Here is a 72,089-nt window from a genome sequence, read left to right on the forward strand (position 1 = left end):
AGTTGTATGAATAAACTACTCTTGATTTGGACAAGCAAAAAATATTTGATTAGTTTGTACAAGTTAAACACATGTTCAGAAAATGTAACAATCTTAAGTTATGGATAAGTAACTAAGATAATTTTGTTAAACATTACCACTTCACATTAGTTATTTATTATTCAATTGTGTTGCTGCAACAAAAGAATTTGGCATTGACTGAAAACAACCCTTAAATGTTAATAAAAACTAACTGGGTTGTGTGGAACCACTGTCCACAATAAAATTGTGTTCGTTTAAAGTATCATTTTTTTGAGTGTAGTCATGTTGTATGTTATACTGTAAGCATATAAGGTTATATGGATATTCTGTGCATGCAGAAAGATAAATACTGAGTGTATTATATATACACAGTACTGTGCAAAAGTCTTAGGCCACCACTCGTGACTTGTTTTGTTAGAAGTTTTAATATCCATCCATATTTATTTTTCAATCTATTTTATTAAGATACAAACAGAAAATACAGGAATATGTACAAAAAAATAAGAAATTAAATTTTCAGGACTAAATTTCTTCTTTAGGCATCGTCAGGGTTTAGTGTTACCCCTCTTGGCACTAAACACATCTTGAGCGTTTTTTGAGAATGAAGACAAATTTCTTTTATAAATTAGGATTTAATTTTATTTAGGTTTCACCGATCCTAATGACATATGTGGTGGTTTCCCGGAGAGGCCTTATCTTAGGCCCAGACTACAAAGCATGTTTGAGTGCCTTTATTTAAAAACATCTTGTATTGACATATCTAAACATATATCAGTGCCATTGTTTTGTGTCAAGATGCACACATAGTTTTTTGTAAGGCATGTTTGTAAAAAAAAAACCTTAAATGTCCTGATACAACTAAGATCTAGTCCAGGATAGGGCTGGGCAAAAAAAAAGATTTTTTAATTAATCGTTTTTTTATGTGGTCGATTAAAAATGATTCTCGAAGGCCACAAATCGATTAAAAAAAACACAAAGAAATAACCTGATCCTGTTTGATCAAGGAATGCGACTGTTTTGACTTTTTTCAGCATACATTTTCCATCTTGCATCAAAATTGTATTGTATTTAATAGTGATGGACCAATGTATCGGCCGGCGATATTTACCGTCTGATTTTCAATGAATTTGAAACCATCGGAATATCGGCAATAGCACGAGAAAGGCCGATACCGATTGTTTATTAATTAACTGCAAAAAGAAATCCATTATATGTAAAAAACGAGTTAATGTTGTTAATAAAATAAATGCTGAATAGCAAAAACCACCTTTGAAGGTTGTCATGCTGTCTTATTATATTTGTTTTAGCTTAATTTGCGTCTCTCTTATTATGTTGGTAAGTTGAATGTTAATTAGATCCAATCCATGTTCAGTAAAAATAATTTGATGCAGAAATAAACTAGCAAATAGATCAACTGTATACTATTTTATACAAGTGTTTAATATCGGTATCGGCCAGAAGTTGTCTGTTTAAATTGGTATCGGGCCAAAAAAATCCTATCGGTGCATTCCTAGTATTTAACATGCATTTGAAAATTAAAGCAACACTAAAGAGTTTTTGCTCTTTGCTCCCCCTACAGGTTGGAAGTGGAATTGTTCATTACCACTGTCGTAAAAAATTTAGCCTACTGCGGCAAAGCTGGGTCTGATTGGATTGTAGGTCTGCCGTAAAGCAAGTTTTTGTAGTTTTCACTCGAACTACAGGACCGCGACGGTTAGAAACTTCTTTAGTGCGGTTTTGGCCGATAGAGGGCTGCAAAGCGAATGTGAAAGTGCCATTCACCCTGTTTCGAGTGGATGAACGACCAAAACTTTTTTGGAAACGTTATTTTAAGGTAAAAAAAAACCTCTTTGGTGTTGCTTTAAAGATGGGTTCTGTTTTAATGTACTCAAGTGTACCTTAAATAAAAAAAAGTGTAATATACAGGTTGGTGGCTCTTAATTTCTTTTAACTATTTACCCACTTGTAAACTTATGTTCACTGTTTTTTTTTATAAATAAAGTATTTGTATTAAATCTATATTTATAGAGTTGAATCGAGAATAAAAATCAGTCTGAGAATTGAAATCGAATCGATAGCTTATGAATCGAAATCGAATCAATCCGGAACATCTGAATCAATACCCAGCCCGTCCTGGATTAATCTAAACCCTGTCTGGGAAACGACTCCATAAAGTAAAGAAAATTGTGAAAACATAACCTTGATATTTTTAATATTGACTGTATAAAATCATGTTAAAGATTGAAATATAAAATCAATGACTTAAATCCAACTTGGATGCTCTTATCTCATACAGATTATGAGACATTAATCTGTATTTCACGGAGTAACTTTTGTGCTTAAATATCTAACGTGACTGGACTTATCAAATAAAGCTAAACTTAGCAGGAAAAAAGAGATAAATAACATTTAAGACAAAACAATAATGTACTTTTAACAATTAAAACTTTATTGGAATGATACATGTTGCAAAATATTATTCTGTGATTTTTTTTAAACATACTCAATGTGTCCTACGGGTATCCGTCAACTTCTCCAGAAGATAAAATAATTAAGACTGTTAAAGGCAGAGAATATACAGTATTGTTTCCCGAAAAGGTACAATAGACTACACCATCACCATAGCCAAGTCGGGAGGAAAGAGACTCCTGTTATTCAAAATACACTTAGAAAATATGCAAAAGTAAATCAAATGTTTTCTTTGTGATTTCTTTAAAAAGCAAATAGAGAAGTGTAGGAAACTGGATGTGTACAAAGGCAAACTGTATCATGGATTGATGCGCACACACACACAAAAATATGATTGACAATGTACATGAGACAGATGAGTGAGAGACTGGGATGTGCATTTCAAAGAAAGGGGCGGGGCCTAGAGAACCAGGCGGACATGGAGGGGATGACTTGTCTATCCGAATACCATCAAGAATATCACACATTTCCATGCTTTGACAAAAAGGTCATGGATTTAAATGCTGCATACAAGATTCCCCTCAAAAAGTTTCAACATGTACAGAAATGTTTCTTGAACACTGATTGTTTTCTATCACTTTTTCAGCTATTCAAGACCAAAAAGAGGAGCCATTTCTCCCGTTCCTACACTCGTTTTATGACACCTTGTGAAATCAGGTGAGCAAAGGTCCCTGCAATGGCTAAACGGTGCCAGGCGAAAGGGACGAAAAGGGCCGTAAGCTTGTAAGTAACGTACACATCACCCAAATAATCAAAGCTTAATGTAATCTGGGTTGTGTATCTGGCAGGTTTCTTTAAATGAACAGCCGTCCAGTGTCAATAGATACATTGAGCAATAAAAGACAGACAAACATACGTTGAGCTGGCACCAATCTGTCATTTGTGAACGCTCAATAAAATAAACCTACACTAGCGGTACATAACAAAACAAAACAAGGATAGCTTGAGCATATATGCAAATCACAGAATCGCACAATTTAGGAGGAACAACATCTAATAAACAGCAAATGTCTGACAATTAAAGGCAATGCGTGTAATATCTGTGCCACTTGAGGTGCCAGTGCTACCCGACAAAAACTCGAAGCGTTGGTTCAGCCAAACAAGCATGGAAATTACACGCTGTACCTTTAACAACTAACAAATGAAATATGAAGCTTTTCAAGCATAAAGAACTAAAATCGATGCAACTACTGGGAACTTTAAAAAAAACAACAACATTAGGACTTTTGCATTTGGATTGTCTTGCATCCTATGAAGTTAAAGAGCAAGATAGAAATATTTAAGTTGATTTATTCGTTGGAAGATATTAACTAGTTAAATTTGCTGGTCAATATCATTATTAAACACAATCAGGTCTATATTAGGACTGATGAATGAGCTTATTAAAGCATATTGAAAGTACGCCTAATTTTTTGATTCACCTTTAGGTGAGCAGCTCACATTCGCATTATTCTCTGGGTCTGGTCATTGGCACGGTACACGGCCAAAAAACGACCATCCAACGTAGCCACATTCATCCCGCATCAGCTTTTTCCATTTAAAGTGTTTGTTGGAAAAAAATAGCGTGGCTTTTTTTCATCAAGCTGTATTGCAACAAGCCTTTGTGCTTGAACAATTCACTTCATGATTCCTTTAGTTTTCAGTTTCGTGTTTCGATTTATTTCTGTAAAATCCATCTTAGAAAGATAAAATGATGTATTATTTCAAGTATACCTGTACATGCTACGGATTAATAACATGAAGTCGTATTGATGTTGCACTTTCTAACTTTATAACAAGGTGTCTGCAAAAAAAAGATGACGCATATCTACAGGAACGATTTATGGCAAAGACCCGAATAAAAGTACACCAAAACTATTAGGTCCCGCAAACAGTACGACATCTAGAACTATAAATGATCTTTGTACGAAGCAGATGAAATTTTTAATGCCAAATTAATATTTAAACGTATGCTTAAAATTAAAATCGGGAAAAATTTGATAATCAAATCCAGAACTTTTGAACTGAACAGTGCAGGTCGGTTTGACTTGGTAGATGGGTAGATAGATGCACAAGAAGGAAACAAGATGTGACAGAATAGAGAACTACAGAGCAAGGACACCTTTGCTAATAAAAACTGTATTTTTTATCTGGAGAAGCCGAAATTCAGTACCAGAAAGTAACCTCCATATCTCTGAAAAACAAGTCACAAATATATCCCCATGCCAGCCAAGTGATTGAATCTCTGCCCTGGCTACCAAACAAGAGGGAAAAGATGAAAATGGATAAGTAACAAGTGATGAAGGATCTGAAAAGGCAACACTGCTGGCGCTCTGTCAGGACTATCTGTTCTTCTTCTTCCTCCATCGCCGTGCGAGGGCTCTACACTGCTGTTGTTGTTGTTGTCGTCGTCATCGTTGTTACCGGATACAGACTCAGTCCAGTCTCTTATCAGCTCTCCCTGGAAAACATTTTCTTCACTCTTTCTTGGTTGCCCCACATCTAATTCTCTCCATCTCTCTGCTCCTCCACTGCTGCCGCTATTAGAATTCAGCAAACTCCTTTCCACATTTCTCTGTGAAAGAGACCCGGATTTCTTCTTCCTCGTAGTCGTCAAAGTTGCTGGTGTCTCCGGGACCTTTGCACTTGGGGATGAAGGGGGCTTCCACCTGAAACGTATATACAAAATGGCACAGATGAGGGGTGCGTGGGGCAAAAACTAACTCGGGGTTAGTTGTAACACGGACTGTTTACATTGTTGCACAAGGTTGAGCGTTTTGTTTTTCCGGTATTTTTTTCACGCTGCCAAAAGACGATCTCCCGCAAATTATTGGAAATGTATAATGTTGTTCCAGAGAGTTATTGATGAACGAGTGTTTTGGAGGCATGTAAGTAAATGTTTTCATATACGTTTTTTTTTTCCGGTTTCTAAGTTGGGTGTGTAAGATATCAAATCCAATGCCATGTCATATTAATCAGTGTCTTGTTGACTCAAACATAGCATTGTTTTGAAATATGTCTGCAGGTCTTAGGAACTTTTTTGGTGGGCTTGAAAATATTTTGACCCAGCGGGGTTAATTGTAACGCTGTGTTACAACTAACCCCTTAGCAATAACGATATGAAAACCGCTAACGTTAGCGTAATTCTTGCCGTTGTTTTAAATAGGCTACACACGAATGATTGCTGGCTGCCAACAAAATAAAATATATTTTTTATTTTTGTTCATATCTTTAATATTGATTGAATAAGGTCACGTCAAAGATTGAAATCATAATGAAATGAATGGCTAAAATCAGACTTTGATGCTAATTTTCTCAGAATTTGATTTTGAAACTGTAGTATGGTTATTACAGATCGGTTCACATAAATAAAAAAATTGTCTGCTTTTGTGCTGCTTTTTCTTACATATTTAGACATTTGTATCCATTTATAATTGAACTATTGTTAGAAAAGGGCTGGATCAATTTGCAATAGGACATAATCAAGCCCTGCCCTAAATTTTAACTTGTTTAAATGGTGTGCTCATGTCCTCTGGGGTTGTCCGTATTTATGCGCTTGTATGTTGACTTTACGACGCCAGGTGTGTTTGAGTCACAATCGTCGTCAAATTCACTAATAATTGCGTAACTTTTTCGTATTTATACGCACACTTGAACTTCTCACGAAAACGTTCCGCCTAATTCACAACACATGCCTACGCACATTAATTTGTTCTTATACTTGTTCTTACGTTAGTGATTATGAAGTGTTTCATATGAGCGGCCGCGTTCACGAAGTTGGTATAAAACTTTGCATAAAACACGCCCAAAGCAGCTCCATATAAGGGCATTGTGCAACGCAGGTCAACAGAAACTTTTAGCGCAGTTTGTCATAGAAGCAAAAAAGCTCGAAAAGAAATCCATGATCATATTTATTATCTGTAAAGTTTCGATTTGCTTGCATTTGATTTTTATTCGGGAGGTTTTGCTGTCGCTGGACAAAGCCAGTGGTGTCCACCGATCGGAGTAACATTAAATAAGTATTGGATGCGTTAACAAATATGACATTTAATTAAAGCAACACTATGTAGTTTCCATGTAAAATGACTTACAGCTCCCCCATGTGGTTGAAAAGCGCAACAGTGCCTGGTATCAGACACTCTTCTGCAGGCAGGAGGAGGGGCGGGTCTGTGTTTCCTACCCTCCACCGCCACTTTCAGAGTGTGCTTGTAGCAGCTAGGAGGCTACTTAGGTTGCAACAACAGTACAATTTGTCCAGTTAAAAGTTGTTCTATCACTGAAATAATTTTAGAGACATTATTTAAAGGTAAAAAACTACAGTGTTGCTTTAATATGACAGAGACGCGCATCTGTATCTAAAATAAAACAGACAGGAGATTAAGTAATTGACGTTTAGACTTCTCATTACATTTACATGACGTTAACATTAGAACAACACGCTTTTATATAGAGATTTCAAAAGTGAGAAGGAAAGCGTGAAGATTTGTCATTATGTGCATCTTCCTTATATGTGTAGAAAAAAAGTAGGCTATATTAATGTATAATATAATGAATATAATAATAACATAGATAATTTATAATAATATATAATATAGAAAATATTATAATATCAAATATAATCATGTAAATTTTATATATGAACATTATCATACACATTATAATTATAGCCTAGTATTTGATTATAGCGTACGTGATTATTGCGTACGAGTGGTTTTAGGTTTTCTTGATTTTTTGCGTTCATTTAGAAGAAATTTTGCTACGAAAGTTTTTGTTGAATCACGATTTGTTTGTGAAAACACCCGTACGCACATCTCATGCACAAATTTGTGCATACGCATGCTTAGTGAATGAGAACCAATGTTTGTTAACTCTGTTTACAGAAAATGTAAAACAGAAAATGCGCATCAAGCGTATTTTGGTTTATGTTTTTAAACTTAAATAAAAAAGCCTGACGATCTTCAACAGCATTATTGTTTCCACTTTGTTTCTCCTCGACACGCCCCACTCGTAAACTCTAGGCTTAAAAACTTTGGGTTTACAACGTGGCGGTGTCGTTCCTGCTCGTTCATCTCGTAATTATGATATATCCGACATGACTATAGACTGTTTTATTGGACACGCATGCGGTGACGCGATTAAGCGTCTGAGCGTAACTTTACTTCCGGTCTCTGTTTGTTTAACGGCGCATTCACACGGGGCATAAGCGTTGACGCTTCCCATTCACTTTTAATGGGTGACGTCAAGCGTTGGCGAACTGAATTGTGGATCCGTCGGCGCCGCGTCACTGCCGCTGCTTGCGGCAGAAGTTGAACGTTTCTCAACTTTTCAAGCGGGAACGCAAGCGTCCGCCAATCAGATTGCCTTACGCAAATAACCTAGGCAGAGCCAGCCAATTACGTTTATGGAAGACCGGAGCATGTGTTTCGGCCACTGTGATTGGCTGTTGGCCAAGCTTCAGACAAGCCTTCCATCAAGCATTAACGCTTTCGCCCCGTGTGAATACGCCATAGTGTCTAAACTGAACTCTGGAACAAATACCTTGTCGAAAATAACAAATGTTTTGGTTTCCTAAAGACGAGAGAAGCGGCGATCATGGATTACCGTTATTTGATGGGAGGTTTGACAGCCGATCTGTAGTTAAGATTGCATACATTATTTAGTAGACATTTTACACCGTAACGTAAGCTACGTGTAGTTTTTGATACGCTTTAGCTATTATTTGAACTAAGGTAATCTACTTCTTGTTTAATTTGCTTGTTATCAGAATACTCTAAAAGCACTCTGTGGTTATTGATTCTTTGCGTAGTTTACTGGAAGTTACATTTGTACCATGAAAGCTGTTTGTTTATGTTGTTACTGCTGAAACGGTCTAAATTCACATATCTTACGTTACATTCTAAAAGTAAAATGACTTCGAAAACCATTTCACGTTGAAAGATCAAGTGCGTAATTTCGATTTCACCAGCAGCTCGTTCTCTACTGACAGCATTGGTCACGCCCCAAACTCCTGCTCCCATTGGTTGAAAATTAGTTAACCCCTTTATCCCAAAATCATTCAGAGATCCCGGACCCATTTGGGTAGAGTCTTACCTTCTTCTGGTAGATCGCGATCCAATCGGTGGTCGCAAACCATTTGTGGCCCTTGATGTCATTGACGCCGTTCTTCAGGTTACCGAAACGCTTCGTCAGATCTACCTGCAGAAGGTTCCTTAGCAGGTCCTTTAAGTCGGAGCTAAAATGCGAAGGGAAGCGGACCTGGAAGAAAGTCGAGGCGACGTCAGATCGGCAAAGGACACGGTGGAAACAACCACGAGATGATATTCTGTTTCAAAACACTGACCTTCCCAGAGACGATCTTCTCGTAGATCTGGATGGGCTGGTCGGCGAAGAAAGGGGGGTAACCAGCAGCCATCTCATAGATGAGCACTCCCAGAGCCCACCAGTCCACTGCTTTATTATAACCCTGAGAGAGGCAAATTTATACGTTTTCATTCTGATTGGTTAAAACTTTTGAAGATCAATGCGCACATTTTACATGAATGGATTGAGCTTGACAAGCACAAACAACCTATTTATAGTGTAGATAACATGTGCATTTGATATGGAGTTCTAGTTCCTTAAATTAGTGTACATGAATGTGTTAATAACATAATATTAACCCCCTGTGCCAATCGAATCATAAACAAATCATATGTGTCAATTATTCAGCACTGGAACCGCACAAACTACAATCATGAGAAAACCTAAATCTGATTCTCACTTTACTGAGGATGATTTCAGGCGCTAGGTACTCGGGTGTGCCGCACAGTGTCCAGGTCCTGCCCTTTACACGTTTAGCAAATCCAAAATCTGTAACCTGAGAGAAGAGCAATGATAATGAAGATAAAATGTAATCTGAGAGACCAAATGTAATCAGGGAATCATCTTACATAGTTATAAAACAAAGGGCATAGCCACAGCTATTGCGAATAGGCATGTGCCAGGATGAAATATTCACGTCACCAGAATTGCTGTAGTAGATATTGTTGTGCAATACAAACCAGGCTATTAAGTTTTTTTTTAATGACAACTTTTACACATTTTTACCAAATTTTAAATAAAAAGATAGAAGACAGATAAAGTAATACAGGTTTCCCCAAATCTTACCCTAGAGGGGCCGGAGCGCTACAGAGTTTAGGTCCAACCCTAATCAAACTTACCCACCTGTGATTGTCTAGTGATCATGAAGATATACAGGTGTGTTTGATCAGGGTTGGAGCTTAACTATGCAGTGCTCCGGCCCTCCTGGGTAAGATTTGGGGAACCCTGATATAGGGTTTTCAACTTTAAAGAAGACACATATAGTTAAGAAAAAATGATATGTACTTGAGCTGCATCTTTAACCCTATGAATCATACATTTTTATAGAGAGGAAGGTAGTAATGCTGTCACACATGCTATTGATGAGTGTTTACCTGTATGTAGCCCTGCTGGTCTATGAGCAGGTTTTCAGGCTTCAGGTCTCGGTAGATAAGATCAAGCGAGTGAAGGTATTCAAAGGTCAGAACTATCTGGGCGGCGTAGAATCGGGCATGAGGTTCACTGTACCAGAGAGAAGTTAAATATCAGCTCATAACAACTGCAGGAATAAGAACCACCAAGACATAGAAATTGAAAACTTTTTTACAAAAATAAGTATAATATGAGCTATACATGAAACTAGAATTATAGCATATTACTTCACTTTTCACATTTACTGTCAATATGGACCACCCAATGTTACAAGATTTTGTTAACTTATTATAAACTGCCAACATAGACATGAGGGTTGCTTCAGAATAACGTCAAAATATTCTGTAATATGCAATATTAAAACAAACTAAATCAACCAGATCATTGTAAATAGTTAAAGTTGGATCTACTAAAACAAATTACTTCAATTAGTAACACTTAAAAAAATTATGTTCTCTCAACTTGAACTTTTTTTACTCCCTTTCCCCGCCTTTGCCAATTTTTTATGATTTAAAAAAAAAAGTTGAATGCCTTCCAGAAAATGTTCTTGTTTAAATATCTAAACGTACAAATAAATCAAATGAAAGAACAAACACTCTGCTTTCATAAAAAAAATGTCATCCTATCTTACATTTACATTTAGTTATTTAGCAGACGCTTTTATCCAAATTTGTTCTCATTTTATCACCTCTCAAATATGGGTAGGTTTCTTCAAAAATACAAAATTTTGAGCAAAAAGCTGAGAAAATTGCATTTTTGTAAAGGACTTTTAAAAGAGATCAGATTCAGAGCGATGATCAAAACATACACAAGTTTTTTTCAGTTTTTGGATCAGTGGAGGTTGCAGTGTTTTATAAGTTGTGTAAGAGCGCCACCTAGTGGATAATAGTGGAAATACCATATTTTCCAGACTATAAGTTGCTCCGGAGTATAAGAGGCATCAATCAAAAATGCGTCATAAAGACGAAAAAGCTTAAACAAGTCCCAATGGACTACACGTCGCATTTATTTAGAAATTATTTTCCGAACCGAAGAACAGACATTTAATCTTGAAAGGCAAGTTATTAAACTAAACAATAGCACACAGAACAGCAGACTGAATAGATGTCCGTGTGTTAAAGTAATATTATCAGTTATTAACTTGATACACAATAGCATACACAACATACCCGGAAGGCTGAATAGGCTAAATAAACAAAACAAGCCTACGCGCATCAAGTTTGCAGGCTCGTCATTTCACATCACTGAATCCATTGAATTACATAAAGACAGGAGCAGCATATAGCGGACTCTCGCGCCTGTAGACTGTAATGTTGTCTCTTGCCTCATATGTCAAAATTAATTAATACTGACTAACAAGTTGCTTGTAGTCCGGAAAATACGGTATATGGATTGCTGTAAAAACACGCCATTGGCAGGAAAGCCTTTTTACTTAATTGACAAAATAATGCGTCAATTAAACAAAATTTTTTTTGGTGTTACAAATTAAAATATATTTTTAAGTCAATCAAACTTTTACTTTTCATAGTGTTTCACTTTAAACCTTGGTATGCAATTATTTTATAATTTTAACAATGTAAATAAAATTATACCAAACAAATCAATACTGAATAAAGGTGAATCTGAAACACGCTTTAGAAAATAAGACCACCTTGCACTTGGCCACAAACGCTAGCAAAAAAGCAACAAATTGTTGTTGACCTGAGGTTGACGCTATACATTAGCGTCAACCTCAACCTAAAAACTAAAGTAAAACGAACTAAACACTAAATTAAAACAAAACATTTAGTCACTTCACTATGGTGGAAACAAAATTAAAACTACCTTTAGAACTAAAATCCTAAAATAAATAATTTAAAGTAAATAAAAACATAACTACTGAAAGTTTTGAACCTATAATCCTCCACAGAGACTCACCTGAACCGTCCAATTCTACGCAAGTGAGAAAACATCTCACCCCCAGGAACATACTCCATTATCATATAAAGATTAGTATTGTCCTGAAGAGAAAAATGACAAGAGTTAAGTCGTTTCAACTATTACACATCAAAAATTGTCATTATGTTTCAATTCAATTCAAATAATTCCACTGCCATGCAAATCAAGTATAGGGTGGCATATCATTGATTCAATGGTATGGGTGATTATACAATTGCAGATACACCTGGTGCCCACATTTTGGTTCCTTTTTCTTTTTTTAAAAAGGTTTAGTTAATTATTTTATTAATTTGGTACTGTTACAAACTTTGTTACCGATGTAGAGTAAAAATAATGACTTGGTACCTGCAATTATAAAAAAATTCACCCCCATGTACAATTTTAAGTCCATCAGGCTTTCTAAGAGTGTTATTAAACTAGATTAACAATGCTTCCTTGCTCCTATAAGGGTGTTATGACTGAGATGACCAGTACCTTGAACGAGTGCTCCAATCGCACCAGGAACGGAAAACTGACGGCCTGCAGGATGCGTTTCTCATTCAGCGTGTGTTCTATTTGTTTAAGTTTGACCACCTAAAGGACAAAGAAAAGTAAGAAACAACACACACGGCTAAATGTAAACATATGTACATATACATATACATGCATCTTACCTTCTGTTTGTCAAGAATCTTCATAGCAAAATGCTGCCCTGATTCTTTGTGCTTGACTAGCATGACTCTGCCAAATGAGCCTGTGCCCAGGGTCTTCAACCTCTCGAACTGATCCAGAGATGCAGTGTTCTGAAAAGAAAAAGAAATAATGTTTACATTCTGAACAGAAGACAGAAATAAATACAGTTGGGTCACTCAAACATCTAAAACCCCCATGAAAATGTCTTGTGTTTGAAATATTGTTTAACTAAATTACGTTTTCACAAATGCACAACAACTTGAATGATGGGTTGATTACATGAATTTCTGCATACCCAGCACAATTTGATAATGATCCAAATAACAACTTCAAAAGAAAAAGCTCTTTTGCACATAGAGTTTTGAAAGTAGTATGGTGTAAAGCGTGCACATCTACCATGACAATTTCCATGTCCACTGTACATATTACTTAATTGAGACTATTCAATCAGTTCAGCCTGTGTCCAGAAGGGGGCATACATGAACTCAATGACTGTTTGAATGTGCTTATGTAGTGGGGATAAATTGGCTTCACTGACCTGTGCTGGGTTTTCCCATTTCTTTAGGAAATCTTCTTTGGCTTTAGCGAGAAACTCCTTAACTGTAAAAGAAATAAGGGAGGAGACACCATTATGTCCACAAAAATCACATGTATAACATCACACTTGCTAGAATGATCTGAAAAGGGCATGCCTATTGCATCTGCAAAAATGTCAAATAAAGTGCAGCAAAAGGAAAGCTAAAGGTTCGTTTGTGAACCAAAAATGGTTCTTTGCCGTGAAGTAGCACCTTCATTTTTAAGAGCGATGTCTGTGGCAACCTTTTTACAACCTTTAGAACAAAGTAAAGTCCAGAGTTGCTTTATGACAGTACCTTACAGCATTTAATCAGCTGTGCTATGCATAAAAAAGCTGTGTGAGAAAACTAATATTTACGCTTTAAGCTTTTAAATGATTCAGTAGCTGTAAGTGTTTAATTTGATCATTTTTTTGTAGCGTGCAACTCAAAAACAACCCATGAAATACACACTTCTGCTTAACACAGTGTTTTGTACAGATGTCAACTTTAAATTCCAGCTCATTGCTAGGAGAGCCATTAGGAACTGTGAAGTCTGTTCTCTGCTTTATAACCAAATTTAAAACTGCAGGACCCACAGTATCAGCCCACTTCCCTTTTTTTATCAGGTTTGTTGTGTGTTCAGAGCCTGTGGCCTCTGGTTAGGTCCATTCTAATTTCCACTGTTGTTAAAACCACATTGACTTAGCTTGTGTTATGTAATATTTCATGTACCCACCATGACAGAAGAAGAGCTCAGACCCAAATCAATATCTAATGACTCTCTCGGTCACGCTCTTATGTAGGGCTGCATAATGATTAATCGCGAGTAATCGTTTGCAGAATAAAAGTTTTTATTTACATTATATAAATGTGTGTACTGTGTATAATAATTATATAAATATAAATACACATACATTTATGTATAACTTTAAGAAAAATATATATTTATATGTTAGGTATTTATATTTATACATAATATAAATTATATATAAATATAAAAATGTATATACACATGTAAATATTTCTTAAATATATACAAGCATGTGTATGTACTTATATATACATAGTTATTATACACAGTACACGCATTTATATAATGCAAATAAAAACTTTTATTCTGCAAACGATTAGTCGCGATTAATCGTTATGCAGCCCTACTCTTATGGCCCTTGTATGTGAATAATACATTGTTTTAGGGCTGCATAACAACTAATCGCAACTAATTGTTTGCAGAATAAAAGTTTTTGTTTACATCGTGTATGTGTGTGTACTGCATGTATGATTTTAAGAAAAAAAATTATATATTAAGTATTCATATTTATATTTATATATATATATATATATATATATATATATATATATATATATATATAAAATGCATGTACACTAGGGTTGTTGCGGTGACAGAATTTTCCCACCGGTTAATCAGCGCGTGACAAACCCGGTGTTACCGGTTTCACCGGGTGGGAGGGGCTTATAAATGGACAGAAGTGCGCATTTTACTTTCACTTTTGAATTAGATGCAACTGTTGTTTAAATCCAGCGCTTGCGTACGCTGCGTTAAATCGCGTATGAATTTGCGTGTAAATGCGAGTGCAACTGCTGGTTTAAGTGCTTGAGTCAATGTGCGCAGGTACTTCTGACAGAAACCCGCCAGTCCCAAGCAGAGCAACCGGCTATTCCTCCATAAAGCGCTGCTTGAATTATGGGTTTATTATTATTCTTAATGAAAAACACAACAACAAAACGATCTCGCCTACATTAAACATCATATGTATCTTATAACAAAAACGAGTAAGCACGCGTCTTCTGCCATCGTCTGCTTGCCGCAGTCTGAGGAATTAATGAAATCTGACACCCGCAGCCGCTGCCGCTGTGATGACGCGCGTTCAGCTCCGCTAGATTCAGACAGCAGACACATACAGTTGTAAGTGTTTGCTCTCTCTAACGAAACTAAATGATTTAATTACAAGAAAATATCAAAACGACGGTGAAAGACGGTGTCGCGGTGGGCAAGTGATCTAACCGGTGAGAGGCTGAAGCACCAGTAATCACCGTTTCACCGACTATCGCAACAAGCCTAATGTACACACATACATATCTCTTCAATATATAGATGCATGCGTATTTATTATATGATAAAACTTTTATTCTGCAAACAATTAGTTTTGGAAAGACCCAGTCTAAAATCAGGTAGAGCACATCAGTGAATTAAGGCAATATATCGAATATTAGTTATTATCATAAAATTAAATATAAAACTACTGAAAACATTTGCATGTGTTAATCAAGTTTTTTAATTGGCACAAAAAATCAAGATATTATATCAAGCACTGTAAAGATACCAAGAAATCAAATTGAAGGCATATCAGCCAATAATAAATCCCTATTTATGGCAACCCTTGCAACAGAGCACGTTTCCGTCTCTTCGCATTATAGGGCTGTGTGGGAACTTTTAGATTGCAGGCTCTTCCTCATTCCACAACCCCAGCGTTCACTCTTGGGAATCGCACGCTGTTTTAGCTTTTGAGAAGGTCCAACTGTTGCCGTTGCTGCATCAAAAGAAGACATCCACGTAAACTTGAATAACTCGTGTAGAGCACGCTAATCCAAGACACACCCACATAAAGCATTCCTAATGTGGACTGCTTTCAGAAATCAAAGTAGGTGCATTAAACAATCTCACACAGCATGAAGCGAAGTTTGTCAAGCTCAAATCTACGGCCATTATCTCGGATGCACAGAGCCAGAGACAAAGAGCCTCACCCCACAACTTCCCGTCAATTCCCCTGCCATACATCTCTGAGAGAGTTTCATGAGTGCCTCTCTCACAGACACAGCGCTTGCATACGCTCTAGTGTCGGATTACTACTTGGTTATGAAAATCGGTAGAGGAACTGTAGTGGGAGATAGAGGAAAGAGTGGCCAAAGGTTATCTAAACTGGACAATCATTCCACGGTCTATAAATGCCACAACATAAACATCTCCAGGTCTTGACATCTATGGCACTTAAACACCTCGAAAGGAAACTCGTTGTAAAATAGCTGCAATTTCATAGATGGCACAGCATTTGAACAAACCTTGCTGCTGTGCTGGCATTCCTGCCAAATGGGTGCCATGACTACCAGAGGCAAATTACTAATTCCCACACAAAGTCCACCATGACCTTACCATCTACCAAAAGTGTGGGATTGTCCACTCCTCCTCCTCCTCCACAGCCACCCTCCACTGCTCCTCCGGAAAAACGAGACTCCCGCTTTCCAGCATGCCTCTTGGAGCTTTTTCGGTCACACATCGGACTTTCCACCACTTCCTCAAAGCATCGGGTCCATAGCTCTATGCCTCACCCCGAGAGGTCCACGCTCACTGGATCCTTTCATGCACTTTAACCCAAAGCTCCAGGTTTTTGTTCACACTCCTTCCTTCTCTGAATCCAGCTGCTTTGGTCGAGCGAGGTGTGCAAATCTAAAGCCCTCGCTTTGTCGTTCCAGCTCCACTGTGTGGACATCACCCTTGCAAATCAATCAGCCTCATGCGCTGTTTGTATCAATATTTATTCTGTACACAGTGCCATTTCACCCTGAAGTGGAACACACACATGCCTAAACACAAGCACATACACATGCACTCAATTGATCCTGACAAAGGCCTGGTTGATTAAGGGAGGGGCACAGAAGTGTCGCCATTCCATGGGATGCACCGAGAATAAAACAGACAGCATAGAAGTTGCCATTCATTCAAGTCGTAGACTTCAAAGTGAAGATATCCTTGCAGAAGCCAGCATGCAATGGTATGAGTTTGGTCCCTCAAACTCAGTCCTGATACTGTGCTCCTCCGGACAGAGTCCACGATTGATCAGCTGGATCAATCGGCATTGCCCTCGGCCGTTGCTGCCCGCTCTGACGCAAGCCAAAGGGGGGTCGGCCAGGAGCACATTAACTGCGTGATCTCTTAAAACACACACACATATCCAAGAGCAGCACTCATTTGCAGAACATGCACCCTCAGGCTTGGCATTTCAGCCATTTGAACAGCAAAAGTGAGGCAGAGCCACAGGAAGAGTTACAGACGGATTTAAAGACTGAACGAGATACAGCCACCCTCGCCAGGTGGGGACTCAAGGAATGGTGACACCTTTGGTAAGTCTCTCCCTCCTCCCTGACCTCATTTCTCAAGAGTATAGGCCTCGCTCTACTCCTGGCGTAATCTCTTCAGCTCTCGGCCACCTCGGGATGACTTTGTGGACAGGGTTTGTAAGGGTAGGAGCTATTTAAAGTAAACATCCATGAGCCCTGGTGGGATTTTACAAGCTGAGCTTTTAAGAAAATGGGGAAGTGGACTACGTTTATTTACAATTATGCATTTGGCAGACACTTTCATCCAAAGCGACTTACAGTGCATTCAAGCAAAGCACTTTTTATCCGCATGTGTGTTCTTTGGGAATCGAACCCACAACCTTTTGCGCTGCTAATGTAATGCTCTACCAACTGAGCTATAGGAACAAAGGGGAGCGACGGTTGCTGACTGAGTTGCATCTTCAACAGTGGTCACCGAACTTGATAAACCACGTATGAATGAAGTGATAGCATTAACATTGGTCCATAATTCAGACAGGCAGGAACAGCAGGGACAACCGATTGCTAGGACCCCAACAAAGCGGGACACACGGACGGATCTCCCAGGAAACAGACAGTCAGCTTCCCTGGAACTCTTAAATGACGCAGCCAACACCAGGCAACAGCACAAACATTAGGAGATGAATAAAAAGGGCTTTGTACCCTGAATATGCCTGTGTTGGTGGTACCACATCAAGTACAATCTAAGAGGTGCTAATCCAATATTCCTATCACCTATGACACTTTACAACATCCTTCATGTAAGAAATGTATTTATAAATGCAGTTGAAGAACACACATACTTTTTGGTCGATATGGGTTTTTCACAGTGGATATATACAGAATACTGCATGTTTCATTCTCTTTTATCATTATGTATTTTACAAAATATTTACTCAAACATCACAAAGATATTCTATTGATTACAATTAGGGCTGTCAAAATCAAAAGATTAATCTTGATATACCGCATACAAAATTGAAGTTTGTTTTTGCATATATGTGTGTGTGTACTGTGTGTAATTTATTTTGTGTGCACGTGTAATAATTACAAATGTTTCTGACTATTTTATATATATATATATATATATATTAGATACACAATCCAATTTAAAAATAAATAAATTTTACATTATATATAAATTAAAAAAATATGTACATAAATACAAATTTTCTTATTTATACATGTATGTGTGAATTTATATACACATAATTATTACACAACAAATATATTATGCAAACACAACATTTTATTTTGTATGCGATTAATCACGATTAATCTTTTGACAGCCCTAATTACAATTCATTACCATTTAGATTTTAAAGGATTAGTCTATTTTCTAAAAAAAAAATCCAGATCATTTACTGACCACCCTGTCATCCAAAATGTTGATGTCTTTCTTTGTTCAGTCGAGAAGAAATTATGTCTTTTGAGGAAAACATTCCAGGATTTTTCTTATTTTGATGGACTTTAAAGGAACCCAACACATAACACAACACTTAACAGTTTTTTTCAACGCAGTTTCAAAGGACTCTAAATGATCCCAAACGAGGCACAAGGGTCTTATCTAGCGAAATGATTGTCATTTCTGACAATAAAAATAAAAAATATGCACTTTTTAACCACAACTTCTCGTCTTCCTCCAGTCGTGTGATGCGCCAGCGCGACCTCACGCAATATGTCATCATGTCAAGAGGTCACGGAAGATGTATGCGAAACTACGCCCCAGTGTTTACAAGTGTGGAGAAAGAGGACCGTTATGACGTCCTGACGTGCATATTTGGTATGTGGAATGATACTAATTAATGTCTTTGTGTGCATTTCATATATGTAACACGTGACCTTTCTACGTCACTACGCAATTACGTGAGGTCGCGCTGGCACAGCGCAGGACCGGAGATAGACGAGAAGTTGTGGTTTACAAGTGCATATTTTTCCTGTCAAAAATGACAATCGTTTCGCTAGACAAGACGCTTATGCCTCGTTTGGAATCGTTTAGAGTCCTTTAAAACTGCGTTGAAAAAACTGTTACGTGTTGGGGTCCATTAAAGTCCATTAAAATGAGAAAAATCCTGGAATGTTTTCCTCAAAAAACATAATTTCTTCTCGACTGAACAAAGAAAGGCATCAACATTTTGGATGACATGGTGGTGAGTAAATTATCTGGATTTTTTTTAAGAAATTGGACTAATCCTTTAAAATGAACACAAAAGGGTTCAACCATTAAAGGCATAGTTCACCAAAAATGAAACTTCTGTCATTTACTCACCCTTATGTTGTTACAAACCTGTATTTTTTTGTTCTGCTGAACACAAAGGAAGATATTTTAGGCAATGTTACCAACCAACCCGTTTTTAAGCACCATTGACTTCCATATTATTCTTTCCTACTATGGAAGTCAATGGTGCTCTTGTTTTCTGCTTGCTTACAAATATCTTCCTTAGTGTTCAGCAGAAATTTTATACAGGGTTGTAACAACATGAGGGTGAGTAAATGCTGACTGAATTTTCATTTATTGGTGAACAATAAGTTCATTGCGCCAAGCAGACACAACATATGCCGATGATCTTAAAGAAAGCCAAATATCATCAATTAAATAGCCTATCTAATATCTCTCTCCATCCCTATTTATAATCCACAGTGAAAATTCATCAACTTCAAAGCACTGCCAACACTTTGCTATAGATAAAGGGGGAAGTTCGACCTTTAGACTTGCATGTTTCTCTGCTCCTTTCCCAAGCTCCGCCTTCCACCGTTATATCCAAACACTAACAGTGCCAGCAGACAAACCCACATCATGCCTCATGTCAGTCACTCACTCCAGCAAGAGGCCTCGGACTCATCCTGGGACTTGTAGTAGTTGCCCTCCCCATCGCTGGAGTCTCCGAGACAGGGACCAGCCCGCTGAAACAGCCTCTCTGCCAACCTCTGCAGCACTGACATGGTAGTCTACGTAGACGGCCTTGTAAGTGTGGCGCAAAGTCATGCAACTTGCTATGGTTGCATTTAGCGCTTCCTACACAACAGAAGTTAAGGTCACTTCTTAAGCGAGACTCGTCTGTTTTGACCTTTCTCTGGAAATTCGGGATTTAGGGCAGGGCTGGAGCTTCTCTGTTTCCTTGCCTTCCTGAGCTGGGCTCACACACACCCCGTTTCCTCCTGTGGGCTTCCTCGAGCAGTCAGCGATCACCGTTCAAAGGCCACCTTAACTTTAACCCTTACTGTCCTCTCTTGGTCTAAACCACAGCGGCGGCGGCTGCCATGTCGTCCTCTCTCGTCCGGTAAAAAAATGACCCTCCCCAGCCCACGGCCCCGTATGGCATCCTGCACCTGTCTCTGGGGATCAGGGCGGACCACCGACGATGGAGCAGATAGGAAGGTGAAGCATGCCATGAACAAAAGTCCCCCAAAACTCACCAGAGGAGGGAGCAAAGCAAAAAACAGCTCTCCATTTTTGCGACCGAATGTATCAGGCATATTCAAATGACATGCAGTCACATGCAAATAGAAATCCACTCTTCACACATACATTCGAGCAGCAGCATGGCACTGAGATTCATTTCACACATATCCGTTTCACTGACACCAACTACGCTTGACACAGACCAGGCTTGAAAAGAGTTCTTGACTTCGGATGAAGCTCTAAACAAAATGTATGTCTGAGAACCTGTAGATTGGGTAGCTGACAAACAACATGGACTACTATTTTAATCTTACATAGTTATATTACTTAAAATAGTCCTGAAGTATGACAAACATTTTTTAAGTACAAATATTTAATGACCAGGTAATTACAGTGATTTTAAGAGGGTCAAGGCATTTGTACTCTCTTAAAGGAATAGTTCACCGAAAATGAAAAATGGTGTATATTCAGGTTTAAAGACGATTATTGGTTCTTGCATGTCTTGTGCTTATCATCACATCACAATAGTCACAAGAACCAATAATCGTTTTACCGACGTCACGTGGAGCTGGCGTACCAGCTTTTTTTGATCTAGATGCGTTTACATTCAAACACAGTCGATCACTAAATTAAAGCTGGGTCAGAATATTCGATTTATCATGTATTTGTTCGGTGGGTTGACATTTGATTTTCAATTCTGAGATTCAAATATAATCTTTTTTTATAAATGATTAGCGTTAAAGCAGAACACTTTACGCTCCCCTATAGGTGGTGGTGTGGCACTGGAGAAACTGGTTTGTCAACAACAAACACCACAAGAAGGAGATAGCATTCATGTTTGGCCAGAGGTTGTTGGCAGACGCTCTGCATTAATGCTTTTAATGTTGTAAATAATGTTTAATTTCGCACTGAAATTGATCTGATTGATTTTCTTCCAAAAGTCAATCCCCCAGGAGTCGTTAGGGGTGGGAATCGCTTGGACCCTCATGAATCGATTCAGAATTGATTCTTAGGGTCCCGATTTGATTCAGAATTGAATCGTAGCATATTTGTGACGTCTTTATGTCACATTTGCTCTCAAGGCCAGGCTGGTGTTTTCGCTTTTGCTACTAGTCTCTGAACTGTCTGATACCGATACTGTACTTTAATGCAACTAAGTGATCGATAATGTCATTCTTATATACATATATGTTCTGTGTCTGTTGTAAGACATTAAAACCAGTAAAAATTTGTAATTAAATGTGACATGAGTCGTGTGACATGATTACTTCTGTATAGGGTTGCATCGAAATTTCGGTCGGCGAAAATTTCGGCTGAAAATGGCCTTATCGGTTTCGGGCCGAAATAAAAAATCCAGCCGAAAAGGTCAACCGAAAATGAATGTCAACTGCGCCCCTCCCATCTGTGCGCTAGCGCTTGGGTTTTACTCACGGTGATCAGTCGTCACCAAGCGTGCCGCACAAGCCCTGAAAAGTAAAGCCAAAACTTCTCGATTGCCCCCCAGTGACTGGTCCCAGTATAGGTCATAAACCCCGCCTCCCCATGTTATTCAATGGGACTTGAGACCAACTAAAAAAATGAATTACACTTCAATTATCTTTTTTCCGAAGCTGGTTTCTGTCATTTAATGTAGTTTTTATCACGCTGATGTACATTCAAATGTTTTTAAAATAGGTTTGTGTTTAGTTAGTTATTTAATAATATAAAAACTGTGGTGTCACGTCGTGATTGACAGCTGTGATATCGTGTGATATGCGCATTCTACGAGAGCGAGGGCGGGGTTTTGATTTCGCAGCTTCACTTCCTGCTCACTACTGTGCATGACTGGTCCCGAAATCGCTACTGCGCAGACTCAAGACCCAAGATGTCAGCGCCATGTCGGGACACTGGCGGCTTCACTTTTCACTAATGGAAGAGAGCGAACAGGCGTCGTCTATCTTTTTTTTACAGTCTATGGTCGTCACCCACCCCTCTACTCTGGCTCAAGCAGGTTTCACTCACGGTCGAGCTGTTTGCAAAGATGAAGCATGTCTTGATGTGTAAACTTTAGAGAGAGTCGCGCTAATGTGTCTCAAACTGTAATCCATTAACATACATTTGGCGAATAAAGCAACGAAACACAACGTAACGTTTTTATGTGGAGCGACTGTTGCGCTGTTTGGGATTCACTCTTGGTCTCTGTGTGTGCGCGTTTAAGTGCGCTCAATAGTGCACATACGAGAGAGACGAGTTTAAAAAAACAAGCGAAAATAAAATCTCACTGTTATTGACAGGGCACATATAAACAAAATTATCTCCACAGTATTCCTTTTCTAATAAAAACATTTGTTTATGTCTTAAGTGTATGTATAGATTACAGTCAGATTAACCTACTTAAGTCTGTGTCATTAATGTTAATCAAACAACCCATGACAAAGAGACAAATAGCTCTAAAAATAATAATGTATTTAATTTATTGTGTTATGATTCATTTAATTTGATTTCTGTACCTAATGCTAATTTCAGGCCTTATTAATGTACAACTTTGTTCTTTTTTATAATTGTTTGCAATTTCTTTATTGTTTATTAGATTTTTCCCACCTGCTTTTTGCTGATCCACAAAATAATCTGATATGTGCTTCAAAAACTGTAATGTGATCCGAACTGTGAGTTTTGTGATCCGTCACACACCCCTAGTAAAGTTAGTACACAGTGAAAGCCATAAATGCAATTGTACTAATGATTGGCATAATAATTTCTTTCGGTGTTTCGGTTTTTAGGCCTTGGATTCCTTTTTTCGGTTTTCAGTTTCGGCCAAGAATTTTCATTTCGGTGCATCCCTACTTCTGTATTGGATATATTTGCTTTTGAGCTCACAAAAATGGTGCCTCCATTGACTTGCATTATATCAGAGCACTGGGGTTTCTGCAAAATATCTTCTTTATGGTTTTAGTTACAAAAAAAGTCACCACCATATTGGATGGCCTGAGGGTCTGTAAATAAACTTGATATTAAAAGTATGATACCGTGTTCTTTATTTATTACAGTTGGTTGAACTTTTTCGATGTTTCTCTTTTGTTTAAATAACTGTTACTATTTAACGGTATCAGTAATTACTGTGCTGATAATTTCTGATATAGGAGTGATTTGTTTGTTCAAAAAAATGTTAGGCTACCTTATTAAAAGTAATGCTGTTACCAGACCTGTGTTTTGTATCAAGTGCAGTGTTCTCATAGCATGTAAGCTGTAAGGATTTACACAGGTTAACATGTGCTCTTTTATATGCCAATTACATTAATTAGGCATCATTTAAAGGCGGGGTGCACGATTTTTGAGAAACGCTTTGGAAAAGCGAGTCGGGCCGAGTACCAAAACACACTTGTAGCCAATCAGCAGTAAGGGGCGTGTCTACTTACAGACATCGTTGCCTGGGTTACGTATGTGTGGGGCGGGTCTATCAAAAGAAGGTCCAGATTCTATTGGGGTAGGGGCGTGTTTGTTTAGGTGATTTCAAATGTCAACATTGCCTTTCAGAGATCATGCACCCCGCCTTTAAAAGCGCACACTGGAACAGATCATTTGCGATTTACGACGTGCTTTTGAGAAATTTTTAGATCATTTAGGACGCTTTAGATGCAACAATTTATAAATGGGGCCCCTGGGTATTATTTAATATATATCTAAATATGTTTGGCTGAAGAAAGGAAGTCATATACACTTAGGATGGAATTAGGTTGAGTAAATCGTGGGGCAATTTTCCTTTTTCAGTGAACTATTCCTTTAACCATGGTAAAAATGGCTGTAATGCACAACCTAGAGTGTTTCTTTAAAAAGCCGAACATGATACATGAAATGAATTAATGTTTAAGTTGTATTTATTCATTTTAATAATCAGACTGTTGTCTGCTAAGTAACAACTCATAAACCTAACCTGGGCTGTTTATGGTCACCAAGCAACATAGCAACCTGGCAGCAATAAAAAATTCTGCTGTCAAACATGCACATGTATCTGCATTTTACAATTCATCCAATCAGAATTTAGAAAAGGAACTTGTTTTATATAATTGTTTTAGATCATCAGTGCTTGACATGTAATGTCAACTACCCTATTACCGGTTCAACAGGAATCTTCCTCATAGAAGTTAAGACTGTTCAAAGAAGCAAAAGGCTTATGGAGGGCAGATACACGAAGATGAAAGCATAGCACAAAACAATATACTTTTCAAACAGAAAAAGAGAAAAAAAGGTGAAGATATTGTCGCCTGAAGAGGCCACATACAAAGTGGTTTTGTTTATATCGGAGGTCATCACATGATGTTCAAGCGTCAACACTCCATTCTGGATCACACAGGATGCATCATATGACTCGGCCTCCACAACATTACCAACTCGGTTCCCGAGTGTTCTCTTAAAAGTCATGGCAGGCCTGTGTTTATGTTTCTGGTCCTCTCCTATCATAAATACGATTAGTCCCTAGCTTGCTGGTTTGACCCTCGAGGTCAGAGATTCCTTTCTCATGAAACCCACTTCGCAGTGAATCTGGGCCCTTTTTTTCCTCATCTTTTCCTGGAACGTACTTTCATTTACGATACACCATCACCATCATATTTTTATGTGAAAATGGGCAAGGACATCAGGTGATACACTGGGAGATAAAGTCGATTTATTGAGGGATGGCATAAACTGGTATCTACGAAGAGAAAGGCACCTATAAGATGTTAGTGAGCTTATCATAGTTTAATGACGGTTCACGGTTTCGTGTGCTCAATGAACTCTCAAGACAAATAAATGCCAAGTTGCAACAGACACGTTCCTAGCGTTCCTGTTGTTTTATGTAGGAACAATAAACTTGAGACATAATTATGAAGGTAAAGGTAAACAAGAAGTGAAATCAACACTGCATATTGCGCTTAAAAACTGGGACACCATTAGACATTCACAGCAACAAAGTAACTTAAAAAGATAGTTTACCCAAAAATAAAATTTACCCCATGTATGACATAGGGTACAAGACGTAGTGTTGAACCATTTTAATAAAAATCTACAGTGTAGTTAAAACAACTAACTTTTTTGTGAATTTCCTCAATGCCGTTTTGTTTTGCTCTCTGCGTTTCCGCGTTCGTCACTACGCAATTACACCTCGTGCACTACGTCCTACGTTGGAAACTCACTCTCTCGTGAATGCTTGTCAGTCATTACCAGAAGCTACTTATTTTAGTTTGTAAAGTTTTAAATATTGATATTTTTCTTGCAATATCCCATTGATAGGCCTTTATTAACCCCCTTGAGCTGTGTGGATTACTTCTGTGAAGTATGGATGGACTTTTTTGGGGCTTCAAATCAAAAGCACCATTTACTACCATTATAAAGCTTGGAATTTCCAGGACATTTTCTAATATAACTCCAATTGTGTTCATCTAAAAAAAAAATATAATCATATACAACGAGGATGGCTTGAGTGTGCGTAAATCATGGGGTAATTTTCATTTTTGGGTGAACCATCCCTTTAATGCAAAACTGCTGCATATAGTGGGATTTTGGACCCGATGACATTTCAGCGGCTTACAAACGCTGTTGACATAGACACCAAACAATTTACAAAATGTTACATCCGGTTGGGATGCGGTGTTAGTCTTGCATCTCCGCATTGATGTTAGCATGAAACCGAACGGTCCGAAAATATACATCTTCCATACAACACCACTAATCTGTCCTGTGTTTACATTACGTACTTAAGTATTTTTTATGCAATGAACGCATCTCTATAAAGCACCAGCAAAAGTATGACTGGTTGTGGGCTAATGTTTCCCTTTTCTCCTTCACTTTTCTCATTTTTCTCCACTTTCACTGTATGAAAAATATCAACTAACATAAAAACACCAACGTACCTTTCCAAAGGGATAGTTCACCCAAAAATGAAAATTCAGTCATCATTTACTCACCCTAAAGTTGTACAAATCTGTATACATTTCTTTGATCTGCTTCACATAAAGGAAGATATTTTGAGGTAAGTTTGTAAACGAACAGTCCTTGAGCACCATTTACTTCCATAGTATATTTTACTTAATATGAAAGTCAATGGTGCTCCTGTTTTACTCGATCTTTGTGTTTAACAGAACAAAGAAATCAAAACAGGTTTGTAACAACCTAACTGTGAATTTTCATTTTTGCGTGAACTATCCCTTTAAGAAAAACTATAAGGCCTACACTTTATCTTGTTATAACATGGACAAATGACACACGTAATATAAACACATTTGCAAAGCATCACCGCAAAGAACTGTGCTAAAAATGGCCTTGACTTGTCCAACATCAGTAAAGGAGTCTGAAGCGAGTCACCAAAACTTTCTGACTATCTGAAGTGTTTACTCAGTAGAGTCCTTGAAAACACTTTTCGAGATTCGTCCTGCATCAAACTTGTAACTGTGTTTATACTAGTATAATAACTATGTATCTAAAGAAACTATATGCGCAGAAGAAGGTAATACAGGGTGGGAGGTTTATTAATGACTTTTGTACCTAATGTACTTCTGAATATGTAAAAAAAAATCCGTGTTTTGATATTTTATCCAGACTTTTAGCGTCAAAATCAAGGACATTAAGGGATTGACGTTTTAATTCAACTGTGCTATCTGAAAGCAGTCAATAAAACTGACACAGAGATAAAACTGGACGGCATAGAGACTATTAGTAGATTATATGGTTGCAAACATTCCTTACAATCAGATCCTGTCAGTGATTCATTCAACCCTACACACTTGAACGGTATTTTGTCTATGGCTTTTTACATATCAGCCCCAACAACACGCTATCTAGACAGGGAGCTCACTAGATTTTGAAACACAGGTTAAACGGAAAAAACACTTACCGCTCTCCATCTCATTGCCCTTGTTCTTGGCGGTGGGCGCGTTGCCCATGTTTGCAGGCCAGGTATAACAACAAATATCCTTGAAATCCTCGACTTGTCTGTATGTCAACTGTCTTCAGTCCGCGTCCCCTTACCGATCATACGATTTGTGAGGCCGCTGCACTAGCTATCTCTGTTCATAACTCGCTGAACCGCCGTAAGCTGTCAGATCACAGGTAGTCACCCAGAGGTTGATAGTAGTGGCTGGTTAGTTGGTTAGCTAGCTAGCTAGCGAACGAGCGCTAGCTAGCCAACAGTGCTAGTGTTGTTTTCAATGCTCGAGGTTCGGTAATGCCTCTTAGGTCTTGTGGGTCGGGTCCAATCTGTTGAGACAGCACTACGAGCCCGTATTCTCCGCTTCCTCGCTTTGCTAACCCTCTGCGAGGCCCTCGACTTTCCTTTTGAGCGACACGAGCCCCACCGTCCGTGCGCGATTCGTGCTAGCGGCGGATTCGTTTCCGTAACTTAACGGCACCGCGATTGTGTACTTGTTTACGTTAATGAAGCGGATCGATCCTGTGCACTATGTAGTTCGCATAATTCGACAGTCATACCCCCTCCATTAATTCTCTAACCACAGCTAGAGGGAACTCCTGCTTCGGTGGAACCCGCCCTCGCTCGATTTCTACTGGTCGAAACGTTTATGACGGGATGCAAGCGTTTAACGCTGGTTGGACGAGCGGTACGACAGCCAGCGCATGGGGAGCGGTGATTGGACGAGAGATATCTTTCGCTGGAACTTTATCCCACCCTTGCAACCTGACAAATAACGTCATCTATTTTCAATTCATTAACACAAGTTTATGTCTTCTCTTTTTGTCTGTGCAAGTGGGTACTTTAGTTATTTCGGTTTCCTAGTACCGAACGGGTTTCATTCATAATCCTTTGATGATCCTCAGCGGCGTGTTTGTGAGCGAAATGGCCGCGCAGACCCCTCCCGCTAGACTAATCCGTGAGGCTGTATGACGTCAAGACGGTCTATTTTTAGAAAGTTGGTCAGAATTTGAAGCACGCGGACACCATACGTCTATGGAATATTAAAACGGGATCGGTCTTCTGCAAAACAACCACATTGAGGTCAGATGCGCAGGTATATGGATTGCATTTGACAACTAAGTTTGTGGTTCATTCTTGCAGGAGATATAACACAATTATTATGCAGATGGTTTTTGTCTTGCACAAGTTTAGATCACGTTGAATGCTTTGCTGTGCGTCACAGCTGCGTTTTTAAAAGACTTAAGTACTTTGCAATCAAATAAAGGTGTGAGAAAATCCCATGATACTAAAATTAAACACTGATTTAATGATCAAATGCAATAAGAAAGCGGCAGTCGCTTTGAGGTCTTGTCACAGATGCAGCAACAGTGCACGTTGCCTAGCAACAACAAGCAAGCGGCTCGTATCACTCCAAACATGATGCAGAAGGTGAACTCCTGCATAATGCAACACAACAGTTTTATGAATGAAAAGACTGCACAGCTGCATCCACTTTGTGCAGATCACAGATCAAATGATGGCACACCATCGACGGCCATTATCATGTAACAAAACATTTATTTCAATGAAAACTGGCATACAAAGAGACATAGATATATATATACAATATAATACAGTCCCACATACAAAAATAACGTCAGCCATTTGTAGCTTACACAAGTACTGCTGTTAAGTCAATTACGCATTTGACATCTTAAACACAGAGCTGATCTTCCATCCCCTTTCGGTATTTGAATAGATTTGTTTTGGATAAAAAAAAAAAGGTTGATGTGTCAACAGTGCTACGGCATTAGATGAAGCACATCTTAATACTTGGTGACATGACACATCAGCTTTAATTCCATTCATGTTTTAAACTGAAAAGCAAATATTTATATTGCATGCCAGAGATAAGATCTGCCATATTCTCCACACCACTGATTTGTTTTCAAAAGGTGTGGCAAAATTACAACAACACACTTATTTTCAATGACTGATGTATTTGAGTAGCCCCGCCTCTTTTCCACAGTGTGCAGATTGACCCGAGCTCATGGATGAGCCTTGAGATGTGAGGATTAATCCCAGGAGCCTGCGTCACTACAAACAGTCCATGGAGTTGTCTGGCACCAGTCCGAGTGGAGGTGCTTTACCCGGAGCGCAAGATGGGGGCAGCATGGCGTTAGGTGCGGGGTCCACATTCTCCGAATCCTCCATCCTCTCGGCACATCCATCCCAGTTGATGTGAAATCTGGTTACACGTGGGTTTGAAGCCAGAATGTTTCTCTGGAGCTAAGGGAAGAAATAGGAATGCCTTAAATTACACATGTACACATTCACATGAGCAACACGACCCTTCAATTATATTAAGTAGCATTTGCATAGACCTAATTAATTTACATTATTTTAAGAGACCCTAAAATAATGTATGTTCTCAATGTAATCTTTTCAATGATGAAAGACTAGATGGAGGTGTTATTTTTCTTTATGGTCAATTTGTTTTTATATTAAGTTCGTTTTGTCGACTTTTTGGAGTATATTAAAGGAACTCGCCCACATTTTGGGAATTTAGCTTAATCAGTGTATACCCTGAAGCAGCCCCTGCTAGCTTAGCTTAGCACAAAGACTGGTAGTAAATGGCTCCAGCTAGCATACTGCTCCCAAAATAATGTAGTGACAAAATAACGCCAACGTTTTTCTATTTATGTGTTTTGTATAGTCACATCGTGTACAAATAACAAGGTCATATGAGACACAGCAATCCTTTAACAGTATACATACAGGCAACTATATTCTCAGAAGGTGAAGCACTGCTACATGGGCGGAGCTAAGGGAAAAGATGGGTAAAAGATGGTTGTGTCTCATATGATCTTGTTATTTGTACACGGTGTGACTATACAAATCACAACATATAAACAGGAAAATGTTTGCGTTATTTTGTCACTTATTGGGAGCAGTATGCTAGCTGAAGCCATTCACTTCCAGTCTTTGTGCTAAGCTAAGCTAGCAGGGGGGTGCGTCAGACAGAGTTACAGCACGCGCGGGGATGAAAAAGATATGTACCGTATTTTTCGGACTATAAGCCGCGTTTTTTTTTAATAACTTGGCTGGAGCTGCGTCTTATAGTCAGGTGTGCCTTGTAAAGCCCTGTGCACACTGTGAGATTTCAGCCAGGATTTAGCTCTCTGGGACAAATTTTGAAATCCTAAAGGATTTCTGGAATCTCAGGCTAAAATCTGCCATCTTTTATCGCTAGTTTGACATGTTCACAGACAGCCGATTAATGACCGTTGCGATCAAAATTATCCTCCAACAAAATTCTGGCAGTGTCAGAAATTTTGAGATACAATCCTGCTGTGTGACATCTCCCTACGACAACCGGCAGATCAAGAACCAATAGAAGCACAGAACCCGATGACACAGTTAGTGCGGCGACAACAACAAATCAACGCAGACAAATGTAAAAAAGAACCAGGTAGACTGTACAGCAGGAGGAGAAACTTGTGGAGTTATGGAAACAATAAAGAATGTTTGTACAACGTGTCATCGCCACTGTACCATGATAGGATAAAAAAAGAGAAATCGCGCTGGAAATTCAAATGCCAGTTACTCGTCTCCTTCGTTTTTTCTTGTTTTTATGCTCGAGACAAGTTATGATTAAAATGAACAGTAGATGTTGTTTCGGTTTGTTAGCCTTCGCTTCAGCGTGTGTTTTCCCAGCCGTCGTCAATCGATGACGTAAAACTGCGGATGCGTTTGTTTGCGTGCATCCGATTTTTAAAAGTCTTTAAACTCGTACAGTCTGACATTGATGGAAACTGAGATCATACAGTGTGACATGGACTTAATTACGATCTTAATCGCACAGTGTGGCAAGCAACAATCCTAAAAGACTATTTAAAATAGCACAGTGTATACCAGGCTTAAGTCAATATGAATTAATTTTGACATTTATGAGGCAAGAGACATAATTACCGTCTACAGCCGCAAGAGTCTGCTATATGCTGCTCCTGTATTTATGTAATTCAATGGATTCAGTGATGCGGAATGACGAGTCTGCTAACTTCATGCAAGTTGGCTTGTTCGGTTAATTTAGACTAGTCAACCTCCCAGGTAAGTTCTGTATGCTATGGTTTATCATTTAAATGACTGAAAATATTACTTTAACGTACAGACATCTATTCAGCCTGCTGTTCTGTCCGCTATTGTTTAGTAGAATAACTCGCCTTTCCAGAATAAATGTCTGTTCTTCGGCTTGGATTTTGTGAAATAATTTTCTTAATAAACGAAACGTATATTCCACTGCGACTTATATATGTTATTTCTTTAAATGACGCATTTTTGAATGATGCGACTTAAGGGCTCGTTATAGTCGTGCGTAGGTCCTACGGCGTAGGAAATTGAATCGTGGATTGTCAAATGTTAGGGCTGTGCAAAAAAATAAAAATAATCGTCTGCGATTCTCATGCGCGTTTCATCAGTAAAGACGTAGTTCACCAAGAAGCTAGGCAAAATCGCAACGATTATCGGAGTCGATTTTCCTCGATTATGAACGCAATATTTTTTTTCATGAAATACGGATCTGTGTAGTAAATGCCGCTTCATCTGAAAGCAAGTGATGGAGACTTACTATTAATCAAGGAACCGGCTTTACTGGTGAAACGCACACGAGAATCATAGGCGTTTTTTTTACACAGCCCTATCAAATGTTCTAAAAAAAATAAATAAAAATAACTTTAATTTTTTGCAAAATCCCCCAGCCCTAAAGACACTAAACTCACATTTGTATTTCAGAGGGTCTTTAGGAGTTATTCACGTACCTGTCCATAGTTAGGCTTAATGGGAGGGTTCTCACGCAGCTCAGTGTCCGTATATTCATTGTTCACATAGTAGCCAATGCGTATGAACTCCTGTCCTCTGTATGTGCATGTGATTAGAACAACAGTAACGCCCACAGCATCACTCTCAGGTATTAGGGAAGCGTTTGGAGCATCCGCCTAAAAAAAACAAAAAGACAAATGACAAAAACTTTTCAATAAAGGGAATTCCTGCTCGGAGCACATACATGACTCATTTAGGGTGTAACTGTACGGCAAGTTGATTTATTTTTAACATCTGTAACTCCAATTAAAATACACATTACAGGCATTTAATTACTTAACTTTTTTTCATCCTTATTGTAGCTTGACAGCCCATGGTCAATGTATGCTTTTGTTATATAAAAATCAAAACAGTTTGGGAAAAAATTGTGTGTTCCATGGCAAAAGTCATCCAGGTTTGGAAAGTTGTGATGGTAAGTGAATGGCAAACATATTTTTTCTTAAATCTTGGTAATCCCAATTATATTTCTACCATTTTCATCAAACAACACTTTAAAAACACTTGATGACAAAAGCTACAAGACCCTCATGATTTTTGTTTAATAAAAAAACTATTTGTACATGTAAACCAAAGCTACTAAACAATCTGCTGCTATTTTAAGCAAAAATTCTCTTAAAAGGTAAATTAATGGCAATGTCATGAACTCACCTGAAACACAAACATGTGTCGCCCTGCAGGAACTGGACCAACAAGAACAGAGTCAAGAGTTTGATCATACTCTTCACTTTCTGCCGATCCCACATAAATGATCTTCCATTCGAGATCTATGACAAAAATTATATGAATATATTTGGACTTGGACACACTCAAAGCAATCCAAATTGAACCACAATGGACTTACTGATTTGAATAACAATGTTCTTATTGTCTGATTTATGTCAATATAATAAGTTTAGTTTATAAGCACTTATAGACTCAATTAATGTATTTTGGAAGACATTTTGACGGGCAATGGCAACGTGTTCCAATGTACCTGTAATTACGCAAGTGACGTCATTACGTTTCGTTTCATTTGTTGCTTACAGTGCACAGATATGCTCAATTTGTATGATCTATAACAAAGTTTATATGAGTGCTGCATTGGATCAACAATGTTGATGACTCTGGATATTATTTTTATGGGTAAATCATCATGTTAGTTACATTAAAGCAGCGTTCCTTGCACGTTTCAATTACCCGCCATTCTGACGTCATCTGGCGGAGTTAGCTAACAGTTTGCTAGCTAGCCAATGAATAACACTGACAACAGCGTACACACAGTTATTCAAGTAGTTAACTTTAAAACTTACCTTCGGGAAGATCCTCCATGCACTCAAATGTTATTTCGAACTGAAACGGGTTTCCAAACGGACTCGGGTTGTCCAGGACAGCAACATTTAGCACTTGCACTTTTGCCATAGCTCTACGGTACTATCAATAAATGGTCACAATAAAATATACCTCTCGAAAACGGATAAACAGATGACTCTAGAAGGAATCCAAATACCAAATAGACGTTTTATTTGATTTTTTTAAGGAAAAACGCTCGACGACTCGTTTTTACTCGCTCATGCTAGCTCACAAGCTATTTTGTTGTAAAAGTCCAATAGCGTGCGCTATTCTGTTAAAGCAGGGGATTAAAGTCAACACTATTGTGTCTCAAATTAAAAGACAAAAAGTCTAATTAGCTTCTAAAGTAACTTAAAGAAGATAAAGCAAGGTTATTTCGCACAAGTAACTGACAATACAACCCTTGCTGTCTCTCCCGCCAGAGTATTCAGACAGCTCGGAGAAGCGTCAGAGGCAGCAGATTGGTCTGGGCGCTGATTGGCCAACGGACTATAAGACCCGGATTTTGTGGACGCGGATTGGACGGCAGTCACAGCGGTCAAAATGACGAAGTTCAGAGGTCACCTGCAGAGTTTAAGGGTTCTGGCCAGAGGGGATACAGCTACGGCCTTAATCCCATATAAAATGTTGGGTTTAGGGTTAGGTTTCGGGGTATGATTAAAATGAAAACAGCGCTCTTCCGGCGAGATTTCACGAGATTTTGGCCGTAGCTGTACCCCTTCTAGCCACAACCATTTTTAGAGGCTTCATTTTTATTTGTAAACTTGTTCATCGTTCTTACTATCTAGCATATCAAACAGAATGTCTTAAGATTTAAAAAGGCATTGTCTGGCCAATAATACTGGCCAATAATACTGCCAATAAAAATCACGAAAAATGACTAGATCAATAAAATTAGAAATAACTAAATATTTTGACTTTATATAAAAAACAGTGTTTGTATATTTGTGTGAAGAAAAGAGGCATCTCTTTATCTGCTTCCTGAAAGTTGTAGCCTAGTGGTAAGTATAGTGTGGTTAGACTACTAAAGGTTTACTGTTGTTTGGGTCAGAAGAAACAGCAAATGCTATTAGTAAGAAGAAAGACAAATAAAAAATATATGCCTACAGAGTTCCTGTGAAAAAGTTAATTTTTACTGAAATCGTGTGCATATAAAAAATAATTAGTATAATTTTTGCAATTTAGGATGCACTGGGTTTATTATTCTAAAAAAAAAAAGTCTTATAATTAACACAAACAAGCCTGAGACAATATAAATTAGGTTCTTATCAACAAGACATTCTGCAATCCCATCCCGAGATGTTGACCATATCCACTCCTCCCTCTGACCTGGACTGACTGTGCATAAACAGTCAAATATTTCACCGTGCTGTAGGGTGGGATAGCAGTTAAAGGGATAGTTCACCCAAAAATTTTAATTCTGCCATTATTTTTTCAACCTTGTGTTGTTCTAAACCTGTATGAATTTATTTTTTGACAAACACACAAATATCTTCCTTTACAAAAGAAGATATTTTGATAAATGATGGTAAGCACACAGCTGATTGTAACCATTGACTTCCATAGGAAAAACAAATACTATGGACTTCAAAGGGTACTGTCAACTGTGTGCTTATCATTATTTATCAAAGTATCTTCTTTATCATTTATCACAATACTTCCATAATATTTATTTTCCTACTATGGAAGTCAATGGTTACCATCAGATATCTGCTTACCATAATTTATCAAAATATCTTTTTTGTTCATCAAAATAAACTCATACAGGTTTAAAGGGGATATTTCACAAGACTTTTTTAAGATGTCAAATAAATCATTTGTGTCCCCAGAGTACATTCGTGAGGTTTTAGCTAAAAATATAGATAATTTATTTTAACATGTTAAAATTGCCACTTTTAAGATGTGAGTAAAAATGTGCCGTTTTTGGTGTGTCCTTTAAAATGCAAATAGGTTGATCTCTGCACTAAATGGCAGTGCTGTGTTTAGATAGTGCAGATTAAGGGGCAGTATTATCCTCTTCTGACATCACATGGGGAGCCAAATTTCAATGACCTATTTTTTTCACATGCTTGCAGAGAATGATTTACCAAAACTAAGTTACTGGGTTGATCTTTTTCACATTTTCTAGGTTGATTGAAGCACTTAAACATGAAAAAGTCACATTTTCATGATATGTTCTCTTTAAAACAACTTGAGGGTGAGTAAATGTTGACAGAAGTTTCATTTTTGTGTGAACTGTCCCTTTAACAGTATCTGTAAACTTTAACCAATTAAAACCAGATACTCGAGGCATTTACATTTTTTAAATTCTCATAATGCTTACGCTTTTTACCAACACATTTGATTTGATTAATTGTATTATTTTAAGTATAAAACAAATTGATTGCATTGTGCATGTGTTTTAATTGCGAAAATTTCCAAACAAAATTTTACACAAATTATACTCATTGTTTTTATATTCTGACATGTCAAGCACTTGGAACTGCATTATTCAAGCTCAAGTCAGTTTCAGTTGTATTGTGCCATACAAAACTGCTTAAATGGGCTAATATTATTATTATGTCACTTAAAGTGTATTACACTTGTGGAGTGAAGTTATTTTATTTTTTCAGTTTATTCAGTCTACCTTATTGTCTGGCAGATGATTATGTGTGAATTGACTTTTACAACGTTATCTAATAAAGTTTATGATAGGTCAGTGTCTAAATCGTCATTCAGTGTGCTTATTTACTTCATTTTGTGTTTGTGTCAACAGAGGAACAGTCACCCAATAGTTAATAATTTTAGAAGAGTAAAGGGATTAACAAAACTGAGGCATTTCAAGAATTTTTTTTCACTTCTTAAAGATCAAAGGTCCGTTATCCACCACATGAGGTCGACACAATAACTTTTTAAACTGAAGGTAGGCTACATAATATGCAAAAGAGAGAGAGGTATGTGCTATAAATCTTAATCCAATAAATGTATATATATAAATATTTTGAGAAACACTTTTAAAAGACATCAAAACAGACATGAACAAACTTTAAATGAATCCAGTGAAGTAGCCTATGATGAGAATTGGCTGTAGAGAGCAGAAGTAGTGAGCGAGTCGTCGCTTGAGTGCGCAGGTGGATGATGAATGTTTGCGCACAATAGCGCGTCTGTGTCGGCCGCAGGTATCTGCTGCCAGTGCTGTCGCTGGACTCAGGTACTGTAACACGATACTCAACCATGTGACCAACGACGACTGTTTAGGAAGAAGAAACCCCTTTGAACGGCTCGAGCGATCACTCAACGCATCAGTAAAAACCAGAAGACTGTCTTTGGAAGAAGGTCGTAACGGATAATGGTTTATACTATGCGCGTTATGAATAAGAGAGTACGTGTTGCGCATTGGCTTGGGTTGAGATAGTGACTAACACCGGTAAGGTGAGGCGGAAGCAACCTGTGACCGCATAGTCACTGGATCTGTTTATGAATTCACATAAACTATTCGGATAACATCGTGGATTGAAGGTTGGCTAAAGGTATGACTTTATATATGTTATTGTGTATAAATGAAGGTTTCTTTAACAACGCAAACGGCGTAATTCAGATTTAGGGTTAAAATATAGTTACGTCAGGTGTACTGAGATCAAAGACAGCCAGTCATGCTGAAAATGTTTATATAGATAAACGATATAGCTTCACAACGACCTTTTCTTGTATTCAGGTTATAATAAGACGTAGTCGTATGTAAATCCAGTTTTGGGATTACTTTGTGTATTTATTTATGCTATTTACTAAATAAATATTTATGTTTACTTGGAAGTTTTAGTAATTTAAAATACTTTAACATTCATCAGTAAAGCAAGATCTATTTCTGTTTCATACTCAGGTAAAAGTGACCTAAAATACACATTATTATTTTAGTACACTTACTAAAACGCTAATTTGGTAGGCCTACTTAATATACAAAAAAAGTCTTTAGTATAGGCTACTTCTTCTAGTGTACTCAACTTTAAGTGTTCTTCTAAGTGTTCTCAACTTTTAGTGTTCTTCTAAGGGTACTAAGCTTTGCTATTTTGATACACCATTTATTTCAATACATTATAAGTATGACTGGTATTTAGTATGCTTTATTATTCAAGTGCACTAAAGTAATACAGTTAAACTATACTATATTTGAAGTATATAAAATGAACATTATTTTTAAGCACAGACAATAACAATGTATAACATATACTTAATAGCCTACAATTAATATGCTAGTATTAAAGTATATTTTTATATAATTTTTTCTACCTGGCTTTGTATTTTATGTTGTAAGCCTGATTTCATTTTAAAATCAACTTCAGGTTATCTGAACAGAAGTTTCTGCTCTTCTTTCGCAGCTCGCCAGATACGACCGTTTTACTCTTTTGATCTCGGACATGATTTATTGACCCCTGACTCCACCCTACCCAGAACATCAGGCTCCTCTGGTTGAGGGTAGGGGTACAGAGATGATACGGCAGGTTGGGCTATTGGCAGCGATTTTTCTACTGCTGCTTCCCAGGAATGTGTTGGGCCAGGGTGAGTCACATGCTCCACCTCTACAGTCATGTTTAAAAATCCGCTTTATGTTCAAAAAGAGAACATCCAGAGATTATTCATCACCCTTAAACTGAATACATTCGAATTGCTACGCTGAGTTACATCAGATTAATCCCGATCACATAAAACAGGCTGGGTAACACACCTCTGACTTGAGCTTAAAACTTTTTTGACAAGCTCAAGCATGTCTGTTTGTGCCAAAAACATTTGAAGTATTGTGGGGAAACTGGTCAGTTGATTATAACAACCAGTTAAGGAAGAAAATATGAAACCATGTATGAGGAAAAAATCTTTTTATTTAAGTAAAATGTGACTTCTGTGGTATTGACGACGTGTACACCTTTGGCATATTTTCATATTTCATTGGCAGTCCTCCACTTCCTTTTCTCATTCAGGTTATATCTGTCCCGTTTTGCCCTTGAGGAATTATTTACCCATGTAAATGATTAACATCTTTACTCTCTCTCTCTCTCTCTCTCTCTTTCTCTTTCCTGGGTGTGTGTGTGTTTCTGCTGTGATAGCTTGGTAGGTTTAAACATTACTTTTACTTGGGACTTTGTATCAGTCTGCACCTTTGCTTGTGCTTTTACTCTTTCAACACTATGTACACTGTGGGTTGCCAAAGAATTAGGGATTTGTTTTTATATGGGACATTAATTGATGAAGTCTTTTTTACTGAGCTTTTTGATAAAATATATTTAAGATTAAATATACAGTGAGGAAAATAAGTATTTGAACACCCTGCTATTTTGCAAGTTCTCCCACTTAGAAATCATGGAGGAGTCTGAAATTGTAATCGAAGGTGCATGTCCACTGTGAGAGACATAAAAAATCCAGAAATCACAATGTATGATTTTTGTAACTATTTATTTGTATGATACAGCTGCAAATAAGTATTTGAACACCTGTCTATCATCTAGAATTATGACCCTCAAAGACCTGTTAGTCTGCCTTTAAAATTTCCACCTCACTCCATTTATTATCCTAAATTAGATGCACCTGTTTGAGGTCGTTAGCTGCATAAAGACACCTGTCCACCCTATACAATCAGTAAGAATCCAACTACTAACATGGCCAAGACCAAAGAGCTGTCCAAAGACACTAGAGACAAAATTGTACACCTCCAGAAGGCTGGAAAGGACTACGGGGAAATTGCCAAGTAGCTTGGTGAAAAAAGGTCCACTGTTGAAACAATTATTAGAAAATGGAAGAAGCTAAACATGGACTGGGGCTCCATGCAAGATCTCACCTCGTGGGGTCTCAATGATCCTAAGAAAGGTGAGAAATCAGCCCAGAACTACACGGGAGGAGCTGGTCAATGACCTGTAAAGAGCTGGGACCACCGTTTCCAAGGTTACTGTTAGTAATACACTAAGACGTCATGGTTTGAAATCATGCATGGCACGGAAGGTTCCCCTGCTTAAACCAGCACATGTCCAGGCCCGTCTTAAGTTTGCCAATGACCATTTGGATGACCCAGAGGAGTCATGGGAGAAAGTCATGTGGTCAGATGAGACCAAAATATAACTTTTTGGTCATAATTCTACTAAACGTGTTTGGAGGAAGAAGAATGAGGTGTACCATCCCAAGAACACCATCTCTACTGTGAAGCATGGGGGTGGTAGCATCATGCTTTGGGGGTGTTTTTCTGCACATGGGACACAGCGACTGCACTGTATTAAGGAGAGGATGACCGGGGCCATGTATTGCGAGATTTTGGGGAACAAACTCTTTCCCTCAGTTAGAGGATTGATGATTGGTTAAGGCCGTGTTTTCCAACATGACACTGACCAGAAGCACACAGCCAGGATAACCAAGAAGTGGCTCTGTAAGACGCATATCAAGGTTCTGGCGTGGCCTAGCCAGTCTCCAGACCTAAACCCAATATGAATCTTTAAATCTCTACTTATTTTCCTCACTATATATATATATATATATATATATATATATATATATGAAAAGATATTGTTTTTGAATAGCCATAATTCAGTTTACGGCAGGTGATATTTGGTGAATCACTTTACAGGGCATTTTTATAGGACAAAATTCTGCATACACCTTTTAATGCAAGATGAGTCATTAGTATTTTGGTCAGTTTTCTTAGAAAAGACAATGAATGGTGAAGTTCCTTGAATGCTGATGCCCCTTCTTACCTTTTGTATCGTTTGTTTGTTTCTCTGAACTGCATGCTGCATTTAGCCTTAATTCTTGGCACTGAGCACACACAGTACACTGTAAAAAAATTCAGAATTTTTGTCAAATCAACATATATATTTTTTGTTACTTAACAAATTAAGTTAAACAATGTCAACCCCCTTTTATAAGTTACTGTATGATGTCAACATTTCACAAGTCAAAACTTAGGTTGAACTGACTTGCAAAACCAAGTTGTTGACTTTTTGTTTACAGTGTACTAGCATGCATCAGATGAAATGTAAAGTAACCACATAACAACACTATTATTAAAGAACCACATAGACCTGAAGGCAATGGGTTGAGAACCAGGGTTCAGAATAAGATCATTTGTGGGTAGAATTGATTGATTTTCATCTTAATTTAATGTTTTTCATTTGCAGGAGAGAGTAACACAATGTCTACTAACACTACAACTACAACTACAACTACAGCTCCCAGCTCAGTAAGTCATGATTCCCTTTATGTGTCGTAATGGTTCTCTTTTCTCCATTTATTAACCTGAAGAAATCATCAAAATGTTATTTCTGTTATAAATATATAATTGATTTTATTTGGAGCACAATGAGAAAATCCAGCATTTAAGAATTTGCTCCCTTACATGAGTTTAAATTTAAATCGGCCCTCCGGATATTAATTTGAAATATGAATTGAAATCAGAAAAAGAAAAGTTTACTGCGTACACAAGAGATTTCCTTAGTCCCACAAAACATAATTATTGATAATAATAATATTTATAGTATAATTATTATTAGTACAGATGCACCGGTATATCGACCAATAATCGTTATGGGTCGATAAAAGCAATTTTTTACAATCGGCTATTGGATGATAGTTTAAAAACAACCAAAAGTAATGGCTGATATGTCCTGCAAATCAAAAGAGAACATGAATATGCAATGAATTTGAGTTTTGCGTTTAGAAAATGTAAAGAAACATCAGTAGTTTAATGTTCAATATTAATGATCATTATATGAATGAATAACATTCAGAAAATGTAGTTAATATAACTAATATAACCAAACTATCGATATTGGCAGATATACGTCTGGATAATCATTGGAAAATGTTTATATGAATGCATCTTATTACACATAATCGTCAGAAATTGTTTTATTGTAAAAACATCAAAACTTTTTTATATATTGTTATAAGTTTATAACTTTTATATTGTTACAACATTATGACTTTAATTGTTATAACTTTATAACTTTGTACAGTTTGGACCCAATTTAAAGACTTAAATAAACATTGTCTGGAATACAAAGTGTCCCTTCACAATTTATTTAAACGTGTATAACATCATGTTTATGGGTAATTATTACACAGCACGCTGGAATGCTTGATTCTGATTGGTTACTGGCGACATTTGGATATATGTTATTTCCCAGTAGCATCCGCCTACACCAAAGTTGGGTCACAAAGGGATGAGCCCATTTGTTTGGTTAAATTAATCCAGAAAATGAATCTATTTTGTGTACCTGTAGAAAACAATTTTGTACTAGTTAAATATTAGGGGTACAAAACAGTTAACTGTACCCTTAAAAGTACACAATAGGACCTTAAGGTACACTAATGTACACAAAAGGTTGTATTATGTTTTGTTTACCTGTTAAGGTACAATTTAATATTTGCACATAAATGAAAATAAATATGCCTAATTAAAGGTGCAGTGTGTAACTTTTAGGAGGATCTCTGGACAGAAATGCAATATAATCTACATAACTATATTATCAGGGGTGTATAAAGACCTTTCATAATGAACTGTTATGTTTTTATTACCTAAGAATGAGAAGTTTTTTAACACATACACCGCGGGTCCCAGGGGCGTTGCTAGATATAAAGCTCTACTGGGGCACAGGCCCCCCATTTTTTTTACTTTTTTCTTGAAAGCCTGCCGTGTCCATGAGTGTGCAACACTTCTATACAATTTCCTTTGCTTAACTGACTATTCCAACACTGCAACAAGTACTGGGAAAGAAAAAACATGTATCTAAAAATATTAAAGTTTTATAAGTATAAGTATCTTTATATGCTTAACATTATTAACATGTTTGAAGGCCTAAAATGTTTGAAAATAATGACAGCAGAGAAAATATTTTGATGCACATTTGCATTTTACAAAACAATGATTAATAACTTATTTTTTACAAAAAATATTTTTCTTTTTATGACTGCTACTAAAATAACCTATCTTAGTAATGTCTTAGAGCTAGTGAACTAAATATTAATTTCATATCTGAAAATACAGAACAGTATAACACATACATTATGTTGATTTTCTCAGCAACAATGCAATTCCATAGACTTGACTATAAGGTTTTCCTGAGTTTTTTCCTCTAATGTTTAAGACCTGACTGGGTAAAGATGTACTGTAATTTGTCTTACCTCCTTAAACTCATCATCTATCATTTTTGCTTCCCTTTTCCTGCTTTGCACAAAACATTGCTGATGCCTATCACATGAGCCACGATCGGGTCAAAAAAAGCTTATTATTATTATTATTATTTAGAAACTTACTTTAGTCTCGTCATGTTTTTTTTAGCCTTACCTGGACTTTTGTTTGCGGCTGTGCGTGTCTAAAATAGACACGCCAGACATGAATTGGTACGTGCACGCGTCAGTGCGACTACTGCTTTTTCAAACGTGAATTGGGTAACTACATTGCATTTAGATCCGTTTTGCCTCGATTATATTTGAAAATTAATACACCAGTTAACTGCTAAAATGTAAACTTGAGATTTACACTGGGGCACAGAAGATTTACAGTGGGGCACGTGCCCCAGTAAAAGGGGTCTAGCGACGCCCCTGGTGGGTCCCCTTACATGAAAGCCACCATTTTGTGCCGCCATGTTTCTACAGAAGCCCTTAGCAGACAAACATTTTTACTAAGTTGTCTCAGACGATGACATGTTTGTCCTGTGGTGGCTACCGTAGCTTCTCTATGTTTTTCAAAAGCGAGGAGTGAGCCGTGGACTGAGACATTGGTTGCAGTTCGCAACCTCACCACTAGAAGCCGCTAGAATTTACACACTGCACCTTTAATAACATAATGTACAAACAAATTATATATTTTTTAGGCCAAATGCATGATTTTTGTGTCTTGGCTTAAAGACACTAAGAAACGTTTTTCCTCATGGAAGGTTCGCATTTGTTACAATTAGGCTAATAAAATATTTCATATCAGTGCTTTGTGTAATTTACTCAATGTGGCAAGTAGCTGTGTAATATTTGGGAAAATGTACTTTTTACCCGAATCTGACGTGCATAGATAAAAAAAAAAAAATTGATTGACAGGTCTGGCTCAACGAAAATTAACTTACCACCAGGCACATGATGTCGCAAGCACTCTTGGCAGACAGAGGAGGGGTTGGAAAAGGACTTGATGCACATTCACACAAGATAGTTTGTGTCTTCTCAGGTCCTTTCGGCAAAAAACACATTCATTTCAAATTACCCAAGACCCCATGCCGGTACAATTATACCCGACCTGTGTCCGAGGCACACATGCATTTTTAGACCTAAATCTTGTTGGGTTTATTCTGCGGTAATAACCAGCCCGATTTACATTATTCCTTACTTAATACAGCAGTATATGAGGAGCTCAGATGCAAAGCCGCTAAACGTCACCTACATCAAAAATGAAATAATGTTATTAACCAAATGCCTTTTGCAGGTATTATATGTATACTTGGGCCTCAGATCTGCTTAATCCCACAAGTTTAAATGTGATCCATGGTCGTTTCGTGCATCGTCATTTATTTGACTTTGACTTTATATGACTTTGTTGAAATATCGATGTGGCGTTTAATAGATTCTGCCAACAAAGTGTTTTTTTTTAATATTATTTCGGCATTTCATAATACTGCTTTGTTGGCAGAATCTATTAAACGCCATGTCGGACAACCAGGGAGGATAATCTTGTGTCCCTTGTGAGTGAGTACCCGAATGTGGCAGCCTGAATCCATAACAGCGCTCCCTAATGTGTGCTTCATTATTACTTTTTTGACTTCAATCCTTTTTAATGTTTTTGGTTGCATCTAGTGCTTTTGCTACTATGTGTTGTTCAAAAAAAGTGGATTTTCTTTAGACATTTTTGCATGCACTTATACTAATGAAATTATCTTATCTGTATTAAGCAAGTGTTTTGGTTAATTCATGAGTCTATTTCTTTTTTGCGCAGCACCATATTGTGGCCATTGTAGTGCCGACTGTGGTCCTGGGACTTCTGGCTATTTTGACTGGTGGGCTGTTGTTTCTCTTCTTCGTGGTGAGGAAGAAACGACAGACGGAGGGGACGTATCAACCCAGCGCTGAGGAGCAGTCAGGAGCCCGCAGTGTGGAGATACCAAACGCCCTCAAATTACCCAAAGAAGAGAGACTGATATGAATGGGTTCTGGTTCATGATCACACTGATCATATGAACCTATTCAAAACGATGAAAGAGAAAACATTAACTAAGCACCTTTACTGAGACACAGGGTCAGGATTTAACCCTGTGTTATGGATAAACCAACTAACTATGACCACTTGGATGAAATCCATAATCAGCAGAAAGCAACGCAATTTACAATGCATATTAATGTCCGACCGAAACAAAAACTGAACAGATGAAGCTGCTACATGCATTGCGTGGAAAAGACTACACATGCTTGAAGGAATTGCATTTCTCTCAAAATGGACTTTGGATAATAGGATTAATGACTTTTGTTGACAGATCTGCTTGTACTGTTCTCGAGCACTGACATTTCATTCTGGTTTCACAGGGAGTTTTTGAAAAGATACAAATTAGGGGTGCACCGATAGATGCTTGCTATGCTTCTCAATGAATTACGGTGAAATGCCGCTACATCCAAAAGCCAGAGGGCGCTCTTGAGCAGAAACTCAATATGAGCTGCAGACGAAGAACCAGAGATACACGCAGCTCCAGGAAATGGCTTAAGGATATATTTATATTGCTGTTCTTCAAACCTTTTCATGTATTTTCATGATAATAAAGAGTATGTATAATGATTATGTTTGACGAGTGTTGCTTTTTCAAATGCATGTCATAAACGACTCAAACTAACAGTGATTTCAGATCGATAAGGACTTGCTGACCGAATTCGCTGTAGTATATGAAATAACTGTGAATAATATCGCATGTGCGATTCAGAATAGTTATCGGCCACGTATTATTAGTATATATATCGGCATTTATCTGTGCACCCCTAATACAAATGTCTTAATTTGTCTTAACAAATTGGGCAAACACACCCAAATGTGTATAACAATATATACAAACGTTATATTAGTCAATGCATTTTCTGGGAATTGAACCTGTTACGCCATGCTCAACCAGTAGATCTGGTTTGTTTGTCAAAACCACTATGATATTAATTACTAGCATTTCGGATAATTTATCATATAAGCAATTAATCTGGTACTAATTGTCCATAAATGTGATCAATGCAACAGAGATTTATACATTTGAGAAATTGTATTGGGTTGCACAAGGAGACAGTGTTGCTTAATGCTGTGTCTCACAATATTATTTGCCAAGAGCAATGCAAGGCTTTATGTGAGGACCTAGCCTGTTCAATGATTTCTGTAATGGCGCCCTCTAGTGGTTGCTTAATATTTCAGGCAATAACCTTATTATGCTGTCATTTTTTGATAAGCAAACACAATAGCAACAATTATACACATTTACAGAATGTATATTCTGTACTCATTTTAATCAAGTTAACCTACAAAACAAAGCATTTCAGATTTAATATCAGCCTTTATTCAGATTGGCATTGAAAGATTCACAAATCTGAAGTCATCATGTACAAACAAATGTGGGAAAGATGGCGTGCATTCACAACATTCAGAAACACAAGATGTTCACACGATTCATTAAAATGTCACTTGTTTTCAATGGATACTGAGAACTTGTTTCGGTTTGTGATGAGAAAAATGAAATGTAGGAGATCATTTAGGCGACCTCTTCCTCGCCCTCCTCTTCAAACTCGCCCTCCTCGGCGGTGGCGTCCTGATACTGCTGGTACTCGGACACCAGGTCGTTCATGTTGCTCTCGGCCTCGGTGAACTCCATCTCGTCCATGCCCTCCCCGGTGTACCAGTGCAAGAAAGCTTTGCGGCGGAACATGGCGGTGAACTGCTCGGAGATACGTTTGAAGAGCTCCTGGATGGCGGTGCTGTTGCCGATAAAGGTGGCGGCCATTTTGAGGCCACGGGGCGGAATGTCGCACACGGCCGTTTTGACGTTATTGGGGATCCATTCGACGAAGTAGCTGCTGTTCTTATTCTGGACGTTCAGCATCTGCTCGTCCACCTCCTTCATGGACATGCGTCCGCGGAACACGGCGGCCACCGTCAGGTACCGTCCGTGACGGGGGTCGCAGGCGGCCATCATGTTCTTGGCGTCGAACATCTGCTGCGTGAGCTCTGGGACGGATAGAGCGCGGTACTGCTGGCTTCCCCTGCTGGTGAGCGGGGCGAAGCCGGGCATGAAGAAGTGGAGACGCGGGAAGGGCACCATGTTGACGGCCAGTTTGCGGAGGTCAGCGTTCAGCTGGCCGGGGAAGCGGAGGCAGGTCGTCACGCCGCTCATGGTGGCGGAGACGAGATGGTTGAGGTCGCCGTAGGTCGGCGTGGTGAGTTTGAGGGTGCGGAAGCAGATGTCGTAGAGAGCCTCGTTGTCGATGCAGTAGGTCTCGTCCGTGTTCTCCACCAGCTGGTGGACGGACAGGGTGGCGTTGTAGGGCTCCACCACGGTGTCGGACACCTTGGGTGAGGGCACCACGCTGAAGGTGTTCATGATACGGTCGGGGTATTCTTCACGGATCTTGCTGATGAGCAGGGTACCCATGCCCGATCCGGTTCCTCCGCCGAGGGAGTGAGTTAGCTGGAAGCCCTGCAGGCAGTCGCAGCTCTCCGCTTCCTTACGGACGACGTCCAGAACCGAGTCGACCAGTTCAGCTCCTTCTGTGTAGTGACCTTTGGCCCAGTTGTTTCCGGCACCACTCTGACCTGAAAGAAATGAAATAAGAAAGCGACGTATATTAATGTGAAACTACATCATGAATCATCATCATTTTTAAATGAATGATTTCTTACCAAACACAAAGTTGTCAGGTCTAAAGATCTGCCCGAAGGGTCCAGAACGAACTGAATCCATGGTGCCAGGCTCCAGATCCACCAAGATGGCACGGGGAACATATTTCCCACCTATACAAAGAAACAGAGATTGTTCATACTAACCGATTGCATGATTCATAAATAGGAAATATCATTGCAAATACAGTGGGGGTTAAATGTCTGAGACCACACACACTTTAATTTTGGAGTCTGGAATGCATGACATCACCAAAGTCTGCAATTCATCTTTCAATTTTAAATTTCATCATTCATGATGTAATATAAATAAATAAATTTCTAAAGAAAATGTTTAAAATACAACAATTTGAAATCCCCTCTGTATGTATGCTATTGTTGCAACTATTTGAATATTGACCTGTAGCCTCGTTGTAGTAAACACTGATCCTGTCTAGCTGTAGGTCGCTGTCTCCATGATATGTTCCTGTTGGATCAATGCCGTGTTCATCGCTGATAACCTCCCAGAACTGAGAGAGGAGGAGGAGAGAGCAGGGGTGCGGATGAGAGAGAGAGAGACAGAGACAGAGAGAGAGAGAGAGCGAAAAAGACAGACAGAGAGAGAGAGATCAAAAATCAGATTAATCTAGTCAGAAATATCAAACCATTCATTTTGGAAGTAATATTTTTTTGCAGCATCTCTGCAGATCTGTTTGTGGGAACAAATCATGTAATATATATATATATATATATATATATATATATATATATATATATATATATATATATAAATAAATAAATAAATTTATATAAATAAATATATTATATATATATATATATATATATAATGCTGAGCAGATTATTATAATATACAATGAAAATTCATATGCAATTCACATTTTTTTATATTGATTATATTTCGATGAAGGCAACTTATAAGTTAAATCTACATAATTTATGTTAGCCTATTGTATTTCTCCAAGTCAAAGCAATGTAACAATGTGATGTTATTTTCTATAGGGAATCCTGTGAGAATATAGGTCAGACTGGTAAGCATTTGTGCATTAACATCTGATGTAAAAATGGCAAATAATACATTCAAAATTAAAAGCGTTCATCCCAATGGACGAATTAAACGTTAAGTGGGTCATCCATTTCAATTTCTAATCGATTAAACATCATTACTATAAAAAAGAAATCACACAGCCTAAATGTAGGCCTACATAACTGTACAACTATACGATAATGACAATTAGAGAACAAAATAACGTTTAGTTCATTCATTCCTATCGTACAATAGACGAGACCCATCACGCCCATTGAAAGGACATCACAATGCACCGGCTGCATGCCTACAGCTGCGGATCGCACAAATGCGCGTTTAAATGCGGCATTAAATGCGCTTTACTGATTTAAAACCGCAATATGAATTAATCAGATTCATCTGGGACGAATTTCTAACAGATTCATTTTGGCATCTTCAGTCGCCATCCCTTCTCAACTGCAGATTTGCATGTGAAAATGCAGCTTGTATGTGATGTATAGGCTCTGCTTTACCTTGGCGCCGATCTGATTGCCGCACTGGCCGGCTTGCAGGTGCACAATCTCGCGCATGATGCCTCGGGTCCTTTAATGGCGGTGATGGAGAAGTCGGGGACGATCTTCTTCTTCTGCACACTCTGACCGACGAAGCGGCTTTTCCCCGGCCCTCTCTCTCACCACGCCCGCCTCTAAACGCCGTTACTGGGCCGTGCGTGTGGTGCAAGATGACGTCATAGCCATGGCAACCAAAAGCGGAGGAGAGAAGGAGGACCTTGAGCTCGTGGAGACAGCGGATAGGATGCTGACTGTGATTTCGAAGGAGGTGATAGGCGACTTTCTGACGACTACTACAGACAGACAGAAATTTTGGAATGGGAAATTGAGAGGATTTCCACTGACGATGAACGTAATTACAAACAAACAAAAAAATACTAAATAATAGCCAGTCCCGTACATTGTTTCACCTTTAAAACGCAAAAGGTCTACCAAAGTGAATTTCAATCTTTTTCACTTCAAAGCCCACTTTTGTCCAACAATATCTGAAGCCCCCATTCACAAGTTCTAGCCAATAAAATCTAATAAAATTTTTTGGTTGCCAGAACGTTATTTTTTAGATTCATTTTTGGTTCCAGCAACTAACGTTAGAGGAACGTTCCCCTAACTTTATTCTGTAGTGAGGTCATTTTCCATGTTGTGTTTTATCGATCATTTATCTAAAGCAGGGATGGGCAACTGGCGGCCCGAGGCCCACAAACGGCCTGGGGTAAATTTTAATACGGCCCACTGGACCATTTTAAACTCAATTAAATACTTTTTTAAATTCTGATTTTCTGATTTCAGATTGCTAGTTTCCACAGATTGTCACAGTATTTAAAGGCAGGGTGCATGATCTGTGAAGCCAATGTTTATATGTGAAATCATCTAAACAAACACGCCCCTACCCCAGTAGAATTTGGACCTACTTGATAGACCCACCCCACACAACCCAGGCAAAGGTGTTGGTTAGTTGACACGCCCCTTACTGCTGATTGGTTACAGTACAAGTGTGTTTTGGTACTCGGCCCGACTCCCTTTTCCAAAGTATTTTTCAGAAATCATGCATGTATTTTATTTAGAAAACAGAGCTGTTTAATATGGAGCCCCTAAGGGGACATGGAGAAAAAAGTAAATAAGGTTACGTTTCGCGTGCACACGTGAAACTATCGCGCGCGCACGTGAAACTATCGCGTGCAAACTATCGCGTTTCCGGGTGGATCATCAAGACTATTGGTCCTCCTAGTTGTCAATCAGGAGTGTTGCGCAATTGCATTTTTTTAAAAAGTGGAGAAGGCAGTTCTTTTCTAAAATTCAAGAAAATCCTCCGCTACACCTTTAATATTTCTCATTCTTTGGTGCAATTGGCAGTTACACCATTTGACAATTTCAGGTCCATTCAGCCTTAACTTTCATAAAATTTTTATTTTTCATTGCATACAATTAACATAAATACACTATGTGCATTGAAATAAACCTGATGCTTGCTTTTAAAACAAGATTTTTAAATTTCTCATCTTGCCAAACAATTTTTGTCACAATCCCTAACCCCAACCATCACAGAAACCTTTCTGCTACTTCACATTTTCAAGAAACATCATTTTGTTTAATTTATAAGCTTGTTTCCTCATGGGGACATAAAAATGTCCCCACAAGGTCACAAAAACACTGGTATTCCTATCTTCCCACAACATGATAATTACCAGGTACACACACACACGCACGCACGCACGCACGCACGCACGCACACACACACACACACACACACACACACACACACACACACACTTAAATACATACATGCATGTATGTGTATTTATATATACAAACTAATTTCACACAGTGCACCCACATATATTATGCAAAAACAAACTTTTATTTTGTATGCAATTAATCTTTTGACAGTCCTAGTATTGACTGAACATGACATACAGTACAGTTTTTTTCGATTGCTAAACGACAGTGGGCACAACTGGAGCTACATGTGCAAAACTCTAACTACAGTCTGCACTACCAAAAGTCACCTGAGCACAACTCTTAACATATGGCTCAAAACAGCTCCGTGCAGCCAAACACTAAACACAACCCTCACTGAGATAACACACACTGTCACTCACAACACACTGAGAGGAAAAACACTAACATCAAACACCAATACACAAAATACTAACTTTATATCTTTACAGTTTTAACAATTTCAGTGATGTCACACCAAGTAATGTTTTCTTTAAAGAATGATTTATTTATTGATTTATCACATTATTTTTTTTAGAACATCATAATTTTTTAGGGTAAATGAAAATTAGCAGTTTGCTTCAGTTGTCTGTAGTAATTTACGGAATTACAGTAATGAGAAAAAAGGTAGAAACTTAAAGTACATGAAAGGTAATATTATATATAAATGAAATATATATATGAAATTGGAATTTATATTTATATGAAATTGCAATCAGCAGTGTTTGAAAGGCACAATGCTGAAATCAATTGTGTTTTGAATGTGTGATCCACAGTTTTGACAGCAGTGTGTTAGCATTTGAACAAAGTGCTGTAAATCCACAGTGTTGTGCAGGTTGTGGTTAAAGTCATGGAATAAGTGTGTAAAGTTTTGAAAACTGTGTTCAAGCAATGAAAAACGAACTAGAGTTTGGTCCACATGAACTGCTGCTGTGCAGACTGTAGTTAGAGTTTTGCACATGTGACTCCAGTTGTGCCCACTGGCGTTTAGCAATCGAAAAAAACTGTAATGTCCATCCATATTTATGTACGCAAAATTAAAAACAAAAATTTTTTGCAGAACTAAATGTCGTCTTCTCTTATAAACTTAAAACCGCACCTACTATTGAAATCAGGGTGCATGATTGGCCTGAAGGATGTGGACCCAGTAAGATCTTCTCTATATATTCAGAGCATTTCACTTCTGGCTTAACTCGTTCTGTATGCTTAGACTCCTCCTCCTCCTCCACTGTTGCATGTCAAGACAGACACATTATCAGCTCTGTGCTCCTCGAAACAAGCGTAGTGAAAACACCTGTAAACAGCAGGTTCAAGAGACACCCCATAGAGATGTCTAACACATAATCCAAAAGCAATACCTACCCCAGGAGTGAGAGAGAGAGGACATGTCTGCAAATCTTCCCGAAGAGGACCTCTCCTGTCCCGTGTGCTGTGAGATCTTCAAGGATCCTGTCCTTTTGCCATGCAGCCACAGTTTCTGCAGGAGGTGCTTGGAGAAGTTTTGGGAAAGCGCCGTTTCTTGCAGCTGCCCCGTCTGCAGGAGGAGAACTTCCAAAAAGAGCCCCCTCTCTAACCGGGCCCTTAAAAACCTGTGTGAAGCTTTTCAGCTGGGGAGAGGCCGGAGCTGTGCGTCCGGATCCAATAGTCTGTGCTGGAGACATGGTGAAAAGCTGAAGCTTTTCTGTTTGATAGATCGGGAGCCCATCTGCGTTGTGTGCCAGACTTCAAGAATGCACAAAGGTCACGACTGTTCTCCCACAGAAGAGGCGGCTCTGGATTGCAAGGTAAAATTTGACAGTGTCACATTGTGTTGTCCAATCTGTGTTACATTGTGTTCGGCTCAATGCTCACTGCTGTTCTCGGGCCATGAAAAGATTCGCAGAAGCAGGGCATAAGAATGCTGTTTATCAAGTCTGTTCGGCCAAAACATCATTTAAAACAACACCTTCTGCATTCCCTGCGTTGAGGTTCCTGTTATATTGACACATGTGTTTCATTGTATTCTGGAAAAATTGACTTGATCCAAGATATGAAATCAATATTTCAAAGGCACTTATATGGTTGAAAAATGGTGGAATGGTAGATAAAAGCAGCACAAGTTTATAGTTTTTCTTCACCAGCATCAGGTGACATAGATCAGCAGTGAAAATAATAAAATATCTTTATTTTACAAAAGCTAAGTGAACCTATTCAGACTGACACACAAAATGTCCAAACATCAGCCAGTATGGCTGGAAAAAATAATAAAACAAAAACTTGAGAAGACTTGGACTGGACTCAATAGGAAGACTACAACTGAACACAGGACAACAACACAAAGGCTATCACTAGCGTGTGTGATTTTTGAAAAAACTTTGAAAAAGGGAGTCGGGATGACTTCCAAAACACACTTGTAGCCAATCAGCAGTAAGGGGCGTGTCTACTAAGCGAAATCGTTGCATGGGTTGCGTATGTGTGGGGCGGATATATCAAAAGAAGGTCCAGATTCCATTGGGGTAGGGGCGTGTTTGTTTAGGTGATTTCAAATATCAACATTGGCTTTTTAGAGATCATGCACCCCACCTTTAACTTTGTTTGAATTAGATTTTTCATCACTTTGCAAGACCTTGCTGTTTTCATAAAGTGCTTCATGAACACATTTAATATTGATTTGTTTTTCACTTACAGGATAAACTCTCCACAGCCATGAAAGTCTTGGAAGAAAAGCTGGAGTTATTTAATAAAGCCAGACGCTGTTCATCCGTTACTCTGGAGCACATCAGGGTAAATCTTACATTTTTAGTTGTGACTTGTGTCAAGGGTCAGTGAGATTTTTACTGCTTTATGGTTTTTAGGATCAGGCCCAGCGAGTTGAGAGACAAATAAAGGCTGAGTTTGTCAAGCTCCATCAGTGTCTTTATGATGAGGAAGAGCACAGATTATCACAGCTGAAAGAGGAGGAAGAGCGAAGGATCGAGGCCATGAAGAACACAGACGATGATATTGCAAAAAAGATCTCATCACTTACAGACATGATCAGGAGCATGGAGAAAAACATACATGCTGAAGATATGATATTGTTACAGGCGAGTATATAAATTAATTAATTGATTCATTGATTTATTGATTCATTAATTCATTCGTTCATCTTTTACAGAATTTCAAAGCTACAATAGAGGGGTATGTAAATCTGTGACTCCATTAACCATTCCTATTGCTTACTTTTTGTGTACAATGTTGGTTTTAAATTAAAAATATCCATTTTCGCAGAACATGGAGTACATTACAGGATCCAGAAGATATGTCTGGCTCTTTATTAGATGAGTCCAAGTATCTTGGGAACCTCAAGTTCAAGGTTTGGGAGAAGATGCTATCAGCTGCACCTTACAGTAAGTTCATCTTTAATGCACCAATAAAGGACATAAATGTTTTTTTTACATTTAGGGAGATGCTGAATTATCAAATATTGTTTAGAGACTAATCTGAGATAATAATGATCATTTAAATTTCCATCTCAGGTCCTGTAATTCTGGACCCAAACACAGCTCACCCGTGTCTGACGCTGTCTGATGATCTCACCAGTCTCCACTACAGCACCCTGAACCAACATCTCCCCAATAACCCTGAACGTTTCCACATCAGCGCTGAGGTGCTGGGATCCACCTCAGAGAGTCACAGCTGGGAGATTGAGATTGGAGAAAACGAAGACTGGATCGTTGGCTTGGCCAGCGAGCGCGTGAAGAGAGACAAGGAAGTACCTGCGAGACCGGAGAATGGCTTCTGGACCATCTGTCTACGGGACGGACAGTACAGGGCTATGGCATCGCCCCCAACAGCTTTAAAGCCGGAGGGGAAACTGCAGAGGGTCCGAGTCCAGCTGAAGCGGGACAGTGGGGAGGTTGTTTTTTCGAACCCAGCGAGTGAAGAGATTTTGCACACTTTCAAACACGCTTTCACAGAAAAGCTGCTACCTTACTTCTACACGCAGAGTAAACATCCATTGAGAGTCTTATCCAGGCCTGTGTCGGTGTCTGTTAATGAGGAAGGGTTACGTTTATGAATTTATAAGGTTATTGTGAAAGGGTGCTGCTAAATGTTATCTACCTAATATAGCAATCGTTTAAAACTGGTGATGATCAGTGCTGTCTATTGTTTACAATTTTAATTGATTTGCATAATTTGCATGCTTTTAATTTATTAAATAAATCGCAAATAATTACATATCAATATTCGCTGAAAAAAATAATACCTACAGTATTATTGCACACAGTTAAGACTTGTTTTTAAGAAAGAAAGGATAGTTTTCAAGATCTTTTTGAACTTGAGCATAAGCTCGTCTTTCCTTAATGATTTCTGTAATGCCTTAATATGCACATTTATTTACTATTAAAATATTCAAACAAACGTATGTGGTCCAGTTTGTATAAAACTATTTTTATAGCAACAGTGAGCGATCATGTGTAGTGCGCATGATGTGATATTTAAAAGTTAACTACCTGTAATGTCCAGTAGATGTCGCCAAATGCATTAAAGTGAGAAGGCACATTGCACATTTCCAAACCTTTAAACTACAACTCTGTGAATGATATTAGAAATGGTTTTAAAGTTTTCATTTATCCACTCATCCAGAGTTTTCAATTTCAGTGTTTTATTACAGTTATTAACAATTATATCTGATGAATAACTAGGTAGTGTAACTTTCCCAAAGAATTTAATATTGCAGACATTCAGAACCATCAATCTGAGCTTAATATTTTTTTTTATGAAGCCCATGCTTATACTAAATAAAAGCTCACTTTAAAATTATTTATAGTTATTTATTACTGTTCTATAAATATATTTATAAAGACATAACAACACATATACCCCATTATAAGAACAGCATAGTTACATTTATATATTTTTTTATTATTACTTATAAGTGATGCATTTGCTTTTTTTAATGTGCATACTTAAACCATTATTTTATTTGATTGTATATATTCCATGAGTGTATTTATCAAGATGCAGCATGCATTGTTATAAGGACGTTATATTATTGTACGACTTATTATTGCCTATTTATAATTATAAAGGGGGCAATAATAAATTTTAAGCATGGGCTTCATAGATAGTGTTACCATTTTTTACCCAAAAACATCAGATATGTCCTATGCTAAGATTAATAATAAAATGATAGACATACATAATTGGCAATATTCACACGACACCAGAAACTTTGCTGTGTGAACAAACATAGTCATTATTGATTATTTTTTTTAGATGCTCCATGTGCCATCTTCTTTAGGAATCACATACAATAGAGATGTAGGACAATGACTCTTTCACAATGCACAAACAATTATACGCTGCCTATAAAGCAAGAAAATATTCAATTTGAACTAAACAAAGACCTTATTACTATTTATTATAATTATGAATTGAATAATAAATAAATAATGTAAATAAATGTATTGACCTGACACTAAGAACCAACTAAATTGTATAGTGCCATGTTTAAATTCATGTCATTTTACTTATTTATGAATACATCAACTACTACAGACAGGTGGATGTCCTCTGTGGATATTTTACTGGTCCTACTACAGCATATTATCTGCATCTATGCAACATTTAAGACCCACACTCTTCAACATTAAAACATTTATTTACCAGGAAAGTCACATTTTTAACTGGTATTTATACTAAATTTAAACACTTTAGTTATTCTATAAATGTGTTACTCACCACAAAACCCATCATAGGTGAATGAAGATCTCTACGGTTTATTTGATTCCTTTATAGCAGAGTTTATAGGAAGCGCCGCCCTGTGAAATCTAAAGGGACAGTGAGGTTTTTGTCATCAGGGTCCCTGGGACCCTCAGTCTGTCCCTTATCTCCCCTTTCTTCCTATGCCTTCAGGCTAATGTTTCTCCAGTAAAGGATAAGGAGTCCCTTTGAGACTCATACTCTTAATCAATTGTGTTTCTACCTTTAGCTCAGGTAAAGTGTGAATGCATTTACATGCATTGTTATAATCGAGCTACGTTCATCGACGTCTGTCTGTTAAATAGTCTGGTTATTTAATAAACATGTATAAATATATCTTTAAAAAAATATCAAACTTTTGACTCTTACCATGTAGAGAAGATGGAGAACAAGATGCACACATAATGTCACCACAACAACAACGTTTTGCATCTCAAAAAACTTTCAGTCGCTGTCTCCTTCAGTACATCAGTGCTGTTCTGAGCCCATTATGTGTGTGTGTTTGAAAATATATTTAATTTGAACCTTTTTAAACCTGTTATGTCTAGAAAGTTTCTCTTCCAATGCAACGTAAATATAAATGCTTTTAAATATATTTATTTTTAAAATGTATTTCAAAATATACCAAAAATGGCCAATATATATATGGTGAAAAAAACATATTTCAAAATATATTTCAGCACTTTTTTTGTAAATTTTAAATTATATTTTAAAATATATATTTTTTGCCGTATGAATCCTCCCAGAATGTTTCAGATGTCTCCTTATATAAAACTTCATCACCTTGTTAGGGAGACATGTTAACCATTCTGGAAGGAGGTGAGTTAAATCAGGTGTTTTAAAATATAAAATATACAGTTGAGTTTGTACATTATAGTAAAGGTCATCATTACATCTATGGAAAGTCCCCATGTGTTTGTGTAACACATGGTGGTGCCACAACTCTTTAAAGGCACAGTATGTAGGTTTGTGGCCAAAACTGGTACTGCAATCACAAAACTTGTGGCCAAAACTGGTACTGCAATCACACAACTGGTGGCCAATACACAACATGACAACATAAACATCAGTTTAGGGCTGCAACTCTACTTTTTAAATGACAATATCCTCGCCAGACCACTGTTGTGAGTGATATAAGTATTTGAAATGAAAATGATTTTATGGCCATTTTATGATTAATTGATATACATTTCTTATACTGTTCCTTTAAATGAACCATGCATGTCACCAAAAAACATCTATTTACAAAAAAAAGTTTTCCTCAAATTCTGTAAAGAGTGTTAATGTAAACTTATCTAACATGCAATTACTTTAATATTATTATGTTACAATTATTTATGTTACAAATATCCAGTCAGTTCAAATAATCACAGATTTATACATAGATATTTATAGCTGTAAGGATATATTTTAACCTAAAGATCTATGCCGCTAAAGTTATTCATTTATATTATTTTAAACATGTTTTAAGAAGTGTATTTATTTCGTCATGCCTTTGTTGGTTTCTCTTTCTCTTTGCAAGACAACTTTTTCACACAGGATTCAGGTAAGAAGGGAACTTTCTCCAGACGAGACAAGTAAGTTAATGGCTGGATTGTGCTGCTACTGTTTACAAAGGCATAACCCACTGACTGTACATAACAGGTGAAAACTTTTGGTGGATAATGATCTTCAAAAGGAAACATAACAACTGGTGGCAGATAGTTACAGATTATTATGACCAAGATAGACAGCACCATCTTAAACGCTTTCCTCTTCACAGGATGCATCTCATCTTTTCCAGCCCCTCGAGAGCGTTTGAGTGCCAGCAGGATGGCAACGTTGCACACCACCATCCAGGTGAAAGAAAACAAGACTTCAAAGGTGAAGACCTTCTCAAAGTTGTGAAGGCCACTGACGGTTTTGGCTGAAGCGTAAGCGAAGGTGAGAAGCAGGACTACGATGGAGAGGCCAATCCTGTATTTGGCGTCCTTGAGCTGTCCGAACGCAATTGGGAAAATAATGGCTATGAAACGATCCAGACAGACGCAAGAGAGGAAGAGCGGACCGCTGGTGTCCTTCACGCCGTAGGAGAACTTCAGAGCCCTCCAACCCAACGGACTCTTCCAGTGGTACAGATTGAGAAACGCTATGATCGTCATAAAGCCGAAGTAGGCGTCCATGAAGGCCAGGCAGCCCATAAAGATGTCAGAAGTTAAAGGTTCTTTACGGGTATTTATAAGATTAGAGAGGACCAGGATGTTTGCCGGGATTCCTACGATCACGTTGATGGATTGTATAGAGAGGTCAAAAACGACCCCACTAACCATGTGCTCGCATCCGTCGAAAACACTAAATGGGTGCGTGGCGTTGGATGGGTTGGTCGTGAGGTTGGAGGAGGACAGGTCGCTTCTGAGGGCGTAGCTAAATCTTGTGTCGTGGCGTAGTTGGTCTTCCATGATGGCTGAATGAGTGAGAATCTAGAGGAGACAAAAAATACGAGATGTTATTATGAGATTGTTCTGAACAAAGATTGATGGGTTGGTGGTTTTAAAAGGCCAAGATCAAAAAAAAGTTCTTGAATTTATTGTTAAGATCAAAGTGGTCCAATTTTTTACGGGTTCGTCATCAGAAGAGTGCGCACGTACAGTACATGCACCAATGAAATTTTTCGAAACCCCACATCTATTATACACAAAGGTCGCACATGTGCCTACAGGAAAATGTAATATATAGCTCAGGAGATGCATTGCATTCTGTCACATTGTGCATGTGTCGAAGGTCTGCGTACATGTAACATAGACTGTAAAAAAAGATGGACGACGTGATGTCGCTTCCTTTCATTGTAATGATCTAAACGTAAAATGCCCGATAATGGGCGCTGACAGGGCATGTGCAGAAGAAATCGTCGTGAAGGCGGAGCTGCGGTATCAAACTTCCGCCAAAATGCTCACACGCCCACTGTCCCAAATGGCACACTCCGGACTTGTGGTCCTCCTCATAGTCCACACTTTGATGACATCACATAGTCCAGACTTTAGGGACCCTTGATGCAAGTCCACATGGGTGCACCGGAGTCTTATTTTGGGACTCGAGCATCACACCGGAAATAGGTAGAGAAGTGCCCGTCAGTGTGAACTCCTCCCTTCCGTCGTCTGAAGACCGCATCAAGGGGGCAAAGGAGGCGCTGATGAGCACACTTCAAAGCGTAAAAATGACAGATGGGACACCCTACGGACTCGTAGACTAAGCGAGAACGTGCAATTTAAGGCAACGAGACCGAAAGTCCACATGAAGTGCGCCATTTGGGACAGGGCCTCATTTGACTGGCTTGCTAAAGTAAGGTAAGTTAAATACAACTCATTTTGTCAGTGTGAATTAACACATAAATTGAAAATTAACTCATTCCCCGCCAGCCACTTTTTTTGTGATTTTCACAAAGTTTTACAAAATGCCTTCCAGGAAAATGTTCTTATAAAATATATAAACATACAAATATAACAAATGAAAGAACAGACCATCTGCTTTCAAACAAAAAACAAACAAACAAACAAAATGAGAAAAAAAGTTGCATTATATCTATTTTTTCTCTGCTTATAAACTCTTAAAAATGGGTACTTTTCTTTAAAAATATTTTTTTTTAGCAAAAGCTGAAATAATTGTATTTTTTTGTGAAGGAATTTTGTAAGAGATCAGATTCAGAACGATTATCAAAACATACATAAGAGATTACAATTAGTAAATAACGTTTTGGCTTCAGTTTTTCCATAAATTGGGCCATCTATTGGCTAATCGCGGTATTGCAGATTAACATAAAAATTCTTCAGAAACACGTTTTTTAGGCAAATGTTTTCTCTTAATTGACGAGATAATTCATCAATGGCGGGAAAAGAGTTATTAGTTAGTTATATCTTCAATCTTACCTTGAAGCTCTGACAATCCGATCAGAGAAGCTGTCAATCACAAATGTCAATCATAACGACACGCCCTGTTTCTATGGCATCAAATTACTAGCTAAAATGAAACTTATCACAAATATGAACAATTGGACATATATCAGCTTGATAACAAATACCTTAAAGGACCAAAACCATTTTGGAAAATTTTATTGCAAATCGTTTGCATGGACAGGGCGGGGTCTTTTTTATGTATGAAGACAGAATAAAAGTCACTACGCACTGTTATAAATAAATATATTTATTTCCATTTTAGAATAAGGTTGTTAACATTAATGCCTTAGCTAACATGAACTAACAACTGTTTTAACATAAACTAAAATAAAGCAAGATTAATAAATTCTATACTGAACTATACTGCACATTGTTATGTTATCTAATGCATTTACAAACAAATTAACAAATACATCTTTATTCCTAGTGCTGGGCATAGATTAATCTACAGTAGATTAATCGTATACAAAATAAAAGTGCATAATATATATGTGTGTACTGTGTGTAATTATTATGTATATTTAAACACATGCATTTCAGAACATTTTTATTTATATATCAATTTTTTTTGTTTTGTTTATATGTTAATATAGAATATACAAAAATATAAATAAATATATATACACATGTAAATGTTTCTTAAATGCATACATAAATGTATGTGTATTTATATATACATAATAATTACACATTAGATTAATCTTTGCCCGCACTATTTATTACTGTAAAACATTTTACTGTAGTTTTGCAGCTGTTTGCCAGTTACTTACTGTAGATTTTAATGTATGTGCGTTGGCAACAGTTTGTTCAAAATTCAAAACAATAATTTACTGGGAATGAGAAATCCTCATCAACCTTTTTTCTGTTATTTTTCCTTCAGATTTTTGTTTCCCAGAATGCTTTGCATGGGGCTAATATTTTAGTTTTATTCTATAAGGACAAAAACTTGTTAATGTTTAATGTTTATTTAACTTTAAACAAACTGTTGCCAGTATATAACATAACTTTAAATCTACAGTACGTTACTGGCAAACAGCTGTAATATCTACAGAAATTTATAACAGTGTGTAAATTGTTACCAACTCTAATTTCTTCTCAGGATTTAAGATTTCTAAGCAAACGTGTTGTACAGTAATATATTTCCTTTCAGCACCTTCAGGATTGAGGGCTATTTGCGGATCATCTAATTTTCTGTTTTGATTATAATACATTAACACAAACAGACAGGTGGATTACTCCTGTGGATATTTTGCTGTTATCCCACTGCATACATTTGTACCCACAGGAGTGAACCCTCTGAACAAACACAGTGTGCGCAAAACACATCTGTACAGAAACAACTGTCAGCGGGGACTTCCATCTGCATCCATACAAGATATAAGACCCGCCCAATGTCCTCAGAGCTGATATATAAGCACAGTTTCACCTCAGCGGAGAATAGCTTTTGTTAATCTGTTAGACAGTAATGCAATCTATGGCTATTTTTTCTGATATTTCAAAATGTACATATTCTTATATTGAATTACAATCATGAATTGCTGAGTTAGGCATGATGTAATTTTTTATTATTTCAGTGCATTATTATTGAGATTTTATTTATACTGAATTAAAATACTTTAGTCAAATGTATTAACCAATCATACAGTAAGTGATGTGTGAACGACTGAAGATCTCTGAGGTTTATTTGACTCCTTTATAGCAGAGTTTACAGGAAGCACCGCCCTTTGAAATCTAAAGGGATAGTGAGGTTTATCTTATCAGTCTGTCCCTAATCTCTCTCTCTCTCTCTCTCTCTCTCTCTCTCTCCAGTGAGGACACATCTGCTGATGGATAAGGAGTCTCTATGGGACTGACTCTTTTAATCTATTGTGTTTCTCTTCTTTAGCTCTTGGGACTTCAGACAGTTAAAGGTGAATAATTGACACATGACTTGATGCATTTTGTCAGTTTATGGAAAAGTATGTTTACTCCGTAACAGATAAACAACAGGTTCAGCTTTTAGGAGTACAAATGCAAATGTATAATTACTTTTTATAAATCTGCCTAAATGTATTCCTTAATCAAGTTATTAGTCCTTGTAATTGAGCTATCAATTTATACATTAAACGCATTAGTGTGCATTCAAAATGACAAAATTACCATCCCATCATACCATCCATTTGCAATTCCTGTCTCTTAAAGTTATATAATAAGTTAAGTATAATTTTAGACTTGTTGCATTTTTTTTTGCTGCTTCATGTTAATAGTTGTTAGTTAAAGCCACACAAACATATCATTACTGTTTTATATAAAAACTTTTTAAAACGTAAAAAGATTCTGAATTATGCATTTACAATTAGCAGCTTGTTATATTAATTTAATATTCATAACAGTTTAACTTACTGTCAGACAAAATGGTTTAAAACTGTACCTTTTCTGTCGCTGGTGTGGTACCCTAGGGTTCAGTTTTGTACCTTTACAGGTATACTAAACATCATGCAATGTTGTACCTTTTTGGGTACCTAAAGGTGCAGTTATATGTTTTGCAGGTCTAACCTTTAACTGGTCAAATTTGGTGCCTAATAGGTTTTTAGCATATAACGTATACTAAAAGTTACAACATTTGTACAACTTGTTGTATACTCAAAGGTACAACAATTTAAGGGGACCACCCCAGCGTACAGTTTTAAACGTTTTCTTCTGACAGTGTACTGTAAGCAGCCAAAATTAACTTGATTTTTCAACTACCCAACAATAGCAAAAGAGTATCAGCAATATAAAAGACATGCACAGCAGTACGTAAGGCTGTAAATATTTTTTTACATGTTTATAATTTAAATGCGGAAAACACAAAACTTCTTACCTGATAAGTTTTGTCTGTGAAGATGTGGGTACGATGATGGAGGTGTCTTTATAACATCACGGGACCTGGAGGAATGACAATAGTTGGTAAGAGGGAGGATCTTTTTCGATGTTTTCTGGACCAGAGGTCCCTAATGGTGAATTATTTGTTTTCTAGATTCTTCCGTCCTCGTAGGATCTGATCTGTTTTTGGGGTGTTTAATTCTTACACAACACTCATCATGACCTTTTACTCATTCAGGTCACTTTGGATGATGTAAATGAATGCAGGTCATGTAAACGAGAAAAGCAAAGTGAATACACGTAACAGCCAACATGTTACTACAAAACACATCATCAAAGCATCATCTCTATTGACTTTTTAAAGTCACTTTTTCTGAAACAATATATACTTTTCCCAACAAATATTGATGTGAGATTATTTCAATTCTTCATCCTGTATATAATGTAATTAAATTTAAATGTTGTGAAGTCATTTATGCATTATTTAGTTTTTGTTGTTCAGTTCAGAGCTCATTGTTTCAACATGAATTCAAGATCTGCAATACTTTATTTATGCAGTACAACATGAATCATGATAGCTTTACATAACCGTAGTTCAGTGTGTCTGCAAAATGTCTGAGCGAGAAGAAATGATACATGACATCTACACAACACGTCTCCCTCGACACCAATCTCTCTTATATGTGTCAAAACTTGGTCCTGGTGATGACTCTTGGGAGTGGTTTTGGTTTTGTACCACCACCAGCCCAGGGGCCTTTATGTCGGTCTCTATGATTGAAAACAGTGCACACAGGTGCAGCACTTCACTGATAATGTGGGTTTGTGGTGACAGATTGTGTTAGCAATGATAAAGTCATGGTTCGATCCCAGTGAACACACATACTAAAAGCATCTGCCTGATGCATATATGGTAAAAAATGCTAATGTTTATAGAACAGTTTATATAAAAGTGTGATTTTTCATGTTGATTCAACCCCCCTACTTTCAAACTTTGTATGCAAATCTAATGTGTGAAGAGCTAAGAATTCACTGGTGAGATAGTTGGACAGGGATTGGGAGGCATCACAAGAGGATTATGGCATTGACGGATGCTTTAACAGAAGAGAAGACGTTGAATGGTGATTTGTACTTTGTCTGACGCTGATGAAGTCAAATTTACATAAAATCCTCTCCTACAAACATGACGTTTTTATAATAACTCTGGTAAGACAATCAAATCAATTCAAATGGGTCATCCAAATAATTGTAATGTGCGACCCTTTAAAGCTCTCATCAGATCTGTTTTCTTTGTGCTTTTACATTTTTTCCCCAAGACTTTAATGTCCGTCCATTTGATCTGACATGAAAAGAATCATTAAGAGAACAATAAGCCATTGAGTCCAATTCACATTTCTGCGTAAAACCATTCTTACGTCAATCGTTCACATAAGATTTTATGAATAAGTGGTTAATGCTCCTTCCTGTGATGAATAATCATAAAAACGTCCCTTTTATTTCATCTAATATCCAACTTGAAGTAGATACAGAAATCTGATGCATTCCCAGTGTGAGTTTTTAAAATGCCCTGATCTGGAGTTAAATCTAAATATATAAACACACTGAACGACAGAGGGATTGTGGGAAGTTTTCTTGCACGTTGAGCGCTACTGTGATGTATCTTGACGGCATGTGGAGCATAAATGATAATCAGTTCTCTTTAGTTTGTCACAGCAGGTTCGTATTCAATATCTCAAAAACACAACATGAAACTACAAACCGTGTTAATGATCGTGGATCTGTTGATGAGATGTTGAAAATAATTTGTCAGCCCATATAATACTGATCATTTAATTCATGACGCTATCCATCTCCAATTTAATTCCTCAAACTCAGTCCCTAAGATCCCACAACAGCGATTCAAGCTCATGCACTCATACAAAAGTTGTCAGCGGGACCATACCCTTTGAAAAGATAAACCTAAGGGTGTTTTCAGACCTGTAGATCAATTTAACTGGGGGTTAAATGTTGGAGTTTTATCTTGGTTGGGTTCGCATTCAAAAGGCAATGGACCAGACTTTATTAATAGAGTCACGTGTGAGTAAACTCTCTTTTAATTACATTTGTTTATTTTATTTTCTGTGATTCAGCCGTTTCGCAAGATTATTGTGGCTTTTTAGAAAAAATTCTTCCTGCTACCAACAAATATAAATTTCATACTTGACTGTTCTGAAGTTGTAGTACATGCAATAAGAAGTAAGTCACCTAACACTGAAATATTAAATAGTTATGATGTTTAAGTACTAAATCCACCAGAAACTCCAAATGGTCCCATGCTGTAACTGGTGGGGCAGTACCCTTTAAAAAGGTCCTAATATGTAGAATTTAGATACATTTGGTACCAATATGAACCTCTGAGGTATTATGAACTCTTTAAAGATTGAAATTTATTCTGGATTGATTCTGTTTCCTAAAAAAATAAGTTGTTATGAAAGTGAAAGCATCATAATGATTTCTGTGTTACATATCAAACACATCCTCGGGGAATAATGATCTAATAATCACATTAACAGACACATGTTGTGAGGGAATGAGGCTTTTGGAAAACATTGATTGCTCTCCTAGTGTATTATCAGACATTCATCAGGATTTAGTGTTTAATATCCACAATGCACACTTTTAACGTCTTGATTTAATGCATTTTATGACTGATAAAATTAATTTTAGGCTTTATGTTTTTTTTAATTTGCTAATATAACTTTTGATAAGAGACTCACTATTATTTTGCCAGTTACTAATGCTAATCATTTTATGGTATTATGGCAAGACATTTGACAAGTTAGGTGTGCGGTTATCAGAAATTAATGCATACCCACGGAACATTTCTCAGCCAATGAGAATATAGCATTCAACAGACCAGTGGTATAAAGCATTAATAAGATACATATTAGATTTTACAAGATTGAACACTCATATTACTATGGATATCACAATGGTGATGGAAGTCCCGCTGTCCAGCTAAAAAAACAATCATCAATCAATAAAGACTGACGATTCTCTGTGGGAGGAGCTCTTTACATAGTCACGTGCACATGCACAGCATTTGAATCGTCCTTGAATAAAGGTGGTTGGATACAGGGGCGGAGCTGGATCCCGATCCAGAGATCCCATTGGTCGGCAGTTTTACCACAAGACACGTCATACACGTGTTTCTGCGTTACCATTTCCGCATTAAGTCGTAACTAAATTAAGTTATTATTTTGACATAAAAACTAACTTTACTTATGACTACAATAAAAGTGCCTTTAGGGTGAAATGTAAGTTTTTTGCTATAATGTTTTGGAGTAAAACATTTCGGGTAAGCCTACTATGAGTAATCTTACCACATGCAGTTTAAGACCTATTAATGGATACAGTATAAATATGCATAATTATTAAAATATATATGGACTTTGAAATTGTTTTAACGCGTCTTTGCTTACAGCCATTAGGAAACAGGTTTCCCTCGTAGATGGTTTACTTTTTTTTAATTTGCTAATAAAAGATATCAAATAAATTTGTTTTTATATTTACTCGTATAGGAATAGCTGTGTTATAAGTGGGATAATGTACAAATAAATCCCTTCAGTGATATCAAACTGTCGGGAACATGTCCGTACCTCTCCTTACACCTAACTGTGATACTTTCAAAATTATGAATCTTTCTCAACTATATTATTAATCAAACGTACACTTAAATTGATAAGAGCAAACGTTGGCGACCACAAGTTGCAACTAATTGCGGGCTGCAACATCGCAAATATACTGGTTCATTTGGCGGAACAAAGTATATAAAGTGGGAGGAGTTGGATCTAGATCCAACCCCGCCCTCTGGATGTTGTGTTCCGCAGTGAGGACCATCTCGATTAATGGGGTGATTCATGATATCTGCACGTGAGGCAAAAACTTGACTTTCCAGCAAGTATATAACAATAAAACTTGAAAAGCTTGATCTGAGGAAAGCTCTGGAAGTTAAAACCAATAAAAAATATATTTTTGATCAACAATTTATTTTCTATGAATACTGAATTTTTTGACTGTGTAATAGTGATGCAAAGTCGGATTCATTTTCGCGAACCAGCTCTTTTCGGACAGTTCGGCTCATTGAACCGGTTCAAAAAGCCGATTCACCGGTTCCTGACGTCATCAAGAAATGACATTACTATACGCATTTATTGTATCAATGAAACATTCAAATAAAGTCGTTTGTGTCAACACATTAAAACATTTAAATAAACAGTTGTTTTTGTGAAGGCATAGGTGATTTATTGCCTTGCATTCACAAGTTAGTAATGTTTGTGGTCACAGTTTAAATCGCGGATCATAAATAATAAATAATTATACCATGGTCTGTTTAAATACTTGATTCTGATTGGCTGGAAGGTGTGCATTAAAACTGTTTAATGCACAGGTAGTTCCAGTCAGTTTAATTACAGTTAGAAATAATCTGCTACTATAAACATTGGTAACCATAGTAACACAGTTACACTTGCAGAGAGAGCGAGCGAGCGAGCGAGCGAGACATAAGTGCATCTCTCTTTAAAGTGCGCAGGTTTTATTTCAGCACTACTTTATTTAAAGCGGATGGAGTGCGAGCCTTAACTTAAAAATAACTGTCATTTTTACCCGTCTGTTAAAAAAATTACACTGTAAACATTAATTACAGCTTTAACTTGGCAAATAACCAAGGTATAAGCGGGATAATCCACGGCTAGCCATGCATTAAAGGGTTTTAATGCACTTCGCAGAGACAACCACCCTCCGCTACGCGTCGGGTGGTTCTTCGCCTCTACGTCGTGCATTAAAACCCTTTAATGCATGGCTAGCCGTGGATTATCCCTTACATATTAAATGCCAGATATAACTGACCAGTTTTGACAAGCCTACAACTTGAATAAGATTCCTAAAAGACACTGATGCACTATTGCGGATGTGTGTAAGTATAAATAATAAATAAACTTGTGTGTTAAACTCATTGATCTTCCTTAAACAACTACAATATGATTTGCATGCAAAATAAATCGTATCAAAACCAATAAAACAAGCATATCAAGAAACTAATAAAACAAAAAACTTCGCGAATCAGGCTCGTTCAAATCCTTGGTTATTCACACGCAGTGTCAGCAACTCATTCATGAGAATCGTCGGCAATCCTTGCCTCGGCAATCCTTGCCTCGGCAATCATCGACAAACTTTGTTCGGTTCTATGAGTCCGACGTGCTATTTCGGCTGTGCGTCCTGCGTCATCAACCCAGAACCTGTGCCCAAAACTAAAGTTCGATTCAGTTCGATTTGCGAACCGGCTCGACCGGTTACTTCCTGAGAACCGGCTCAAAAGAACGATTCGTTCAAGAACCTAACATCACTACTGTGTAAACAATTTACTTAAATCTACAATCGCTGTTATAAAAACTTTATAAACTTTGCTTTAACAACCTTTGCAACAGATAATGTGTTCAATAAACACTGTTGCAAAGACCTCAATGGCAGAAACAAGAGTCAACCCACCCAACTAGATCACCATAATGGTGACCAAACAATTTCAAAGTAAACAAAAGTCAGTATGTTTTGTAATAAGTAGGGATGCACCGAATATTCGGCCACCGAAAATTTTCGGCCGAAAATAGCCCAAAAGAGTATTTTCGGCTTTCGGCCGAAACACTTTTATCACCGAAACAATACGGCCGAAATGTTGTGATGTATGCGGCGTGGATGTATTTAACCGCACAAAGGCGCTAAAGTACGCACAGAGGCACATGCGGTTGTGTCCGGTCCAGACGTGATCATCACAGTGAGTACGCCCTTCAAAGATCAGAACTCTTGATGTGTAAACTTTAGAGAGAGTCGCGCAAATGTGTCTCATACTGTACACAGGAAAATCCCCAGTGTTAAATCAACACTATTTGGTGTTTATATAATCCACACCAAGATCGGTGTTAAAAAAGACTGGTGTTAAAAATATAACTCTGAATCAGTGTTAAAGTTAATGAGATAATGAAGTGAGGATTAAGACATTAATGGTGAACACCTGCTGGTCATTCAAATCAATTACATTTTGGACATTTTCCTGTCTCTAAATTTTTATTTTGATGACTCGTTTTCTGGAGAAAATACTAAAATAATAAAGAAAGACAAATTATTAAATGCAATAGATGAATACTTTTGGGTGTATGCCTCCAAAAGCTGCAATTTTTCACGTTGCCTCTCTATCATCATCTCTGTTTGAAAAATAAAATGATAACTTGCAGAGTTATTTTCTAAATGGATAAGTTTGACTTCTAAACAGCTGTCAGAACAAAATACAAGTGCTCAACTATTCCAGCATCCACACACGTGATTTAGTAGACAAATCTTCTTTCTGATGTGATGTCCCACAAGTCAAATAGACATTTATCACAAAATGTATCACATTAAATCTTAAGTTTGTGTTTGTTATGAGTTCATTTGAAGTCACCATTACTGTGATTAGTGTTTCATTTAGTTAGGCATTTGGCCCTTGACCTTTACTGATCTAACTCTCCTCTTTTAACAATAGCAACAATGTTTTAGTAAGACCACTCGTTCATTGCTTCATGTAGAGGGAAAATCTTCGAGACCTTCTCAGTTGATTTTTATTATATTCTTCTCTACAAATCATTAAAACAGTTGATCACAAATTAACTATGAAGAAACAGGCATATAAAAAAAGCTCTATGCAAATGACGTTGTATTGAATAAGACTGCTATAATGCTTTAGTGTGTTTTTGTTGTTGTTTTTTGCTTAAGAGAGACTTCATGATTTCTGATACAAATCTCAACAATGGTGACAGTTAATGGTAAGAAAGTTGCTAAATTTTTGTCATGTTGCAATGCATGATGGGATTTATGAATGAGTTTTCTACAGTCCTGGTACCCAGCATGCATTGCGGCATGAAGCTTTGTTGTTGATTGTCACCATGATTGTGTTTTAACGGCTGATTGTTGATGTCTCAGTGTGTCTCTCTAACACCGCAGATTATATTTGGGTTAACAATATTTAACTCTTCAGGGTATGTGGAATTTTACAGCACTGTTGGATTTCATTGGAGCCTCACAGGGTTGGCAGAACATAAATTAAACACCTATATTCAGTGAATATTTTATTACAATATCATTGAATCCCAAGACTTATACTTTTATACTCATAATTAACATAGTATCAGTAGTATACTTAATTTCTCTCATCTTCCTCTGCTTTAGTGGATGTGTTTAATAAACATACTGCCACAATTAGCAGAAGAAAACTAACACTAAACTTCAAGACCCAAGTACCCAACTAAAGGAAACACTAATCGGCACAATGGTGACTAACTTTATTCACCAGATTTACAGCAGTTCTTAAGAAGTTACACCTATCATCCATGTAACTCTGCAAGCAAGTTGTAATTTTAGTTTTCTAACAGAGATGATGATAGTGTTCATTTAACTATATATGGTGATTTCATCTATTGCATTTAATAATTTGGCTTTCTTCCTCATTTTAGTATTACTTTCTCCAGAAAAAGAGTCAACAAAATAAAAATTTTAAGACAGGAACAATTCCAAAATTGAGTTGATTATACACGGAATGACCAGCAGGTGTTCACTATTAATGACTCAATCACTTCATTATCTTATTAACTTTAACACTGATTTAGTGTTTTTTTAAAACCAATCTTGGTGTGGATTATATAAACACCGAGCAGTGTTAATTTAACACTGGGGATTTTGCTGTGTATAGTCCATTAACATACATGTGGCGAATAAAGCAATGAAAAACAACGTAACGTTTTTATGCTGCGCTGTTTGGGATTCGCCTTCGTTCTCTGTGTGCGCGCGCGTTTAAGTGCCCTCAATAGTGCACACACGAGTGACACGCAAACAAGCGAACGTAAAATCTTTCTGTTATTGACAGGGCACATATAAACAAAATTATCTCCAAAGTATTCTTTTTCTAATAAAAACATTTGTTTATGTCTTAAGTGTATGTATAGATTACAGTCATAAACCAGTCTCTGCTTATTTGAAGAGACAGTAACCTCAATTAACCTACTTAAGTCTAACAAAGAGACAAATAGCTCTAAAAATAATAATATATTTAATTTATACAATAAAGACAGTGTTATGACTCATTTAATTCGATTTCTGTATCTAATGCTAATGTTAGCCCTTATTAATGTGCAGCTTTGTTCTTTTTTATAAATGTTTGTAATTTCTTTATTTGTTATAAGATTTTCCCCACCCCCTTTTTGCTGATCTGAAAAATAATCCAATCTGAAAAACTGTAATGTGATCTGAACCGTGAGTTTTGTGATCTGTCACACACCCCTAGTAAAGTTAGTACACAGTGATAGCCATAAATGCATTTGTACTACTAATTGGCATAATAATTTATTTCGGTGTTTCGGTTTTTCTGCCTTGGTTTCCTCATTTTCGGTTTTCGGTTTCGGCCAAGAATTTTCATTTCAGTGCATCCCTAGTAATAAGAGAGATGTCTTTTCAGTTGATTTTATCTAAAGCCCGGAATACACTGCACGATTTTGGCCCTCCTATAAGATCATTACCTTATCACACTGTGCGACATGGCTCGTTTAAACTCGGGTACGAGAGGCATGTAGACTGTACGATGATGACACGGAAGCTTCGGCGGCAGCGTCACATGTTGCGCAACGTCACCAGCATGCGCTCGTGGTAAACAAAAACAGGCGTGCAGGTCGTAGCA

The 72,089-nt window shown here is 37.5% G+C and overlaps 6 protein-coding genes across 8 annotated transcripts; 2 read left to right on the plus strand and 4 right to left on the minus strand.

Moving 5' to 3' along the window:
* Positions 1–2,449: 2,449 nt before the first annotated feature.
* prkacaa (protein kinase, cAMP-dependent, catalytic, alpha, genome duplicate a) lies at positions 2,450–28,449 on the minus strand. Of its 2 annotated transcripts, none has more exons than XM_065263354.2 (10): positions 27,494–28,449; positions 13,109–13,170; positions 12,552–12,680; positions 12,373–12,471; positions 11,878–11,960; positions 9,924–10,050; positions 9,230–9,325; positions 8,810–8,932; positions 8,560–8,724; positions 2,450–5,138 (listed from the first exon to the last, which is right to left on the minus strand). In XM_065263354.2, exons 1-10 carry the CDS (start codon positions 27,540–27,542, stop codon positions 5,013–5,015), a joined length of 1,059 nt encoding a protein of 352 aa, XP_065119426.1. In that variant the 5' UTR covers positions 27,543–28,449; the 3' UTR covers positions 2,450–5,012. The 2 variants fall into 2 exon arrangements, with proteins under 2 accessions (XP_065119426.1, XP_065119425.1); XM_065263353.2 differs by lacking the exon at positions 27,494–28,449 and adding an exon at positions 16,300–16,632.
* crb3a (crumbs homolog 3a) lies at positions 16,885–46,372 on the plus strand. Of its 2 annotated transcripts, XM_065263356.2 has the most exons (5): positions 16,891–17,267; positions 34,138–37,224; positions 38,071–38,251; positions 40,849–40,910; positions 44,649–46,372. In XM_065263356.2, exons 3-5 carry the CDS (start codon positions 38,182–38,184, stop codon positions 44,853–44,855), a joined length of 339 nt encoding a protein of 112 aa, XP_065119428.1. In that variant the 5' UTR covers positions 16,891–17,267; positions 34,138–37,224; positions 38,071–38,181; the 3' UTR covers positions 44,856–46,372. The 2 variants fall into 2 exon arrangements, with proteins under 2 accessions (XP_065119429.1, XP_065119428.1); XM_065263357.2 differs by lacking the exon at positions 34,138–37,224 and having other exon boundaries at positions 16,885–17,267.
* asf1ba (anti-silencing function 1Ba histone chaperone) lies at positions 29,067–34,149 on the minus strand. Its single transcript, XM_065263355.2, has 4 exons — positions 33,676–34,149; positions 33,035–33,150; positions 32,326–32,502; positions 29,067–29,797 (listed from the first exon to the last, which is right to left on the minus strand). The coding sequence occupies exons 1-4, from the start codon at positions 33,782–33,784 to the stop codon at positions 29,606–29,608; spliced, it is 594 nt and encodes a 197-aa protein (XP_065119427.1). The 5' UTR covers positions 33,785–34,149; the 3' UTR covers positions 29,067–29,605.
* Positions 46,373–46,420: 48 nt separating the features above from the next.
* tubb4bl (tubulin, beta 4B class IVb-like) lies at positions 46,421–49,435 on the minus strand. Its single transcript, XM_065263352.2, has 4 exons — positions 49,104–49,435; positions 47,968–48,076; positions 47,571–47,681; positions 46,421–47,483 (listed from the first exon to the last, which is right to left on the minus strand). The coding sequence occupies exons 1-4, from the start codon at positions 49,158–49,160 to the stop codon at positions 46,426–46,428; spliced, it is 1,335 nt and encodes a 444-aa protein (XP_065119424.1). The 5' UTR covers positions 49,161–49,435; the 3' UTR covers positions 46,421–46,425.
* Positions 49,436–51,633: 2,198 nt separating this feature from the next.
* LOC135744965 (zinc-binding protein A33) lies at positions 51,634–55,238 on the plus strand. Its single transcript, XM_065263351.2, has 6 exons — positions 51,634–52,639; positions 53,523–53,618; positions 53,690–53,920; positions 53,992–54,014; positions 54,105–54,223; positions 54,353–55,238. The coding sequence occupies exons 1-6, from the start codon at positions 52,241–52,243 to the stop codon at positions 54,892–54,894; spliced, it is 1,410 nt and encodes a 469-aa protein (XP_065119423.1). The 5' UTR covers positions 51,634–52,240; the 3' UTR covers positions 54,895–55,238.
* A 2,827-nt stretch (positions 55,239–58,065) lies between these two features.
* On the minus strand, positions 58,066–59,020 carry LOC135745017 (G-protein coupled receptor 183-like). The gene has a single exon (XM_065263400.2). It carries the CDS (start codon positions 59,018–59,020, stop codon positions 58,070–58,072), a length of 951 nt encoding a protein of 316 aa, XP_065119472.1. The 3' UTR covers positions 58,066–58,069.
* Between the last annotated feature and the right edge of the window lie 13,069 nt (positions 59,021–72,089).

Source organism: Paramisgurnus dabryanus, chromosome 3, assembly GCF_030506205.2.
Source record: "Paramisgurnus dabryanus chromosome 3, PD_genome_1.1, whole genome shotgun sequence".
NCBI classification, from domain to species: Eukaryota; Metazoa; Chordata; class Actinopteri; order Cypriniformes; family Cobitidae; genus Paramisgurnus; species Paramisgurnus dabryanus.

Coding starts and splice junctions, on each gene's coding strand:
- prkacaa (XM_065263353.2), bottom strand. CDS start 16,423: ATGTGTGACCGAAAAAGCTCCAAGAGGCATGCTGGAAAGCGGGAGTCT. Junction 9,326..9,923: donor ACCAGCAGGGCTACATACAG/GTAAACACTCAT, acceptor CTCTTCTCTCAG/GTTACAGATTTTGGATTTGC. Junction 8,725..8,809: donor AGAAGATCGTCTCTGGGAAG/GTCAGTGTTTTG, acceptor ACTTTCTTCCAG/GTCCGCTTCCCTTCGCATTT.
- asf1ba (XM_065263355.2), bottom strand. CDS start 33,784: ATGGCAAAAGTGCAAGTGCTAAATGTTGCTGTCCTGGACAACCCGAGT. Junction 33,151..33,675: donor CATGGAGGATCTTCCCGAAG/GTAAGTTTTAAA, acceptor TTTTTGTCATAG/ATCTCGAATGGAAGATCATT. Junction 29,798..32,325: donor TTAAGCCTAACTATGGACAG/GTACGTGAATAA, acceptor TTCTTCCCTTAG/CTCCAGAGAAACATTCTGGC.
- crb3a (XM_065263357.2), top strand. CDS start 38,182: ATGATACGGCAGGTTGGGCTATTGGCAGCGATTTTTCTACTGCTGCTT. Junction 38,252..40,848: donor CAGGAATGTGTTGGGCCAGG/GTGAGTCACATG, acceptor TTTCATTTGCAG/GAGAGAGTAACACAATGTCT. Junction 40,911..44,648: donor CAACTACAGCTCCCAGCTCA/GTAAGTCATGAT, acceptor TTTTTTGCGCAG/CACCATATTGTGGCCATTGT.
- tubb4bl (XM_065263352.2), bottom strand. CDS start 49,160: ATGCGCGAGATTGTGCACCTGCAAGCCGGCCAGTGCGGCAATCAGATC. Junction 47,682..47,967: donor TTACTACAACGAGGCTACAG/GTCAATATTCAA, acceptor TTCTTTGTATAG/GTGGGAAATATGTTCCCCGT. Junction 47,484..47,570: donor ACCTGACAACTTTGTGTTTG/GTAAGAAATCAT, acceptor CATTTCTTTCAG/GTCAGAGTGGTGCCGGAAAC.
- LOC135744965 (XM_065263351.2), top strand. CDS start 52,241: ATGTCTGCAAATCTTCCCGAAGAGGACCTCTCCTGTCCCGTGTGCTGT. Junction 53,619..53,689: donor TTACTCTGGAGCACATCAGG/GTAAATCTTACA, acceptor TATGGTTTTTAG/GATCAGGCCCAGCGAGTTGA. Junction 53,921..53,991: donor AAGATATGATATTGTTACAG/GCGAGTATATAA, acceptor CATCTTTTACAG/AATTTCAAAGCTACAATAGA.
- LOC135745017 (XM_065263400.2), bottom strand. CDS start 59,020: ATGGAAGACCAACTACGCCACGACACAAGATTTAGCTACGCCCTCAGA.